The following is a 72,089-nucleotide window of genomic DNA, read 5'->3' on the forward strand; positions in this document are numbered from 1 at the left end:
CAATTAACTATACCTTTTGTAACAGGGCTTCCCCACATCAGATGCCCATTTGCGCAGCCAGAGCCAGAGGAGTTTTCTTTTTGATGTCACGGCATTTGGGTCGGCAAATGAATTCAAAGGACAAATGGAAAACGTTCCCAGACCTAAAAAAGCTGACTCGTGCAGAGCGGTCCTGTTTAGAGGTCTGTGATCCACGTTGGCTCTGTAGCGAAGCAAGATGTGGCCAACGTCGTACTGGTATTCGAATTGCTAAGAGGCAAAGAAGGTAGATATACAAATGGCTAATATGTTGGGTGGGCAAAAGAGATAAAACTTGCATTCAGAGCAGAGACCTGCCACTAACGAGTCTTGCCATCCATTCCTGGAGATCTGGCTACTCGGCGTCTGGAACAGGAAGTCGTGTTCTGACCCATGAACCACAGCCAGAAACAGGGCCGCGCACCCTTCGAGTACGACACTGGCTGCACCTGGAGGGAGCTGGAACAAAACAACTATAAAACTTGCCTGATAAAAAATCCAAGAGTATTACTTAGTAAACATCAGTACCTGAGAAGATAACTCTAGTATCTTTTATCCTGTCCGAGCCTCTATGCAGCGGGATCCATCCTCAGTTCATCAACATCTTGACAAGAGCCCTGGTTGCACTGCCAGTCTGTTCAAGGGGCATCCTTCATCACCTAAACATGAGACATTTCTCAGAACTAGGCAACTATCTATGAAAATGATTGACAGGTTTAAGAAACTCAGCTCACCCTCCTTGAGGCCTTTGAAATCCATCGGGCTTACTGGGTTCCAGATCGCGTGAGAGAAATGTAAATGATGAAGAGATACTGTATAGCAGAAAAGGGTTACTTAGGTGGCGGAGAATCAACCTTTGGATTCATCCTTTGAGTTTCTATAATCAATCAGGCTGTTCAATACTAATAGTGCGCGCCCATCCGCATCCAAGCGCTCCTCCGATTGATAAAGCATCTGTCTCTTTTCATCTGTAGGTAGAAAGGGTCAACCGCACAGGAACTGCGCTGGGAGACAGCCATAAGGGAGCACACAACTTGAGAGAGAGGCGAGCCGAAACTCGAACACCACCCTGCAGCCCTGAAACGGACAGGAAAAGGTTCACAAACCAGTGCAGTAAAACAGGATGTGCTGACATACCATTCCTGGTCGTTGAGTACATTTAAAAAGGGCTGACCAGAAGCCAAAACAAGAGATTGGATTATAAGCCCATTTCACAGTCCTTTTTGCCTAGATGTTCATAGCAAGCAACTAAATAACGGCCATGTAATCAGATAATACAAAAACCTCTCATGGTGATGAAGTTACATGAATGGAGATTCAATACTGCATGAAGATCGCACTGAGCATTACTAAATTAACTTAAATTACAAAGGAGATGTAACGAAGAAAGCACTTCAACAAAACATATTTTACAAAATCCCAAAGCTATCAAGTACTGACACATCAACAACATAACATTGGAAGATGATAGCCCATTAAACAGTTGACTACACAGCAACGCATCACCCTCATTTTCACCATGGATGCATTATATTTTATTTAACTGGTGGTTTACCTTCAGTCAGATGGCTGTGTGCGCTTTCGAGGCTTTCAAAACAGATTGCCCAGGCTCCTCACAGCACAAGCACACACAGTCGCAGCTATAATACATGTCCCAGTATTAAATAGTCAGAGCGACGGGGTCTCACAGCCCAGCCTCGAGCTTTGACCCAACTGCGCCCTGGCAACACGCCACCCATGCAGCCATGCATGTGCCTCATAACATTATGACATAATAAAATAAATAAAGAGTAGGCATTATTTACATGCGTGACTAGTGTAAGTATATGTTTTCACTGTTTATTTTGTGATAATTGTAGCTAGGTTATGTCGTTGCTGTACTGTTGTGTGCGAACTCATCGAACGCCTGTATAACAACGGAGGAGGGCAGCAGAGAGACAATAAGTATGCCAATACAACCCTAAAGCGCACAAAATCATAAATATAAGAAAGAAATACAACCAAAGTGCCGCTGAGCACCCGTACACGACCTACGCAGGGTCCAAAATCAAGTCTGAGCAAAAGCGTTGAGGCAATTTATTTATACACATAACAAGCATTTTCTTGTGTTCTACCGATGGTAAAAAAACCATGAGGCCTAGCCGGGTGCAGCCGCCACGTACCACCTGTTTCCCAGATTTATAATAGCAGGTCCCCATCCCCCGTGCCCCAAAGGCTGCCTTTACAAAACAGAGGCATATACAATTATTTGATAAACTTAAGAAGTAAAAGGAAGATTTACTAATAACAAAAAAGACAATAAAATAAATGGAAAACATTAAAAATAAAGGCTCCTGATATGGACTAATCTTCCGGCCCTAAGTGATGCAAAAGCAAATAAAGAAAAAACATTCTTATGGAGCCAGGTAACACCTTTAAAATGTTAAACTACGCAAAATAGAAACACATTTCTGTTTATCATACTAAATCTACTATATGCATATATAGCATCACAAGTCAGTTTCAAGTGAGGCCCCGCACTTGGACAGGAAACGCGCTATGGCGTTGATGAAGGAGTTAGAATCTAAGGTAACTCGCCACCTCCAATGAATAGGCTCGACGCACAAGGCAGGTAAATAATGTACCCCCCACCGCCACATGCCTTGACCGTTTAACCACGATGGGGTCCAAAATAGGTCAATTCCCACATGAGAGAAAGGGAAGACTGGGCCACACGATCTCAGGAGGTCAGCCATTTTTGTTCTCGCTTTGAAAGGAAGTCAGGGCCATTCAACCAGCTGTTGACCCAAGGAGGTCAATATCAACCATGTGATCAAAGTCCGCTGATGTGTCCTTTGGAGAACTTACAATCCTCCATTTGGCTTTCCTTGGGACAAGTGTGAATTACTGCTACCTAGTTACAACATAGGAGGAATGATTTTGTTTGGTGTGGATGTATTTTTAACTGATGTACTATCGTCCAGGAAGTTGATTCGTACTTTGATGTTTAGCCCTCTGTAACATCCTGTCACTTTTATCAGCAAGGTAGCAGCTGCGAGCTCCAGTTTGTCCGGATAGTTAAAAATCACTCTAAGTTCTAACCTGTCCCTATCTTGACTCTGAGTGAAACGTCACGGGGGGGTTAAGGGATAGGGATAGGAGAATCAAAAGGACGTAGGAGAAGAGACTGCGGACTTTAGAGAATCCGAATGAACTTCACTATCCGACTGGTATGATGTGCCAGCGGACGTCATTGTGTGGGCGTCTGGCTGGAGGAAACTATGGAAATACAGTTTTTCTATAACAAACGGACTACAACATGGAGTTTAGATAAGAACGACAGACTCACCTAGAGACTCTGTAAAAAAAAGCACCATGCCTGAGGCTGTTGCTTTATGCACAACAGAGAAACATATTCTTCATGCCAAAGCTGTAAATTGAAATAAAAAAGGAAGATGAAACGTATGCTCGTCACCCTCTTCTCGCGGTCCCATTAATACAAAGATCACCCAATACGTATGATGTATGAAAATATCTTTAATACCAAATGTATTATTATAACGTTAGTCTTAACTCTATCACAGGCGTATATCACGCTTCAAACATCTTTAAAAGTTGAACGAAACCCCACACCGCTCAGTGAAATGGACTTATGACAATTGTCCCATCCACACCTATCAATGCAGAGTCCCTATAAGTTTGCTGGCCTTGAGATGAATGGTGAAGGGAAAGAGGGGGCGTAAATAGAACCGACAATAGAAATAACCTGTTCTGCTGCTAGGAACATGTTTGATGCAACAGCGAAGGTAAAATATCCTCACCGATAATCCACTGGAGCCTAGAACTATCTTCTAGAGGGTTTTCTTGTCCCAGATCTAGCTTTGCTCAACTGGCTTAGCTCTGTGGCACTCAGGGAGTTCTAAGCACGTCACTTGGCGTTACTCACGTCCCATTGGTAAGAGAAACCTCCTTCGGCCATGCCCTTCAATTAGATCCTTGGAAGTCGATAGCTTGAGTGTAGAAGCCACCAGATTGATCATCCACATAAAAGGCGCGCGAATGGTTTCCAGAACTATCCATGCTGTATTACTGGATATTGTCCTCTGACACTTGGGTGCAAGGCAAAACTGCATGCCTCGGGAGATACTGCACCAAAGAGATGCCACATACCCCGCCATCCAAGGACGTCTAGTGTTCGTTAGTCTCCTGAGGCCACCACAAAAACCTGAGAAGTCCAAGAAAGTGGTCTCCTGTCTTGGTACCCGAGAGTACATGTCCAGCCATATTGCAATGTTCCTGACCGGAAACAAGCAAGACCCTAGAAGGGGATTTAAGTCAGTCCGGACCTATGGAGGAGTTCAGCATAAGGGACTTTTCCTTTAAATGAAAGATGAACAGTCAAATACAACCCTGGAGTTTCTTCTTTCATTTTATGGTACAACCCAGAGCCGGATGTACCAGAGCCTGCCGCTGGATCTTGAAGTGACTTGTGAAACTTCTTCGCATAGCCTTTTCCAGTACCTTTTCCATGAAGGCTTTATAGTTCTTCAGCGTAAACTGAATCCTCTTAAATTTCTCCCAGCAGGTGGTTTTGGCGATGTAGGCCATGTGGTGAATGTCAGGCAGGGCCCAAAGCCTTATCACGGAAGGGTAAAAGAAGCTGGTAAGTCCGTTTTGATTAATTGAAACTTTCAGCACGCAATAGAATGTCACTGGATAATCTGAGGGAACCAGCTAGTCCCAACAGTACAACCAGGATTTCCCTGAAAAGGAAATGAGGAAAAAAGAGATGTCATGGGAGGACAAGGAAATCATGGACCATGCCTGAAGTCAACTAAGCAAAAACGGACATTACCACTTACCTTTCCACGTCGTGATAAGGACTGCCGCCTAACAATGACAAAGGGCACACATCGGCAAACCAACCTTGCTGGGAAATTTAAGAGGGATCAGTTACCGCTGAAGAATAAAAGCCTTCATGGAAAAGGGACCGAAAAGGCACTACCTGCCGAAGAAGCACAGATCAAACTCAAAGATCAGACGAGCAGGCTCGGGTACATACCGCATCATGGGTTACCATAAAAGAAGAAAAACTCAGGTGAATTGACTGTTCATCTCATTTAAAGAAAGTCCCTTCATGCTGACTCCTACAAGGTCCGAACTTGACTAATCCCCTTCTAGCGGCTTCGCTCTCGTTTCCGTCCGGCAAACAAATTGCAATAAGGCTGAACAATGTACACTCGGAGTACACAGCTACAGAACACGCGCCCGTGACTATCTCCAGGTTTTGGGTGGCCCAACGGACGACAACAGCAAACCAATAGCAACGGCATCGGATGAATTGCAGCACCTTTGGGCCAGTCACCATCACCGAACAGCATAAGCCACGCTTGCCTTGGACAAGTGTCAAGAAGACAAACAGTAAATACAGCATGGAAGTCCGCGACTTCAGCGCAGCTTTTGGTGATGATCCAACATCGCTGCTTCACCAACTCAAGCTCATCGAACTTACCAAGACGAATGAAGGCCAGTGCGAAGGCGATTTACTTTCTACCAAATGGGTGGTAACAGCCAAGACGTGCTAGAACCATCCTGAGGCACAGAGCTAAGCCAGTGCAGCAACTAGATCTGGAAAGAAAAACACCTCTAGAAACCTAGCTAGCACAGGGAATATCGTTGAGACTACTTTATACCTTCGCTGTTCCATCAACAGTTCCTACAAGAAGAACAGTTAGTTCGTTATCGGTTCGATTACACCCCCTCGGTTTCCCTCAACCATTCTCCTCAAGGCCAACGCAAATCCTTATAGGACCTGCATTGATAAGTGTGGATGGGAAATTGCAAATAAAGTCCAACATTTCACCGGAGCGTGTGGGGTTGTTCACTTTTAAAATATGGATTTGTTGAATGGTGATATACAGAGTGAAGAATGTTAGAGGACTAACGTTTATAAAAAACATTTGTATTTTAAGATATTTCATAACAACATACGTATTGGATCATTGTATTAAGTGGACCGGAGGAAGAGGTGACGAGCATAACTTTCACTTCCTTTTTTATTCAATACAACTTTGGTCCATGAAGAATATGTTCTCTGTTTGTGCATAAAAGCAACCAGCATCAGAGCATGGTGGAGAGTATCTAGAGAGTCTGTCCGTCCTTATTAAACTCCATGTTGTCAGTCCGTGTATAGAAACTGAGTCCATAGTTTCCTCACAGCAGCAAGACGCACACATGACCCGCTGGCAACATCATAAACACGCGGAATAGTGAAGTCATTCGGATTCAAAGTACCGCAGTCTCCGTCTCCTACGCCCTTTTGAATTCTCCTATCCACTATCCCTTAACCCCGTGACGTTTCACTCAGAGGTCAAGGAATAGGAGACAGGGTTAGAACTTAGGAGCTGATTTTTAAACTATCCGACCGCAACCTGGAGCTCGCAGCTGCTACACTTGCTGTAAAAGTTGACAGGATGTTACAGAAGGAACTAAACATCAAACTACAGAAATCTACCTTCTGGACAGATAGTACATCAGTACTAAAATACATCCACAACCAAACAAAAATATTCCATACCTATGTTGCTAATAGGATAGCAGTGATTCACAACTTGTCCCAAGAAAGCCAATGGAGGCATGTAAGTTCCAAGGACAATCAAGCAGACTTTGCATCACATGGATTGAATATTGAACCATTCTTGGAGTCCACAAGATGGTTGAATGGCCCTGACTTCCTTTCAAAGGAGAACAAAAAATGGCTGACCTACCTGAAGATCGTGTGGCTCCAGATCTTCCACCTTTCTCTCATGTGGGAATTGACTATTTTGGACCCATCGTGGTTAAAAAACGTCAAGGCCATGTGAAGCGGTGGGGGGGGTAATATTTACCTGCCTTGTGAGTCGAGCTATTCATCTGGAGGTGGCGAGTACCTTAGATACTAACTCCTGCATCAACGCCATAAGGCGGTTTTCATGTCTAAGTGGGGGCTAATTGAAATGACTTGTTGAATGTATATATGCATTTTAGTAGATTTAGTATGATAAACAGAAATGTGATTTCATATTTTGCGTAGTTTAACATATTTAAAGGTGTTACCTGGCTCCATAGAATGTTTTCTTATTTATTTGCTTTTGCATCACAATTAGGGGCCGGAATGATTAAGCCATATCTAGGAGCTTATATTATTTAAATAGTAATTTATTTTATTGTTCTTTTTTGGTTATAGTAAATCTTCCTTTTAATTCTTAAGTTTATCAAATAAGTTGTACTATGCCTCTGTTTTGTAAAGTCAGCCTTTGGGCACCGGGGGGGGGATGGGAGACCTGCTCATTATAAATCTGGGAAACAGGTGGTAGTGGGCGGCGCACCCGGTAGGCCTATGGTTTTTTACCATCGGGTAAGAACAAAGAAAAATGCTTGTATATGTGTATAAATAAATTGCACTAAAACGACTTTTGCTCAGACCTTGATTTTGACCCATGCGTAAGAGTCGCTGATGGGTGCCTCAGCGGCACTTTGAGTTGTATTTCTTTCTTATATTTTTATGATTTTGTCCGCTTTAGGAGCTGATATGGCCATACTTCATGTCTCTCTGCTGCACTCTCGTTGTTATACAGGCGTTCATGAGTTCCAGCACAAAACAGTACAGCAACGACATAACCTTTAGCTATCAATTATCACAAAATAAACAGTGAAAACATATACTTACACTAAGTCACGCATATGTAAATAATAGCCTACTCTTTATTTTTTTATTATGTCAATAATGTTATGAGCGCACATGCATGAGCTGCATGGTGGCAGTTGTTGCAGGGCTCAGTGGGTCAAAGCTAGAGGCTGGCTGTGAAGACCCCGTGATCTGATATTTATAGTGGGACATGTATAAATAGCTGCAGCATGTGTGTGTGTGCTGAGGAGCCTGCTGGCAATACTGTTTTGAAAGCCATCGAAAGCGCACAGCCATCTGACTGAAGGTAAACACCAGATAATAAATAAATAATGCATATGGTGAAAAATGAGGGTGATGAGTGTGCTGTGTAGGCAACCTGTTTAAATGTGGCTATCAATCTTCCATGTTATGTTGTTGAATGTGTCAGGTAACTTGATAGCATTTGGGATTTTGTAAAAATATGTTTTGTTGTTGAAGTGTTTCTTGATACATCTCCTTTGATAATTTAAGATTAATATTAAGTACATGCTCACTGCGATCATTCATGCAGTATGAATCTCCATTCATGTAATTCAATCACCATGAGAGGTGTATTCTGTAAATTATCTGATCTCACATGGCCTGTTAAGTTAGTGCTGCTATGCAAAAATCTAGGACAAAAAAGGACTACATGGAGTCATTATAATCCAAATCTTTGTTTTGGTATCTGTCAGCCCATTTTTAAATCTACTTCAACGACAGGAATGAGTATGTCAGCAACTCCTGTGATTAACTGCACTGAGCTTTTGTGAACTTTTCCCTGTCAGTATTCAGGGCTGCAGGTGGTGTTCGAGTTTTCGGGTGCCATATTTAAAGGTATTGTCTCCCTTATGGCTGTCTCCCCAGGGCAGTTCCTTGTGCGTTGACCCTTTCTGGACCTACAAATGAACAAAGAGACAGAAGATGACTTTTATCAATCGGAGGACGACTTGGATGAGGATGAGGCGACGCAATATATAATTGAACAAAGCCTGATTGAATATAGAAAACTCAAAGGATTGAATCCAAGGTTGATCTCCGACCACCTAAATAACCCTATTTCTCTATACAGTATCTCTTCATCATTTACATTTCTCTCAACAGCGATCTGAAACCCAGTAAAGACCCTGATGAGATTTTCAAAGCAATCAAGGAGGGTGAGCTGATGTAATTCTTAAACCTGTCAACTCATTTTCATTAGATATTGCCATAGTTCTGAGAAAATGTACTCATGTTTAGGTGATGAAGATGCCCTTAACAGACTGGCAGTGCAACCAGAGGCTCTGTCAAGAGTTGATGAACGAGGATGGATCCCGCTGCATGAGGCTTCGGCACAAGAGAATAAAAAGATACTAGAGATTATCTTCTCAGGTAGTGATGTTACTAAAAGTAATACTCTTTTGGATTTTTTATTCAGGCAAGTTTATTAGTTGTTTTATGTTCCAGCATCACCTCCAGGTGCAGCACAGTGTCGTACTCTGAAGGGTGAGACGCCACTGTTTCTGGCTGTGGTTCATGGAGTCAGAGACAACGCTACATTCCTGTTACAGAACGCCAGTAGCCCAGATCTCCAGAATGATGAGCAAGACTCTCCTTTAGTGGCAGGTATCTGACATCTGAATGCAAAGTTTATCTCATTTTGCACCCACCCACAGATATTAGCCCATTTGTATATCTACCTTCTTTGCCTCTTAGCAATTCTGAATGACCAGTACGACTTGGCCACACTGTTGCTTCGCTACAGAGCCAACGTGGACCAAACAGGACCTCTAAACAGGACCGCTCTGCACGAGTCAGCCTTTTTAGGTCTGGAGAACTTTGTCCATTTGCTCCTTGAATCATGTGCCGACCCAAATGCCCGTGACATCAAAAAGAAAACTCCTCTGGCTCTGGCTGCGCAAAATGGACATCTGAATGTGGTGGAAGCCCTGTTACAAAAAGGTATAGTTAAAGTGATTTAACTTCCACTTTGGGCTTAATATTTCACCTGATAAGCTCAGAGTAAAGCGCTTTTGTTTTCGTAAACTAGAGGAGAGTAACTCACACAAGAGTGATTTTGGTGAGACAATCCTGGCCAAAGTTACTACATTATTACTGTGCGTTTGACCCTCTTAGATTAATGACATATATTTTCCAGGTCTGAAAAATGACTGTTAAATGTAAATTCTAACAGCATCTCTATCTATTTTGTAGGAGCCAATGTGTGTTGCGAATCAGAGTCAGGCCCTGTCTTGTTTGATGCAGCGGCATCAGGAAACCCTGACATTATCTCCTTGCTGCTGGACCATGGAGCAGATCCCAACCAACCTCTTTCCAGTGGCCATCTGCCAATTCATCGTGTGGCCTACCATGGACACATACTGTGAGGAATATGTTACATCTAACTTTCCTACTTTTAAAATAGAGGTTGAACCCCTGTCATGTTCTGACATTAGGATTATTCACCAACAGGGCACTGGAGCGCCTCATCCCAGTCACTAAACTGGAGGCTGTAAAGGAAGGCGGGATGAGTCCTCTCCACTCTGCAGCCGCTGGGGGACATGCTCATTGTGTGGAGATACTGCTCAAAGCTGACTACGATCCTAACTTCATGCTTCACACAAGTGTGCGCTGCAATTATGATGATGAGCGCAGGTCTGCCCTCTATTTTGCAGTGTCCAACAATGATCTTCAGTGCACCCGCCTGCTGTTGGAGGCTGGGGCAATGGTGAACCAGGATCCTATCAATTGTTTGCAGCTGGCTCTCAGACAGGGCCAATATGAAATGATCAACCAATTGCTGAAGTTCGGGGCGAATGTAAATTACTACTCTCGTGTCAACACCACTCACTTCCCCTCAGCTCTGCAGTACGCCTTGAAAGACGAGGTCATGCTGAGGATGATTCTGAACCATGGATATGATGTCAAGCGTTGCTTTGAATGTCCGTATGGGGACACTTCCCATGACTATGCTCCTTGGACGACCTCAATCATCAAAGACCTGGTGGTGAGGTGAAGCTAGTCTGTGAGGGAAAATGCTGTTAACATTTGAAGAACAAGGAGAAACTGGCAGGGGAATCAGTGGAGTAGGTCAAGGTTTTGTTTTGACTGCCACGTGTGTCTTTGTGTTTGTCCTTCCAGTTCTGCGAGGTGATAACAGTGTCCTGGCTTAAGCACTTATCTGCTCAGGTGGTGCGCATCATGCTGGACTACACCGACCACGTCTCCTTCTGCACCCAACTCAAGGACACTTTGAAGGAGCAGAAACAGTGGATGGAGATCTGTCATATTCAAAGTGAGAACTGAAGGATATTAATTACATTTTTTTGCATTCATTGATTTAACTGACTTGATTTACACTCAGGTAATACACGAAGCCTGAAGCATCTGTGTCGGTTGCGGATAAGGGAGCATCTCAGTCACCTGCGCTTGAGATCCCCAGTTTTCATCAACTATCTTCCTCTTCCTCCCAGGCTGAAAGACTACATACGCTACAAAGAGTTTGATGTATACAGCAGAGGCAGCATGGTGAACCCATAGTGAAAACACATTAGCTGCCACAGATACAACTGGAATAAAGGGACAAAGACAATCAGTGTTCATTATTTAAGTTTTTCATGTACTTTAATGATTGAAATAATATTTGTACAAACCTGTAAGTGTTTTTGGCATTCTTTCTTTTTACATTACATGTTACTTGTTAGATGCTTTTATCCAAAGCGACTTACATACTCAATGCTGTGGGCAATCCCCACAGGAGCAATTTGGGGTGAAGTGTCTTGCCCAGGGACACAACGACATGCTGACTGCAGTGGGACTCGAACTTGCTATCCTCTATCGCTAGCCTTTATTACCACTCACCTGGTTAAATGGGTCCTAAAGAAACAATTTGAGAATTTATGTATCTTTGTTTCACAATCAGTCTTATAACAATAAGATCACCATTTTATAATGTGAGAACAAAAAAATCGAAAAGTGAGATGGCGTTAAAGCATTAAACCTGTATGCATAAAATCGTTAACAATGTAATATAAACATTAAAACATGTTTATGATTCTTGAGTCTGTCTCTGGCTCTTTGTCATTATCTGGTGGTATAATAAGGTATTACAAAAGTTGGATTTGTTCTGTATAGGTTTCATTTATATTATAAATGAAATGAACAAATCCCACAAACGATACCCAATATATAAAATGTATATATTGGGTATCGTTTAAAGCGAGTGTATTTGTCATCTGAAACCATCTCAATTAATTTATAAACATTAAGGGAATCATTACAATTACACAATGTGTATCCTCTATACACAACAGCTCTTATACCAAAATGGTACTTAGCAGCATAAACCATTTAGATAAACATAATTCAATTAGAATAATAATGGTGTTGGTTATTTGTATGGTTATAACGATATTCCATTGATTACATTATTTGGTAATATAAGTGATCTTTTACACATTTAGGTTTCATTATAGTAGCACGTGAAAAATGGGTGGGTCTTTATACATTTTGCCTTGTAAATAGAATGTGTCCTAAATTAGTTTACATTTGCATACATCCTTCACCGCCATGTTCACTCACTATTGCATCCATCACTCATCACCGGTCCGGCAGTACCCCGCTCAGCCGTTGGGTGGCGTTTGTAAACATCGTGACGGCAGCGTTTTGCAGTGGTGGAGAAGAACGTGTACGTCATTTTCACAATGGCGGAGGCTGGTTGAGGAGGACTGTGTGTAACTGAAGCGCCGCCGTAATCGTTTGAGCTACATTGCCCGTTATACGTGCACGGTGCCCGAAAATGGACCTGAACCCCGACGCGGTGGGGAGAAGGGACTCAGAAAGTACCGCGACGGACGAAATGCAGCTGGAGGGAGGCGAACCATTGAAGAAATCCGCCGCCACCTCGGCCACAGCCAACCAAAATGGCGATCAGCCTGGATGTGGAGACGGTGTAATGCCCGAGAAAGAAGCCCCTGAGCGGCGCAGGAGCGTGCAGGCAGATGCCCGGAGCTTTGGCAGTTCTGCCTTGCAAGGCCAGAGACCAAGCGACGAGCTGCCACGGAAGAATTTCCAAATCCCGAGGAAGATAAGAGAACGGAAAGGTGGTGCCATATCGCTGCTATTTTGAACAGAGCCTGTCCTGTCTTTCATAATTCTGATGCTGCATGTTGCTAGCCTGCTAGCTAGCTGGATGGCCTCGCTAGTTTTACTAGTTTAACTTAATGTCCACGGGTTAAGATTAAACCAACGACGTAGTATGTAAGCTATCGGACAGTCTGGACTAATGTAGCGTGAGTTGTTTTAGCAGAGCTAGCTTTGGTGGTCCAACCCAGGTACCCAAGTTACAGCAGTTGGCTACTTGTCCCTTGAAGGCTCCTGAAAGCAACACACTGCCCGTTTGAAATACCACCTTGTTTGGCCGTTACCTTTTTCATGGGACTATAGTCTGATTGAGTTTCGCTGCTGGTGTCAAGAGTTTGTTGCAGCCATCACCTGACAACATGTTGGTGTCATATTGACCTCGGTGAAGGGCATGAATAATCCACCCAACTTCTAAAAAAGGTGTTCACAATACCAATAAGTAGGGCTGCCCACCCCTTGTCCCAGCTTGATGTCACTTGTGTATCAGAGCATCCTTCTTACACCTTCACCTCACAGTACAATACAACGACACTGGCCCCATCATGTCTCAAAAAGGAGGTAGCAGAGTGGTTGTTACAAACCTTGCTGTCATACATCACTTGTTTGTGTATATGCAAAGTTGAGCTGAAGTTGCTAGACTTGAGCCTTTATTAAGCAGCCACGCTTGCAGTATCTGGTCAACTCATCAAGGTTCATATGTAAAACAAAAACAATGTAATTATTTTGGTAAACTTGAATGTGAGACAGACCAGGCTGTGTGCATCTCCAGATTTTAGTCAGTCAGCGTGTTTTCTCTCCTGAAATATTTATCACTTCTTGTTACCCCACAACTTGAGTGAGGCTGACACTGCTCCGTCCAGTATTTAGCAAGTGCTTATTCTCTTCTTTATATGTTTTTGGATTTATAAAATAAACCTTTTTGTAAACACAGACAGAAGCTAGGTTTCGTCACGTGTTGGTTGATATAAGAGATTCCTACTTACTGCTGATCAGTGTTCAGCTTATTCCTTAGACAACTCGGTAATCTATTCTAGTCAGCTGGCTTTAGCACATGTGAAGTAGAGGCAGCTGGGTCAGTGCAACCCCAGTGAGATTCACTTAATGTACAGAGAGAGAGACTTTCTGCTAATAACTGAAGTCTTAACACAGGTCCTATGTATTTTCTTCTCGTGTAAGAAAGATATATTGGTACCATATCACCCTATATATGAGGATGATTATCAGCTTGATGTTGCCGTCTCCTGTGGATTGAGTTTAAGTGTTGGAATGCTTTACTACTACTCTGCACATTTCTAATGCACTGATCTCCTCTCTGTGTGCAGGCTTGTACCAGTTCCTGCCCCCTGACAGCCGGGAGTTTGAAGACCTTGTGAAGATCTTCTCCTCGTTTTACCTCGACTCGTCATCACGAGGAACCTTCTCCTACTGCAAGGCAAGGCTCATTCACAATGAGCTGCTGGAGAAGGAGGTAGGTCAAAGTCTTCCTGTGCCGCAAAATGTCTCTACACACTTTCAGTTGCTCTGATGGAACCTTTTATCATGTTGAAAGCAAATGTTACGTAAGATAGATAAATAGTAGTCTTTACGGCTTAGCTGGTAAAACGACTGTTCTTGTGGATCACATGGCAGGATAGAGATCATGTCGAGTCCCGGCTGTAATAAAATGGGATCTTTACAAGTTACACATTCTACCAGTCATGCATGTTAAGCTCTGCTGTATTTCATTGGCTGTCTGCTCCATGTTTCGTGCCAGTTCATCGAGAAGCGGAGAGAGATGAAGCAGGAGGGGCGGACGGAACCAGAGCTGACCGAATCATACTGCTTCCTTTTCCCAGACAAATCCAAGGTAATAATAATAATGGACGTGGTGATGATGGTTTAAAATAATGATGTTTTCTCATTGGGCATGATTCTGAGCTCTTCTTGTTCTCTTGTTTGTGTAGCTCCAGTGGATCTGTGAGAAGGGTCTGTCGGTGGGACACTCCAGGATTACTACACTAGGAAACAATTCAACGGGTGAGTTAGTCTCTGGCTTGTTGTTTCCTCAAAGGGAGACGGTATTGTTTTTGATTAGATGTTCTTTATGTCATGTTATTGTTTTAGCATTGACAGCGGTATTTGTTTCCTATTTTAATATATTTAATTTGTTAGCCGATTGATAAGCAGCTAAGGACCTTTTGTTTATTGTGACCTGATTAACTTACAACCTTACGTGCTATCTAGCTAGCTGGGAATGGCTCTTAAATATAAAAAATATATCACTTTAATGTTGGTTCATCACTGACTACCAACTCAATGAACGAATGTTTTGTCCTCTCAAAGTATCACCATGTAATTGACATGATTATTATGGTTTTGAGTGTAAAACAATTATAATTTAATGCAGGGGTGTCAAACTCAAATACACAGTGGGCCAAAATAAAAAAATTGGTTCTAGTCGAGGGCCGGACTGATTCAATGTTTATTGCAAAACGTATTGAAATGAACTTATTGCACATTTTAAACCTGGAACTAACAAAGCTTAAATTATTGCCTATAAAAACAACATTAAACATTAAATAATTAGTGCAGTTCATTTCTTATGGCTCTATCGCCAGGCTTTTCTTAGATTACGTTTTTCCACAGGCAAACAACAGCTCAGAAAAAATATTCCCGTCAAGAGAAAACGCAAACATGCATGTTGTCTCAAGAGAAAAGTGGCAGAAGGAAACATCCCATGAAACTCAGTGTGCTGCTGTGATGCTAGTTTGAGCCAGAATACTTGGTCATCTCGGGTGCAAGTTAATCAATGTTTGGGGTCAGGCTCTGAGCTGAGGAGATCCTCAGGATTGAGTGAAAGTGTGCATGCAATATACCGGCGGGCCAGATCTAATAGTAATTAAAAATGATCCTGCGGGCCGAAATTAAATCTACCACGGGCCTGATTTGGCCCCCGGGCCTTGAGTTTGACACATGTTCTTTAATGCATTACTGATGGAGTATGATTATGATGCTGTTCCTCTAATCCAGTTATTCTGTCGTTGTAGGTGTTTATGTCTCAAAATATTCTGATCTGTTACAAATCAATCCCTTCGAAGTGGGCTCGTCTGGAGACATAATCATTTTCAAAGTCATGAGGGTATGTCTACAACTCTATTTTCATTTTGTGCTGTTGACAGATTTCTTATTCCCGTGGGATCTTAAGCTCACCAGTCTGTTTTGTCTCTCAGGGCCGAATAAAGCACATCCATGAGAACATGCCTAAGAACGCTATGGAACCGAATCAAAAGTTTGACTCTCACTTGTCCAAAAGTGCCAATAGGGTCACGTCTTTGCTGTCTTACAGGGCTTTCGAGCTCACACAGGTAAACAAGAGTTCTTTGTTATTTCACTTAATTTATGTTTTGTACTTTCAAATTAAGTTACTTTATGTCATGGACAGAATTACTTAATAACACATATTTCTTGTTGTCTTTTAGCAATATTTTTTTGAGTTTGCATTCGATGAGATCAAGGCACGACCCCGGCACGTGTGCCCCTACGCTGTGGTTTCCTTTCAGTACAAAGGCAAGGAGGCTGCAGCAACTCCTATGACTTCACACAGGTGCGTATTATCTGCCCATCTCCACTGCTACGGCACTGAAACTGTACTTTGAACATTTAAAATATATTATTAACCAGCACTTATTAAAACTATTACTTAGTTGTATACCTGTTTATCTAGGCCCTTTTTTTGTTTTATATATGTCACACTGTGGGACTGAGGGAAACGCTATCTCGAGATTTCTTGATGCATAACACATGTAGTAATTTTGACAATAAAGCTGACTTTGACTTTGAAGTGATGAAACTTGGCAGTTATCTCCCGGCAACTGGGGAGGTTTTCATAGTGTTGTGTGTTTTGTAATGAGCCTGTTTTTTTAATTTCTTTTAACAGGTTCAACACCATTTCACCTGAAGGAAGGCGAGGTAAAACTATTTTAAATCGTACTTATTTGATAAATATTGAATAAAACTAAAAAGCCTATATGTGTGACGCACCTTCAAAATGTTCCAAATTCAACGACTAGCGTAAAAAATTTCTGGAGAAGAGATTCTGTGGATTCAGGGATATTCCAGCAGTTTTGAGCATTCCTTTCTCCCTGTATCTTGTCTGACCTCTGACCTTTGCTGTTGCTCCTGTTGCAGGGAAAAGCTGCTACACTGTGTGGAGCGGTGTACTGGTGAACAAGGGCCAGGAGTTATTCCCAATCTGTTTACGATCCTCCTCACGCTCCTACCTCCCTTACAAACTGTGAGTCAACCTTTTAGTCTCTAACATCACTCTGTGTATCTCTAAATGACCTTCACAGTGCTATTAGAATTTCTACTGTTAATTATTAAAGACCCCTTTTTGCCTAAAACCCCTCTATGTGCTTACATGTAACACTGCCAAGAGGAGGTTAAAATGAATGTGTGCAACGAAAAGACCGTTTTTGTGTAGATTTTCTTATGATTTGCTATTTCAAATCTGTGTTCTCCCCTGAAGGCCCGAGAAGCTGTCGCTGAGTCGAGGTATGCAGCTGGAGCAGGTGAAGCGAAAGATCCCCTCTGTGCTTTTTTCTTGGGACACTTACAGCGCATCACGGGAAGGTCAGTCCGAACTGCACATGTGAATATCTCATAATGAAATGCTAGGACAATGCCCTGGTGATGCAGGATGCAATGCATTACTTGAATTTCAATTCATTAAGCTATTCTAAATGCATACGCTGCATTTTGTATTACAGAAACAGCTACTTAACTTAATCAATGTGTATGATTGACTGAGCATGCAGAAAACAACTTCTTTAGACGAGTTATGGGTCTGCTGTTTATTTGAAGTTGCTTTTCTTGGTCCGCAGTGATGAGGTGTGGGATGTCCTGCAGCCTGTTCGATGTGACTGACGGAAAAGGAAAACCAACCAATGGCAGCTTGGCAGCGCTGGTCCACAAACTGGAGAGGGACAGGATGGTGAGTCACCCTAAAGGGAAACAAAAAAGATACAAAATCCCAGTTTACCAACTCAATAAACTTGGGTCCAAATTGAATTAAAAGAATCAGGATGTCCAGATCCAACCATGGTATTTTCCTTGGAATCCTCCTTATTTCACAATCTGAGAAAGCACACAGAAATAAAGGAATCAACTATTTGTACACACGGTTAAATTGAACATAATCATTCAATGTAATACAAGTAGCAGTTATTTCCCCCAATAAACAAAGTATCAGGTAAAAACATCTATTCTGTTTTTCTTTGACTTGATCTAGTCAGTTTGTAGTGCGCACTAGACAAACAAAACCTGTCAAGCCCCAAACTGGTGTTATGATAGCTCACATTATCTGATAATGGTACACCCTGGTGCTTCTGACTGCAGTGTTGCCTCTTCTCATCCAGGTGCTCGTGAAGTCCTTGTTTGACAGGGGCTTTCTGTTCCTGTTGTCCTCATCGCAGATGGTGGAGTCCAAAGGTGCCAAAAAGCTTTTACTCTCCTCTCATAATTCTCTGTGTCAGTAAAACACCTACTTGATTCCTTCGGTGAGGGTTCAGCTTTGAAACAAGTTGCTGTTTGTTTTGCAGAGCGGCGGGGGCGCGGTGAGAAGAACCTGCAAGCATTATTCATCTTTCAGGAGTCAAGGATGGTTGTCAAGTATTGTAAGTATTGTTCACACCATCCATTCCTATCCTAACCCTGACCAGCAGTGGCCGAATCTGCATGAAGCTCCCCACCTTCAATGTTTTAATGGCAAATAGAGAATATTTGGATAAGACAAACGCATATATTTACTGAATGACAAAATCACATTAAAAAAACGAGTTGTGATGTTTCCATGTGACAACCCCAACTCCTGTAATGAAGCTCCTGTCTCTTACACATTTAATAGTGCAGATAAAGTATTTTACATGACACTAACTTATGTGTACTCCATTGTAGCATCCAGGCTGTTCGAGCCAGAGACACCGGAGCCCAAGCCTGCTACCGTGTCCTCGATGGAACCTTTCGTCCCCGCTCTGCACTACGCACTGTTCAAGCTGCGGCCCAACCCTGGCAAGGACCTGAGCTCTGGGGTGGAGCGCCAGGCCACAGACTACCTAACTCGTATGGAATCAGGCACGGTGCGGCCCTTCATTCCGCCCGAATACAAACAAAACGTGGACGAAAGGACCAACCCGCTCCAAGTGCCCAGACCCAAATTTAACATGGAAGCCGTGCTGCATTCTTACGTCAAAAACCCTGCAAACTCGATTTTACCTCTGAACAAAATGAAGGACATCCGTGAAAGGATACAGCACCCAACACCCATCCCCACACCTGCCCCGGCCCCAGTGGAATACAGCCCCGTTTCCGACTGGGGCGGCTCGGACAGGGGCTCAGACCGGGCAGAGAGACCCGCAGAGAGACCCGCAGAGAGGCTGCCCACGGAGAGGCCTCCTCCAGAGAGGCCCGCACACGAGAAGCCCGCACACGAGAAGCCCGCACACGAGAAGCCCCCCCCGGACAGCAGCAAGCGGAGACAGGGGTTGGCCCATTCTAACGGGGCCCAGCCGCAGCCCAAGACGAACATTGAGACCCCGGCTCAGGCCCCTCAGAAGTTGAAGCTTTCCCACAATGAGTACGATAAGGACAAGATGAAACAGTTGCTCAAGCTGATCCAGCTTCATAAGAAGGCACTTCCCCACAAAGAACGGGGAGAGGACGCAGCCTGGGACGCCAACAGTCTAAAGAGGAAGTTTGAGGGAGAGGAGAGGGGGGGCATGAACAAACACCAACGAACAGATCCGCATAGCAACGGGGAACCAAGCAGAGGTGAGGACGGACACCTGCAGCTCTCTCTGGCTTTATTTAAATTGTGTAATTTAATTTTCCCGATCACCTACTGCCTCGAACGTTCATTCCTTTAGAAATAATGAATATTATATTAGTTTCACAACACTGTCTGACGAGTTCTGAGTAATTGCATTGTAAACTCCAAACTACATTGCTCCCCATCGGGACCATATCGACATGGAGCCAGTGTATAGGATTACAAATTACTTTATGATTGCTTACATTTTTAAATGTCAAGCATGTTCGGGGCTCATCCAGGTATCTGTTAATATACTGGTGTGCCAGTTCATCAACTGCTGCCACAATTGTAGAGTTAAGTTCATCAGAACCTGAAAAGCTTCCTCTGAACTTAGATAGTTTCACTTCCTACACCGAGAGTAACGTTTAAACATTTTATAATAATGCATATCTTTCTTCAAGTATTCTGTAATATGTACAGAACAGCTTTAATTGTGAAAGTCTACAATACATTCTTACACACTAATATTGCAAATGTCTCTAACTTATTGTGTGCACCCTGCTAGGCGCCACAGCAGATGAGCTCGTTGACGAGGGCGGGCAGAGCGACAATCTGACAGCAGTGATGGAGAGCATGGGCATCTATGACACGGACCTGAGGGCCCATGGCAACGCAAACCCCACGGCAGTCAACGACACTCAGCGCCTGCTCAAGATCCTCCTGGCCACTCTCAACAAAGCCGTGGCTCAGGGTGCGATGGCGGTGCCGCCAAACCCCGGGGAACCATCGACGGGTTCAGGGAGGGCGGAGCCTGCCTTCCCTGAGCCGGACCTCGCCAAACTAAATGAGCCTGTACCTCAGACGAACTACACAGAGGTGAAATATGAACAGCTGTTTTATTACAGAATAATTCCACCATGAAATCACCCTTTTTGGGAGCCTAAAAATATGTTTTCTTTCTTTTTAGGAGGACATGGACTGTAGCCCTGGTAGTCCACTCAGCCTCGTATCCCCAACAGAGCAAGCTCATACCTCAGCCAACCCAACATGGGTTCCCCCCGCTAATGAAGGTACCTCAGAGCTGTCACTTTACACAGGCCTTTGTAGACATATTTAGATCTGATTCATCACTGTGACACGTTTACTGTCTTCTCTCCTTACAGACAAAGCACAGCCTCTTCCTGAGCCCGAGCCTAAGCCTGAGCCAGTATCTGTGACGGTGGCAGACAGCTACCCAGAGCCCAAGACCCCCGCAGCGGTGGAAGTAAAAAAGGCGGCCGCACCCCCCACGGTACCAGTCGTAGAGGAAGTTCCCTTCAGGCCCTCCATCAGCCTGGACACCATACTCAACCAGGAGATTCACAGTCTCACCTCTAACATCAAAAACATCATGCAGACTCAGCACATTTGCTATTCTTCGCGGCTCTCCCCGAGGTTGCTCCCTCGCCACAGCTGGCTGCCCAACAGCTGCTTCTCCGACTTTGTGATACCCTACGTCTCGCCCGTCCCCACTCAAGGGGAGGTCAAAGCACTGTGTGAGAAGATGGACAAGCTGATCCCCAGCCCACCTGCTCCTCCCAAGGTCACTTCTCCACCTCCCGCAGTCACAACATCTAATCTTACCACACCACCCCCCACTCCCGTACAGACTCCTAAAAGTAAAGCAGACCCCTCCCTGTCGAAAAGCACCCCCTCCTCTCACGGTGGTAAAACGGGCACTGTCAAAGGATCCGCTAAGTCTAAATCAGAAGGCTCGTCGGGAGAGGTTAAGGGAGAGCTCTATTCTCCCTCTCAGGTCACACCAGACTCTCCAGAGCTGAAGACCCCTAAAAAAGACCCTCCTTCTGGGAGTGGGCCGGGCCTGCTGGCTGGCAGCCTCATCGGTCAGCTGAAGCCTGAGGTGTTCAGCAGCCTGGTGGAGATCTTTAAGGACGTCACCAAGAATACGGTCAAATTCTACATCTACTCCGGGGACGAGGGGGGCGAGAGTTCCGTCTGCAAGGAAATCAAGGTACAAAACAAGAGCTCAATGTGCTTTTGAAAGTGGAGAACTGTTCATGGTTATTTATAATCTTTGGGATTGTTTTGTGCTTTTAAATGTTTGTCAATAAATGTCAGAAAATAGTGGAAAATCCCCTCTCACAGAGTTCCTAGAACCTTTCACAATAGTGTTTTCTGTAATAATTAAAAACCCAAATATTTACGAGTTTATAAGTACAACTCAAAAACATTCCTCACATTTAAAAAGCTGGTGCTGTTGATTTATTTGACAGTATATTAAGTAATATTTTAATTGAATCATTTTAAGTGTTATGAATTGTATAAAGTTGAACGTCTGTTTTCTTTCAATGTCCTTATCTGTTGAACAGATTGAGATAGCATTTTGTTATTGGAGTTTCCGCAGCTCTTAGCAGTAATACACTGTCGGCACACACAAGTGCAGCTGCAGACCGACAGCAGGAATGTGAAAGGTTACACTCGCTCCTCTTTGCCACTATGTGTTCCTTGTCCCTGAGCTCATCCTGTATCTGGCAGACAGTCGGTATGTGAGGTGAAAGAGAGAAGGACTTGTTCATCCGTCTGTCTTTAACAATTACGTCTCTCCTGTCTGTCACAAAGGACTACTTGAAGAGTCTCGGCAACAGCGAGTGCAGCCCGCAGACGTTTCTGGAGAACAGCAGCAGCTTAGATAAGCTCCTCATCATCATTCAGAACGAGGACATCGCGGCACACGTGCACAAGGTACGATCACCTCCCGTCACTATCCTCATCTCAGCCCCAGTCTCGTGGCTGATCCACACAGTGATCAAACTTTAATATTAGCATCCTAATTGAATTCAACATCTGCTGCAGATTTTTCTTATCTGGTTTCTGACTTTAATTATTCTATAGGGTTCTATGCACACACTTTGAAGACAATATGCACATGTATATATTTAGATATACATACATTCAATACAAATGTAATAAAATAACTTTAAATGCACCTTTCGTTCTGCAGATCCCAGCACTGGTGTCTTTGAAGAAGTTGCCCTCAGTGAGCTTCGCTGGAGTCGACACTCTGGACGATGTCAAGAACCACACTTATAACGAGCTGTTTGTGACCGGAGGCTTCATGGTGTCTGATGAGTTCGTCCTCAACCCTGACCTTATCACGCAGGGTAAGTTTGACTTTTCTGTGTGGGAAGTGTACGAGTTCGTGGAAATGTTTGGATGGAATATAAATGTTTTCTGAATATATCCTTGGTTTAGGTATAAAAAATAGATAAAACGACAAGTATTTCATGTAAAACCAGCACACCCAAAGCCAATAGAACACACATTTTTAATCACCCTATCAATATCAGTGTGTCAAGTTTCAGCCTTCTCTGCAAATTCTTCCATCCAATAGGGGAAACCGTCCGAAAGCTGTGTCTCCAAGATTAGGTTTTACTGCAGGAACTTAAAGTGTAAGCCGGTCCTGAGAGTATATGTTATAGGTCTAATTTCTTAAGCGTTGGAATGGCAATAAAGAAAGGGGTAAATGTTAACTTGAAAGCTTATGTGGCTTGTTTTTTCCAGATCGTTTGCAGGGTCTGCTGAAGTTCTTGGAAGAGCAGAGCACCCCTGAACACCCCTGGCAGTGGAAGGTGCACTGCAAGTCCCAGAAGAAGCTTAAAGAACTGGCGAGGTGACTAGCTAAAATGCATTATTAATAATAGATGGAGAAAATGTTTCTTTTGACAGACTGTAATTCAAATCAAATACTATTTTTTTCCGTTCTCTTTAAGGTTAAACGCCAACGCCATGGGGCTGCTGAACCTCCTCACCGTGTATCAGAAGAAGCATCTCGTGGAGTTCCTCCCGTATCACGAGTGTGACACCCAGTCACGTCAGGCTCCAGACCTCGAATGCCTGATCAAGCTCCAAGCTCAGCACACACAGCAACGGCACCTTATCTTCCTCACAGGTATAATCAGCTTCATCATTATCAACTAAAGTCACATTCATCAGTCTTCTAAAAGTAGCAAAAAACTACAATGTATGTTTTTTTTTTGTTGATTAGAAATGTTTAACTTCTTGATTAGGGATGTTGCTTTACCAAAAATTCAGTTAAAAAGAAAATATTATTTATTCAAGTTTCTTTCCAAAAACCATGTTTGACAAGACTACGTTTGTAAATATCATGACAGACTTATAACTACCTTTGAACTGAATGCACCATAGTGCAACTCTGTAAAACATATCTTTACCAGCTGTTAACAGCTAACGTTGACTAGCTCTCCTGCACATTTTCAGATTTTGGCATCAACTTAGCACTACAGTATCGGTTTTCAAGACATCCCTATTCCAAATGATGTAGAGGGAAATGTAGATGATGTAAAAGTATGAAATATGTGTATCGCTGTCTTTGATTCATTTTAAATTGCTGACTGAATTATTGCATCTTGTGTTTCGACAGAGAGGCCATTTGAGATGTTCCTGCAGTACTCCAGAAATGGGATTGTGATCGGGAGCATTGATGATGTTATGAGCGGTTTCCACAGTCTCATTGGCTCCATCAATCAGAATGAGCTCCCGACACCGCCCTCCACAGGTGGGTAACGTCGTCATCAGGCATACACACAAAAACCCTGGAGATTTCCTGTCGTTTTGCTGCAGTGTAATTGCTTTGCCAAATTGCCTTTTGTTCTGTTCATTTATCTCGCCTGTGAAAATATGATTGTATTGTCCAGCAGCGCTTTTAAAACACACTTTGTGCCGGTAATGCATCTATAACGCATTCCTTGATAATATCTTCCTTTCCACTTTTCCATTTCTCTTTCTCTGCCCTCTCCTGCTCTCCCAGTAGTAAACACTGAGTGTGTGGAAGAGGAGGACATGTCATTAGACTCTGATGATGGTGAGTCAAACACCATATTGGATCCCTCAGAGCAGAACAAGGCAGTTCAGAGCGCTCCGCAGCCGCCCCCACCGGAGACGGAGGAGTTTCGTCCTCCGCTTCCAGACCAGCAGGCGACTCCTGATAGAACTCCAACGCTGTCTGACTACAGTGCTCTCAAGACAGCCATCTCTCAGTTCAAAGCCACCAACCAGATGGGAATAGGCTCTTCAGACATTGGCAGCTTATCCCCGGGCAGTTTTCCTGTGAATCCTCACCAGAGCTTCCTGTGTCCTTCAGCCTCGTGGTCCTCCTACACTGGCTCCTCCAGCTATGCAGCCTCCCCCGCCTACCCTGCCTCGCCCTGCAGCAGCACCCAGGAGCAGGAGTACCGGCCCGTCCCAGCTCCAGCCTCTGCCTCAGCAGGACCTCTAGCCAACCTGGCTTCCCTCCCCATGGAGGTCAGACCCCCTCCTCCACCTCACCTCATGATGCTGGGACACACATATGGCTCGGACACCGGAGGAGCTGGGCCTTCTGGGAACTCTCCGCTCACCACCACGCAGCCCTACACAGACCACAATAACTCAGCCCAGCCGGGTTACATGACTGGCATTCCATCACATGCTGGCGGGACCCCTACGCAACAAGACAGGACACACATTGGACATGGGGAGGGTCTATGGGGGTCAGCAGGTATCAGCACTTTTCAGACTACCAGCAGCCAGGGTGGGGTCACTGCTGGCCAACTGGATCCAAGCGTGCTCTCTAACACTGGGGAAACCCTCGGAGGAAACACCCCTGGTAGTCAGGGGGGCAGTACTCAGGTGAATTGCACCAACAACCTTGGAGCCTCTGTGGGCTTACCCACAATGGCCACCAGGGAGGGCTCCATGGTCAGACCTAAGCTGCCTCCACATCTAATAAGCGATGTGGGTTATGGTTGCATCCCTGGACAGATGGACCACGGGCCCATGCGGGGGGGAATGGGTCCTGGTTCTTTAGTGGGCTATCGGGGCAGAGGACTTCCACCAGTAGGGCATTGGCCACGGCCTGGACGAGGACATGATCGGGGGAACGGGTCTGGAGGTGGACCCTGCTCATGGGGTTACCCAGCAGGCAGGGGGAGGGCACAGGACTACTACTCGGACTACACATACACTCACAACTATGCTCCTGAATAGACAATCATGTTTGAAGGGGCAACACAACAGCCAACCTCCAGAGACTATAAGTGATGGCTGAATGTAAATATTTTTCTTGTCATAAACACATTTATTTGAATCAGTAAATAAGGATCCTGGTTTTTCTACATTAATAAAAATTGATACAGGCAGTGCCGAGTGTCCTACTGTTGTGTAAACTGTATGTACACTCTTTCCATGTGAGCTATTTGAGACCCTGTTCAAACCACTATATTTATATTTGCCAGCAAATGTTAATGGCCTTCCAGCTTCTTGGAATTTAACTTGTCATTTCTGTTTCATTCTGTAATTCCAAGTTTTGAAACGGTAAGGGGAAAGGCTGATATTTTTTTAAGGAAAAAAAAAATAGTGAATGAAATTTCTCTTTTGCTGATTGTTTCCTTTTTTTATTTTATTTTACATATTTGGTTGTCCAAAATTCTATTGAAATAAACAAATCAAGTTGTTTGTGTGACCAGTTTGATGACGGTGTCAAGCAAACTATTAAAAATATGAATTAGAACTGTCTTACTGTCCTTTCACTTAAACTCCATACTGTATTCAGCTACCTATGATTTATGTGCTCAGCATGAGGCTGGATAATTTACCCTGAAAGAGCCCTAAACTCAAATTAAATAGGTCATATGGAAGACAAGTCTGAGGTAATAAGATTTCATCAACATATTCTAATAAACAGGTCTGATTCCCAGGGGGAAGGATGTTAGTGCTCATAAAACGATTGTAGTCAAAAACCTTTCAACTCTATTAAAAACTCATTTACTGACCATGACAGAAGGCACAGTTTACTGCAGCAAAAACTATTTGAAGCTCATTTCTGTAGCTGAGTGAGCAGTGTGTGCAGAACCGTTTCGAGGAAATGCACCACTTAAAAGCCTTTTGAGACCTCATGCTGAGTGCAATTCGTCCCTTAACTCTCCCACCACTGAAAGGATCATTAGGAGGGTCCTCTATTATGTGTGCGTACATTGCATTGTTAACACAGTGGTGCATCTGGTGTAATGAATCACCAGAGGGCGCCATTTACTCTTAATGTGGAAAATAGGTTAACGGTTTATCTCCAGAGTCTCATTCTGGTTGTGAAATAGATACCATGGTAACTCGGGAAACTGTGAGAACATCCCTACCCCCCAACCCCCATTTAATCAATTGTAGCTAAGACCCAACACACAAACACTGATGGGTTTTCATTCACATTCAAAGAGCTACATTTAACACCTGCAATACTTCCAACAATTACAGTGTTAATCCACTACGGCTGAGTAGGGTTGTGTTCATTGTCATTCTCCGAGGTGTTAATGATGGAGGAAAAAAGCATACTGATCGTTGATTTAATTACTCTACTACACTGACTGATTTGATGGGGAAAATACATAATGAAAACGAAACACTTTTTAATGAAAGTAAAAAACAGAGGTTAAGAAAAGTAAAGCCTTAAATTAATACAATGAAGACATATTCCGAATTATTTGTGTGTGTGTGCGTGTGTGTGTGTGTGTGTGGGGGGTGTGTGTGTTTGTGCTGTGTGTGGGGGGGGGGGGTTAGTTGAGTATAATTTCAAGGAATCATAACCTCGGATTATAATTAAATAATATTCAAAAAACTTCCCTTTTAAATTAAATAGACTACTACCAGTACCAGCGGGAGCCGAAACGGGCCGTGAACTGACCTTTGACACGTCACATGTGTCACACACACACACACACACACACACACACACACACACACACACACACACACACACACACACACACACACACACACACACACACACACACACACACGCAGATGCATGCACACACACACACACACACACACAGACACACACACTCATTTATGCTCGTATGGGTTATGTACCCCTTGCTAGGGGTGAGCCATGCACAAACACACATGCACACACACACACACACACACACACACACACACACACACACACACACACACACACACACCTGTAAAGTCTATAATGCTAACATGTTAGCAACGAGCTGTCTGTTTACCATGCTGTTTGCAGACCCAGTACATTACATTCCTTCTGAAATATGGATTCTGTCCACCTGATGAATGTAAGTCCAACATTTATACTAATTTCAGATCAGTGTTGTTCTCCACCAAATTCCAGAGGGAAATATCTGGCTCTTAGCAGGAAATTACACCCCCTTGTACCTACTCCAAAAATGTATTGGTCGCTAACTTTGCCTCTTGGCCATCCCTGCTTGCTAGGCAGGTATAATACCGCAGAATTATCCGCACTTTATCGCTAAAGACAGCTGCCTGGGCTGCTTTCTAATGACTTAAAACTATCAAAGTTGCCTATAAAACTAAACTACAGGTGAAAGACTTCAGCTGCATTGACCAGTTCTTACATCTTTGTTCATTCAGTTTCTCAAGTAACTCGTTTTTTTTCAATGTAGGTTTAGGCACTTGAATATTTCTCTTTAGTTTTCTTGTTTTTGTATGAGAGGTATATTATATTTTCACTCAATGTATTTGTACAGCTGTGGTAACTTCTTACATTGCTATTACAAGTTATTAAAGTTATTAAACAATGTCTACTACATTGGCTTTCCTTGGTTTGCAAACCTCTTACATTCTTGCAGTGTCTCAGATGTGTCAGATGTCTGATACATTTTCTATCACCACAGACATGATCCATTCTAACATGGTTACATTGAAATACATGCTAAAGGCACAAATAGGTATAACTATACCAAGTATTTCACAAGAACTAAGCTCAAACAAATACACACATAAGGGAATGTCTTACTTGTATTGGGGTATTTTGTTATTGTTAGGTTGGTACTCTTACTGGAATAAAGGATGGATCTATTAATCCAGCACTGACCACAAGCAACCTCTTTCACAAACACATCCCTGTTATTTGATTCCACTTTTAAATTGAATCAAATATCAATGGATCAAGAACTAAAATATTAAATAGGTCAAGAGGAACCTGTTGGCTTTGTGTTCAGCTGCGTAGTTGTTCTAATGGGATCAGTAAGCTGAGGAGTTTCTTGGTGCCGTTGCAGGAATTAGGGCTTTAGGCTAGAATGAAATGTAGCTCTGCTCTTGTAATGGTGTAACCAATTATCACTTCTCTTGTTATGTGCCTCTACACCAACTCCGTGCAAATCATTCAGCTTCCACAGGTTTTTTTAGTGTGCAGCCTGTGATGCAACATTGCCTCGGAAATGGTGCAAGGGAGAGATAATATAGAAATATGGCATATAGCTGCTAAAAAGGCCACACTGGATGGTGTAGGTAGGCACACAAAACAATCCCAGAGGCTGTCTTTGCACCGATGAAGAACCTAATCCAGTAATGCTTTGTGAGGCTACGTCAGCAACAACCTTCTAGCGTCTCTGTGAGGGCGTTTTTTGACACGCTGCTTTGATCCAAATGCTAGGATTATTTATACAATGATATAGGAAATATGCATGCTAATGTGGATTTTAAGCATATGTAATGTTTGCATCTTGTAATATGCTAATATTTGCTATTAGCTCAGTTCAATCAAGGCTGATGGAAATGTTATAGGTTTAGCACGTATTTGGTCATAATTCATTAACACATATTGTACGTTTGACCTGGTAGTGGCTGTAGAGAAAAAGTTAAGGAATCCCCAACAACAATTCATGAATGTTTCTACCGAACTTCATAAAAAAACGTTCACTCGTTGTTTAGAAATTGACTGCCTTCATGTAAACGTCCTGGCTGCGCTCAATGATCAACAAAGTAAACAGGTGTCATTCTTTGGGAACAGGGACCGTTAATGTCTTTTTAAAATTCATCCCCTAGTCTTTGAAATATTTCAGTCTGGACCAGTGTTTGATCAACCAACATTGCCTCCCTGCAGCCATGCCGCTTGGATGACAATACATTAATATTGGTTTAAGCAGCACCATAAACGACATTATTGAATATCACTGACACAGTAGCACATGCATAAAGCATCTCCTTTACCATCACAAGTCTTTTTTAATCGTATTACGAACATACATATATTTGATCACAGCTCACGTTTTCTTTTAGTGGCTGAAAGTGACAGAACATAACAAGGGAAGTGCCATCACCACATGTTACATTACAGCTGGTAGGAGAAAGGACACAAGCTGAACACAGAGTAAGCATAACAAGACAAGAGGATGTCTGAGAAAAGTGGCCAAGTGTAACAATGTAAACGTGTATACTTTGAAGCATTTTGCGTGTGTCAAATCCTATTATATCCATCCACATTCTACTCACTGCAGCCAATAACAGTCTCAGAGGAACAATACAGATAAAAGGCAAAAACAAAGTATCACTGCATGTATTCTGCTGTTGCAAGGAAATGTGAAATATATATGCATTTGATTAATGAGGCATTCATGTTCCATGTGCCCCACAGTGAAAAAGACTGAGACCAGTTTTAGACGTGGACATCTGGCTGGTTCATCCTCCTTTGAAAACACAGAAAGTGGCCTGCATTCATAATCAGTGCAGAGGTAAGATAAAGAGCCTGTTCTCTGGTGTGCAGCAGTCCACATTTATTAAAGTTTTTTTTGGAAGCAACCTGCTTGCCTCTTAAAAAAAAAAAATTAAAAAGAGACATAAAGTATAGCTGGTTGTGGACCTTTTTAGAAACAAGCACTGTCTATGTTTTTGAGCACATATTCCAAGTGTCCAATTATAATGAAATAAGGTTATTACTGGGTTTGGTGGCATCAGGCCTGCACCGAGGCTGTGTATGTGGGTGTCACACGTCTTAAAAGATGTATAAGTATCTGCCACAGCTGGATGCCTCCACTCCTGGCTGATGACTGTTTTGACAGTTCAGTAATAGCCCCTATTGACAGTCAAAGCAGCCCTTCACTATTGGGAGCAATTCAGCTTGTACTATTCACAGTAAAATACCCCTTTCACAGTAATTAGATTCTTGAATACGATGATTTCAAATCCCTTGGAGCCCAGCTGAACTATGGGAAAACAATTAATCTGGAAAGACGAGTGCATGCTTTAATTGAAGCCCGATGGAGTGTTTTGCTTTGGAGAGGGGCATCTTTTAAAGCATCAACGAGTACCCCCTTTACATCTGGGTAATTTGTAAGATCGCTTCAGGATAATTTGCAGATTGAGTGAGTTATACAGACAACCCTTTAACATGCTATCAGCACTTCAAAGCTACCCAGAAATGTGCAGCTTTAAGTACTATACAATAATGTGTAAATATTAGATAACACTTCTATGATATTTCTATTTAGAAGTATGTGTATCAATCTGAATGAGCAAAAAATATATAATGTATGTAGTTAATGCAGTGTTTAGGCCTCTCAATATCAGTGAAGTGCTCGCCGTGAGAAGGTTGAAATAAAACACTGGATAGCAAATGGCATCCGGATAGTAACTTCACTTATTCTACTCTGCCTACACACTGAGGTTGATTCCCGAAATCAGCGGCATGGTTACATAACCAGGGTCACATGTGGACCTAAAAAGCCCTTGAATAGAAAATGCTCAAATCCTGTCCTCTATGTTTTAACCCGTCTGCTAATCATATCAAAAACATTAAATCCCGACCCAGCTGTGTGTTCTGTGTCAGAGAGAAGAACCAGATTAGAGGGATTTAAATACACTGTAATTGACAAAGCACCTGATTTTTATCCTCGTGGTAATCTCCTCAAACCTAACCCCAAATCGTCACACAATGTGATGTCTCTAATACACTTTCTGAAAAAGAACGGGTCATGCCACTGATACAAGATGTTATATCACACGCACATATCGGCATGTTGCATAACCTTTGTTCAGCAGTTTGAATGTTGCTTACCACAGCGAAACAACTTTGTTAAATATACCAAGTCAGGAGCTGTGTGATTAAACAGAGTGATGCATCACAATACACTCTAACGGATTTTGGCTTAATCCCTGAGAGTTTAATTGTGATGAAACTTGCGCTGTGAAAGAACTCGTCTGTCCCACTTGCATGCACGGCTCGCCATTTGATTTTAGATTTCCCTCGTTTTTTCTCTGAATTCACATTCAAGTTGCACAACAGTATTAGTCCCCTCAGGCTTGAAAGAAGTCAAGTTTTAATTAAGGATTTAGAAATAATCAAAGGCTCCTACTCTAACGACATACTCTCCTTTTGTGAGATGGGCGGTTACTGACAACTGTTCTTTGACATTATATGAAGGATTACATCTAATCCTATTCAATCTTGGTGCAATCCTTAGTCCCACCCGGTGTTTGCATTACGATTAAACTACAATCTCAAAACATTGTGTTTGCATGGGTTTAAAGAAATTGATTTGTTTCTTTTGAGGCCAGTGTTTTTTCTCATTGGATTTTTTAAATCCCTACATCCTCGACCACCCGTAAGCTCTCTTTGGTCTTTCATGTCATCAAATGAATGTTCTCGTCTCACACACTTATGTTCTTTCACAGCAGTGCATGCAAGGCCTTCTTCAACATCTTTCGTTGTTGGCATTGCAGTGTGTAATTCTGTCATTTGAAGCATGATACAATTAATTTAAATAAAACAAATACAAAGCTTTTCAAAGTAATGCCCCCTTCAGGGTTTTGCGTCAGACCTGCTTGAAGTAGGCTATTTGTTACTTCAGTTCAAATGTTGTGCTTTCGTTTGTTCTGCATAGTTCAAAGTGCTCTGCTGTGTTTGATCAAAGAGATGCAGTCTTTGAAAGCATTCCAATTGCTGTTTGTTTTTGGTTTGTTGACACTCCTGATTCCTGTACTTATTTGCCAGATAAGCAGAGTGCTGATAGAGAGTCATTGTATTTGGCTGGCAGATTAATGCAACAGGTGCAGATGGGAAATGTATATGTATGATGGATCACTGCAGGATGCACCTCTGTTTTCTGCTAGATAAGATGTTCAAATGTTTATTGAATGCTATGGCTTCAGCACAGAAATGTTTATTCCTAGCTGTATCTTAGTTCCTTTTTCTTTTTCTGAAATTGCTTATAAAAAGCTATATCACCAGGGCAGGTAACTGATCTGAAGGGAACACATCTTTTATTAGGAAGTCAGGCAACAGAAGTTTTAACGAGTTGGAAAGAGTTTTGGGTTTAGAAGTATTGCTGTATATTACATTTATCTTCAGCAAGTGCCTATCTCTGCCACACTAATTATGGAACCCTTCAACTCAACCCAGATACACAGGCTGCACTTCCTTCCTGCAGTTCGTCACAGTCATGAACTTGCAGCGTTTTTCAGTAGCATTTAATCCTCGTTAAATACTTTCTGTGAAAAGTGAGCCAGATTCACTCTCCGATCCCACAAGAAATATTTCTCCCTAGTGCCGAACCCCAGTACACAGAGAAGTTATTAGCTGATTTTTAGGTCTGACAACGGCTCCACAGTGATTTAGAAATGTCATTACACTGCGGGTAATAAACCTAAGTTGAAACTTTCTCTGGACTTCTGGACTTAATGACAGAGAAAAGGAGAAACGGAACAGTAAATGTTGCTCTTTTGTTCAGGAGGCCTTTTAACTGGAGCCTGCAATCAGCAAAAATACGTGATTTTTTTCCTTTCAGAGCCTTGACACATTTCTATTACACCTCAGCGCTAATTCCTGAGTCTCAATTTTCCTTTGTCCAGAGGGTCTTTTGTTTCCACAAAGGAAAACTAACACCGTGTTCGCCATTAACTTTTAGGTGGCCATTCAGTATTTTCTTCAGTTAACATTGGCTCCATGAATACTACACACTTGCTGCTTTGAGACCTGTGATGGCTTCTTCTGGAGCTGGAGAAAACCGAGCGAGGTCCCGGCTGTGTGCAGCAGCTGCAGCGACATGGAGTCAGGTAGAGGTACACGAAGATGGACAACAAGGACAACATACAGGCTATCAAGGTTGTGTAGCCTGTGTTGAATGTTTCAGTTTGTGGCAACACCACCGTCACATTCACCTCCCGGGTCGCATTTAGTGCGTGTTTCATATCCTGAGCTGTGCACACGTACAAACCCGAGTCATTGATCTTGGTTGCTTGAATATCCAAGGTACCGTTGGGAAACAAGCTCATTAGAGTGTCATTTATGCTCGTCTGGGTTATGTACCCCGTGCTGGGGGTGAGCCATGCAAATGAGAGGTCTCTGCTACTCAGGGATGTTTCGCAGTCTAGACGCACCATTTCTCCCTCTGTCACCGTCAGCTTAGACAGGAACACAGTCACCGGGAGTGACATGGGTTTTTCCACTGTGCAGTTACGGAAGAAGCGGGGTTGTCGCAGGAACCGCACGAACGATCGTGTGTTCCCATAGATGGTGCAAGTGTGCTCCTCCGTAAAGTCCCTCAGTGTTTCGTAACCCCTAAGATCCCAATGCCAGAAAACGCTGTACATGGAGCAGTCACAGATCAGAGAGTTGTTGTGGAGGTACAGCCCCCGCTGCACCAGCATGGGCAAAGCTTTCACATCCACCCATGGCAGACGACTCAAACGGTTGGACGAGAGATCCAGCATGGACATGAAAGGGTGACTATGGTCTGTGATGGAGAAGAAAGGGAAGTATGTGATCTGGTTCAGGCTGAAGTAGGCCTTTTTTAAACTGCTGAGGCCATTCAACATCCCAGCCTCCAACTGTGTGATCTTATTATTGAAGAGAAGGAGCTCCTCCAGCTTCCACAGCCCCTGGAAGTAGTGTTGCTCCACCACACGCAGCTTGTTGGAGGACAGGTCAAGGTACCTGAGGCTGGAGGCATTTGTAAACACGCCCTCGTCCAGGGAGACAAGCTCGTTGTGGGTCAATAGGAGTTTTTCCAATTTGGGCATCTTTTTGAAACTGCCCACACCCAGCCAGGACAGATAGTTGTGGCTGAGGTCGAGGATGACAGAGTAGGTCGGCAGGGACTGAGGAAGCTTGGTCAGGCCACAGGAGCTGCAGCCCGCTGTGTCGGATACACAGATGCACATGGGGGGACAGACTCCCTCAGAGCCGTGAAGCAGACAGATCAGCACCAGCAGAGGATACAGTCTGAAGGTCATCTTTGTGGAAGCCTGATCCTTCGAGGTTTCTAATCCCTCCGGCTCTCCCTGGTCAGATAAGAATCAAATCAGAAACAAAAAAGACTGTACAGTCAGGATAGAATCTTTTAAAGGTGAACACCTTCACTTACAATGGAAGTTTCTGCTCTTTGGTTCCCACCTCTGACAAAACATACAGATCTGTAAACTCTCAACTCTTTAAAGTCTGGGTAGCATCAGCACATATCTTTCTTTCTTTGAAATAAGTATAGTTGCTTTTGTACTTGCGTTTTGTAACTGCTTTCACTTTATAATGTTTCATTTATATGCTTTTTGATTTTGCGTGTCTTGCCCTATGTTGTTGTTTTTATTTTACATCTGCAGAAATAATTGCCCTATATTATATAATTGGGAAAAAGAACATGAACAGAATGAATACACTATTTTGGTGCAGTAGTCATTGGAGGGTTGCAACAAAAGGCACATTTGTATCAGTCTACAAAATGTCAGAAGATTGAGTGAGAAGCACACGAGAATCGTGGCCTTTCTATTACTTTAAAAAATATTTAAAATAAATGTCATCATCAAAATAGTTGCAAATTGACACCCTGTTGCATGACTCAACACTTTAAATAATTGTCAAGTAGGAAACTTTTTTAAGCACAGATAGAAAAACCTCACCTTTTTAGAAGTATGTTTCTTCTCGGTTATTATCAGGTGAAGTTGAAGGCTCTCAGAGACAATTCAAACTGATTTTCCGCCACTGACTTGCAAGTCTGTATGAATTTGAAGGCAGAAAGGGGAAAAGTTCATACCACTTTCAGACGAGTGAGCTATTTGGCACACTCACTTAATCCCATTCTCCCCTCCAAGAAAAAGAAGAAAAACACTTCAAACCACACAACCAAAGTAGACTACTTAGCGACAACATGAGGCTCCAACTTTCTGCGCTTCTTGGAAGTTATCCCGTCATGAATACCCAGAACATTGCTGTCTAATCCTTATCTTCTACTAAGGTCCTCCTCCCCAGACACTCGAGTAAAATGCTTTCGCGTTTCTCTCCAGCCAAGTTTAAGGTCTCCCTACTGGGTTTGTCTTCGTCCCAAATGAGAGTGCCGCTAAACTAACATCCTGCAGTGGTTTTCAGTGTACAACAAACAGAGCTCACTTAATCTCCCACAATCCCCTCCTCCTTCTCTGTGACATTTTAAAACCAGCCTTGTGTCTCCCCCTGTCATCATTAAGTAATGATTCTGATGGCTGCCCTTCCTTCTCTCTATTTATTATTTGTACCTCTATTGCCAAAAACTGTTTATCTCAGTTTAACATGACTACTTTTTAGGGTTTCACTTGATTACAGATTAGTAGAACCTAGGAGCTTTCCTCATGAATCCTACATGCGTCATCCCGTAACCTTCCACCAATAATCCCAGAGGACTGGAATTTAGCTATGCCCTCAAAATGTTATACTTTTTTGTGTGTATGCAGTCCTGCCTGGATGTCAGTTTACTTATCATTGCAAATACACCTGTTATTGTGAGTTCTTTAATTCGGCAAATCCTGTCCATCCCTTTCCATCTCTCTGTGTATTTTGTCAGCTCCTGTGTTGAATGTCTTCCTGACTGTGAAAGTCTCTCTTTACCTGTGTGCCTCCATACCATGTTGATTCTATTTCAGGGGTTTCTGAGTGGATGGATGTTGCATACCCCGATGCCTAGAACACACCCACACACACCCACATATACACACACAAACACTCTCTTTCTCTATCTCTAAGAGCCTTAATCAGTACATCCCCCCCCCTTTATTTTCTGAGCCCCCGACAGCCGACATCCCTGCTTCCCCCTGGCTGTGGGTTTGACTGGATATAGCTGTCCATGCTGCTTGGTCATGGTGGCCCTGACAGCTCTGATTTCTGTCACAGTAAATTAGCTTTGCCTCTCAGCTGCCACCCCCTCACTGCTACCCCCAAAACTCCACACCCCTCCCTATAAGTGCTTGGGGCTTTGACTGACTCCCACTCATTCACTCACTTACTGTGCAGAAGCACATAGCCGATTCCCCATGGATTCAGGCGTGCTGGATGTGGTTCACTTCTCAAAAGCGAACAGATGTGCAGTCCACAGGAAGATGTATGCTGGAAGGTGCAAAGGCTTCAGTCTGAGATCACTTTGAAATGTCCCTCCACGTGTTTATGAATATAATTAAGGATCAGAAATCACATGAATGTTTTTGTGTCGATAGGAAAAAAACACCACCAGATTTGGCATTGTGACATTACACACAATCTTATCCCAAGGCTAGTCATCAGCTTGGCTGCTACATGTAAGAAATATATACACCCACACATGTACATCAGAGATATGTTAGAAAATGATTCTTAGCAGGCCCTTCTTGTAGGTGTTATGTTTATGTGGGCTTATCATGGCTCAAATAGCCTCGAAGTAATTTGTCTCTTTTCCTGGGAATTTGTTTTACTGTAAAGTCAACCTTGGTCTGAGTTTTTAAACGTGCAGGTTTCATTGCTTTAAGGTATTATGTTACATTCCTGTTTGTACAGTATGCTCACATATGAAGTCCCTAATTGTAAATGCATCACACTAACATATAAACCAGTCGTTCCTTCTGCATAAACTGGTGATGATTCATGTTTCTGTATGCTCAGAAGAATAAAAGCATTTGAATAAGGTGCATCATTGTGCCAGCATGATTCCAGTATTCATTTTTAGCTACAGTATAATTGCGCGCGGAGCATATCATTTTTCTCAGGCAGCCCTTGTTTCTCTGCTGTTGACATAACAATGGCATACTGGAACATTTCAGTGCCTCATTATTTTTGGTATTGACTTTCTTTCTGTAAAGGCTCCGTCGTTTTCGAGTCCAATAATTTATCAGTGTCCTCGGAGGTCAATTGAATCAAAGCATGAACAGGTAAACAAGACAGAGATAGTCGTTTTTCTGTGCAGATTTCAATTCCTTTTAATTGCAAGACAATTATTTGGCATTTGACTGCTGATTGCCTCTTGTCATACAGTATTAGTGTGTGTGTAGTTTAACAGAATGAGGTCCTCTGAGAATGTCAATATTAACGCCTTCTTTATCTATTCCCGCTTTTCTCACTGGGGCGACTAAACATCTCTCTGTGAGTCTCGTTTTTCTCTGCATGCTCCTGAGTACAGACTGGACTGTGTGTCTACAGCCCGCTGCTTTGTAAAATCCCTAATCTAATCAGTATCCTTGTATCAAGCTGTTTTGCAAATCCCGCCCCCTTCTTTCGCATATATTTGATTAGACTCAGCGTATGCAAAACAGTCTTGTCAAATCGTCCAGGTTCACAGTGGACCTCAAAGCTTAAGCCCTCACCCTGATGCATCCGGCCCCCAGCAGAAAGTGATTTTCTCTTCACCATCTGCTGCAGAGGAGAGAAGAAAAAAAAATCTGAAACGCACCACAGCAAAGAAATGTCTGCAAGACGAGTCTCGCCGACCGTTGAGAAAATGGTTAAGCTTCCTACAAGACAATAATATACCGCGTTATGTGCTCAGATGTATGCAGAATGTTTTTTGTACGAAGCACTGAAATGAAGGGTAGGCTATGCATACAGTATTTAAGTCTTTAGTTTGTACACTTTAAATATGCCTGCTCATAAAGACCAAGTCTTAAAATAATAATAATAATAACATTTATATTAGTTGAATAGGCTACCATCTAGCTGTGTCTTTTAATAAAATACTGTAGCCTAATGTGATTTTGAAAAGAAATAAATTAAACATCTAATCTTTTCATTATTGCAAAGTATGTTTGCAAAGTGATGCATGGTGCACCCACTGTAATATCCAACGTTAAAAGCAACTGTAGCTGAAGTGTTTCCATAGCGTCTGTCTGCCACTTCTGAACCCTTGAACCTCAACATACACACCCTTTTGTTAAGTGTTTTTCCTGCTTTTGAACGGCTTTTTGTTAGCACGGCTGACAGCCAGACTCAAATAAGAATGAGTCAGTGACTGTTTAAAGATTCGGAGGATTGACTTTTATTTCATTTCTCTCTGCAGTTGAATTTGCAGTCTGGATGAGCTCTCTGTTGAGAAGCAGTTTCAGACACGATTGTTTGCTTGTCACATGAAGCGGCTCTACTGCGCCATATGCTGTGTATTCATAGTGGTTGCACTGCATTATTGAAGAAAGCCTCACTCAAAACCCCAAACACCTGGTGTGAAAGCGGTTTTATGTGTTAGATAATGCTAGATGACAATATGAGTCTCTAGCTAGAGCTTTGCTCCATACAACCCTTCTGGTGGATGTAGCGCTCTGTAAGTGTGAAGAGACAAGCACACCATCTAGTGGTGTAGGACTCAACTGGAACAGTGACGCATCCGGTGCACTCCATCAATTCCACTTTCACTATTACTGGTGCTCAAGGCCAGAGTGGGACCTATTATCATCCCGAGTGTTATGCTTCTGACTAGATATGACTAGAGCTTTACATTGCAAGTATGCTCCTCGCACTATAGGCTACTCTACAACCATCTCATTTGCGATGCATTTTTCATACATCATAAACATTACAAATGCAAAGCCCCCCGCCCCCCTACACTTCTTTATCATTGAACTGCTGTGGCTTACCGTCAGCAGCAAACTAGTCTATGCTGCTACTAATTAGGGACTACAAGGTGGCATCACAACATATGTCTTTGATAAAGTAAAGGGCTTATTTTTCGAATTCTTACCATAACACTTCACACTTCCTTGATTCATCTTGCATTGTAGCCTTAGCTAGCATACCTGTCGCCATCATACATTTCTGTTGTTTGTTCAATAACTTTATTTACAAGCCGCAAACCCTTTCTCACTCGTCCTGCTTCCTTGGATTCCTTGAGTATAGCCTGATTTCTTAAGCACATTTTTACACTTTGGTTTTTGTATATATTTTATATGATATAACGTAATAGTGAGGTAGAAACGTTGTTTTTGACATTCACATGTATGAAGGGCTAGCTGTTCGCTGTTTCAAGTCTTTATAGGCTACTGATCTGAGCTAACAGGCTGCTGGCCGTAGCTTTATATTTAACAGACAGGTAAGGGAGTGTTATCGATGATGTCATCGAACATCGGCAACAAAGTGAAAGGAAATATTTTGGAAAATGTAATTTAAAAAAATGAATTCCTTCATTATCTTATTTATTGTATTCATGATTACATTAGCAGTCCTGTATATTTACCCCATTGAAAATCCCCCAAATGGCCAATGTGTAACGTTGTCGGAACTGATTTTAATTTGAACAAATCTCAGAGTGAGGTAAAACGCTCACATGCACGGATGCCAAACTGATGTTTTTACGCTGCCCATGAGCTGAGGAAGCATAACTCTTGATTGTTATGCAGACCCACGTCTTGAAGCGTGTCAACACAGAGAGCAGCGTGAGAGAAAGAGGGCTCGGGGTATGAACGGCCCCACGTCTCCTCAGCCTCTATCATCTGCCTTGATTGTTAACGGATTTCAATTAGGACTCACAGGAGTTAATATGATTGCTTGCTGTTTACCCTTTCTTGCTTCCTACCATGGAAGCCAATTATGCATGAGTAGCTGTAGAGGAGATCTGGACACTGCTAATGGCTTTGCTTCTCTCTTTGTGTTCACATTACCGAAGGATATGGGTTGTGAAATGAGATCACTACTGACTACTGTGCTATCAGTGATTGTGCTATAAAACATTATGGGCCAGAACATGGTAAATTGTGTGACGTGACTGTGGGGTGGCAGGCTGTCTGCTCTTTTATCTGTTATCCTCACATCTCCTTTCTCGTCCTCTCTTTATTTTTGTCCTCTCTTTTTTCCCCTCTCCTCTGCTCTTATATCTTCTTATATATGTTTGCTCATCCACTAAAACTTCCTCTTGCTCCCTTCCTTTGCTGTTTGCTCCTCTCATCCTCTACTCCTCTTCTTTCATTTATCCTCTCAACTCTTATCTCCCCACATCACTTTTTTACACCTCTCCTCTCCGCCTTTTATCTCCTGCCCTGTGGTTATCAACAGAGACAGACGGGACATGAGCCGAGCCTCTCACCTCTTCCCCTTCCAGATCGCTGCTAGATTGACGTATCTAAGAAAGTCCATTATGTCCTAATCAATAAGGATTAATGTACATTATTTAGAGATTTCATATAAATCACAGCTATCAAATTAATCATTATCGTATTACTCAGGGAGTCCAAAGACCATATTTCATCTGATATGCCTGGTTGCTTGTCCTTGTGAATGGCCATGAATGCAGACAATTTGTTCTGTGCTCTGAAGAATAAGAAAAGTTGAAGGAATCAGCGAATACGTCAGGAAGTTGACTTTACTTTATGATTTATACACATATTAAATAAAGAAAAGGCAGATAGAGAATCTGAACACTAGGATGGGAGATAAAACACAGCAATGTCTCATGTGTTGGTTTATCCGACTGCACTCCTCTGTTGAGGCAGCGTGATGGATCCTTGCAGCCAGCTGTCTTCGCCACCTGAGCCTCGTCGCCATGTCGCAGCTCTGTGCTCAGACAGACACTGGGGGACATGCGGGGTGATGAGCAGTTAGCAGTTCCATCAAGGATCTCCGGGGCCATCCGTGGAAAATGAAACCATCTCTGAACAGGTAACTCAATTTAACTCGTGGCCGCCTTCTCCGGCGCTACAAGCAGAATGCTTTCCCAGCTGATGAGATGAGGTAACAGAGCATGGCCAAAGTCACTGAGTGCAACAGGAGAGGCCCGCTTCACCTAAATTGCCTGGACATGGTCAAGGGAGGCTTTTCCACCACTTTTACAGATAGAGAAGCGCTCTGAGGAGTAGAAAGGCTCTGGGTTTTCTTTCCTTCCTTTTCAATCAATAAAATAGACTGGCTTTAATCATGGCGCTATTGAGTGCTGAAGCTAGCAAAATGAAGAGTTGGTCTTCTGGAACCATTCCCAACCTGGCCCCCCGTGTCAAAGGCATTTGCCTGCACAGGAGGAAAGATAGTGTGTTTTGAGTGAATTTGTAGCGGAGCCGGTGAGGTGAACAAAACTTTGACGATATGTTTTTCAAATTCACTCTGTGCTCTACACAGAGGAACTAATGGCTTGTTTTCTCAAAGGACATAAAATTGAGGTTTAAGAACATATATTCTTTAAAGCTCCCCTATTATACTGTTTTTCCTCAATAGGCCTACATGATAGGTCTTTATACAAAACATGTCTCTGAAGTGTTTGGCTGAAATACCAAACAGATCATTGCAGCATCCCATAATCCCCTCTGTTTCAGCCCTGTTACAAAAGTGCTGATTCTCTGTCTGTTACTTTAAATGAAAATAAGGAGCCCCTCCCCACACCCCTCTGGGAAATATTTGGTTAAAAAGAACACAATGGTGCTCTAGGAGGAGACTCAGGTGATAAGGAGGGGGGGGGGGGGTTACCTTGGTTGGTTATTGGCTAATGGTTACACAAGCCAAAAAAACGTTATGATATCATACAGGTTTTTATATAAATGGATCAGGAGAAAAAGTGAACAAATCTTTTTTTCCTGAAACTTTCAGAATGTCTTTACACAGAGGGGACACATGTTTATGTATAAAAGACATACAAAAGTGATTTTGCATAATAGGTGACCTTTAAGGCAATACAGAAATGTAATATTACTCTGTCAAGTAAAAGACTAGCATTGAAAATCCTTTGTATCGGCCAAAAATACTAAAAGTAGCTAACATAAATGTGCACATTTCAGTACAATTCTATTAAGTTATTGTCTTATATTGTTGTTCATGCCAACGCATAACTCTGCAAGTAGCATTTCCCTGTTGCAGACAGGTGGGTGAGCTAGTTTTATAAATTACTTTATGGACTGTTAAGTAGTTTAATTAGGTGGTTTGAAGATGATTAATGGCACAGAGCAGAGAAAAAAAAGGTTCTGCCACAACAATTTGGAAATATCTTTTGACTTTTTTTCTTAAACTTGGATTTCTTTGTAAAAATATTGGATAATATTACCTTGTTTGTCATCGAAAAAACATGAACTATAACTGGCAGCTGTAGTGGAGTAAAGTAAATACAATTTGGAATACAATTGTTATTAAATACCTTCAGCAGCATTACATTTAATAACCAAAAGATTTTAATTACATGTTTGTATTGCATTCACGCTCTGATATGGATCTTAACATTAGCTCCAGAGAAAAGGAGGTGTGTCTTGCTCTGCGCATTAGAAATTACTCTTATTAGACCATTTCGTAATTGTTCTCGATCATAATTATATAATGATCACATTGACCTTTCCACCGTCCTACTTAGTAGTCTGAGTTGGTGCATTCTGGAGAGTGAATGTAATGAGTGCAGTTTAATTTGTGGCTCAATAATGCTATCTTCTACTCTATTATTAATCACAATAAAAAAGTTAGCTCTGTTAATTATTGCAAATGCGTTACAATGGAAATGCCAATACAGTTTGAAAGCCTCTAGGTACTTTACAGAAAGTGATGTATTGGTTGTGCTGCAAGAACTCCTAATAAAAGTTTAAAGTCAGCCAAACAGCGGATTGATGGTTTTATATGTACAATGTCTTTCAGTAACGTCTGCAGGTCTGCCATTAGAACACATTAGATGAAACTTTAATGTTCCCTGTGGGCAAATTGGGTCATTACACCTTCATGTTAGAGGGAAGCTCTGAACATATACCATGTATTGGCATCCTACATTTCCTATAAACGAGCAGGGGATGTAATGAGGAAACAGACTTTCCTTTAATGATGAAAGTCCAACTTCAAACCTTTGTGACAATAGCATCTCTCTTTACTGCTGAAGTGTCCTTGAGCAGGAATTCATCCCGGCTCCAGAGCGGCTGTTCTGCAGCTGAACCTGAGGAGAAGAGAATACACACAAGAAGCGGACAGGCACGTGTTGATCACCTGCAGTGATGCTCACTGATTATTCAGTGACGCAGAAACTCATTCTATTTGAAAACAAAATGCAAAGGAAATAAATGATGTGGTTCTAAAACTGAGCAAGGCAACCGTAGATCATGCCTCTCGCTGTCAGCCGCATGCTGCGTAAGTGAGGCAGAAGATGAAAAAGAAAAGGGGGGGGGATGGTGGTGCGGTGGGTACGAAAACAGAATTGAGTGAGACTGATTGTAGCCTGCAGAGGGCATCCATTAAGCTCACCAAATATCATTATCAGATTTTCAATAAGGTTGCAGCCATCAGATAGTGGATTCAGACATTGTTGCTGCGGCTCCTTCCTGCTTCAGCTGCAGCAGGTGCAACACGTTTGCAATTCAATCTGGCTACAAGGCCACAAGGAGCCTTTACTTATTGCTTAGAAACGAGAACAAATCATAAGCCCAGCAAATATCAGGGGCTGGGCTGCCTGGGGAGTGGCTAGAGACCGGGGGGGCTTGGCTGTGCACTGTTGTTTGAGCGATTACACAATGATTACCACCCGCTGTGTACTGTTGTGCTGGATGTACACAGCAGTACAAGGGCACTTGGGGGATTCACAGTGTTCTTCATTATCTAAATGTAATTTGCTTTCCTGATAAAGTCTATCCAAAATGAAACCATATTTCAATAGATTAGCCCTCCCCCCCTCTGCAAACCCCCAACACACATCACAGGCCAAAGCTAATGAAAGATAAGAAGCTAGAGATAAGGGAGTTTGGGCTTGCGGGGTGTTTTTCCTTTTTGCTTTATTGTGCAGATAAAACACTAAATAGTCTGCATAAGCAAGCACATATCAACAGAGAGAGCGTTAGTGGGCTGGTTACAATAAGACAAGAAGACTACCAAATAATTAAACTTGGAACCCATCTGTCAGTGCAATCTGGCTGAGGTGGCCCTCGTCTCTCTGTTTTGATTTTTCCCTTATCTCTCTTTTACTGGCGGGCGGTGAGTAACAGTGACCCGCTAGATTGCTTCCTAGACCATATTTTCCAGTCTGACTCCTATAACGCTATCCATTCCTAATGTCAGTGGATTTATTCTAAAGCCTAATACCCCCACAAAACGGCAAAAGAATTGCACAATAAAGTAGAAATGACAAAAAGAAGGTTAAAGGTGAGTGGTACCTGACTCCTGGGACCAGCGTCTCAAAGATAGATTTAGATTCTGTCTCATTTGTTACACAAAGCTTTCATGTTCTTATCTTCAGTAGGATTTAATTGACATGAATTCTTGCTTTAAAACTACAAAACATGGCTGGCTGACCGTGGCTGTTTTTTTATCTTGTGTAGCATGGAGCAGCTTCAAACTGCATTTCGTTTTTACAATAACAATCAATGAACTTTGACCTTTAGCCTTGGTCAGAAGGTGTTCCTGAAACTGTTTCTATGGAAACATTGATCAGCAGATGCCACTGATTGTTACCATGGAAACAGGGCTTTTTATAGGCTTTGGACAGGTTGTTTGACTTTTTAGGCTTAGACATATTTAGAAATACTCTAACTTGCATTGACTAACATAAGAGCAAAATGAAGACCTTACACTGCAGAATTCTGTCTTTGTGAAACAGGTCCCAGAGCCTCATTTCGGATCCAGTTGGCCTGAGGGTAGAAGCTCTTCCTGAGCCGCTTGGTTTGTCCGGTACTTTCTTCGCGACCTTCAAAAAAGAGAAAAACGCATTTTATCTGCGATTTGGATCCTTGTTGATTCTCCAGCATCATTCATACAGTGCCTTGTGTAAATATCCCATAGGCAGGGTAGAGCATCGCCTATTGTTTGTTCAGCGGAACAAACCAGCTTCATAGGGAGCGTCATATTTTATCACAAACAAAACATTCTGCAATGAAAACAATTTGACAGATTTTATTTCCCCGATTTATGTACAACAAACAGTGCTTTGAGGAGGATTGCCACCATATCCAATTTAGTCAGTCTCTCAATTAAGGCTGCAACTAATTGTTTTTGATGAATTGATTAATCAGAAACTTTACATATTTATATATTATCTTTATTTTTTATCAGAAAAAAAACCTGCAGATTGTGGTTTAAAGGTGTGTATAGGTGTACAGCATATGCACAGGACTGCATGGTATTCAAAGACTGCACAGGCATCAGTGAAACAAATCGACACACATGACACTCTCCCATTTGCCAAACAATCACTCTTTGCCTTGTAACACTACGGATTGTGTCCTGTCCAAGTAAACAGTGTCTTTGAAGTATTCCCCCAATGTTAATAGCCGATGCACCTTTAATGATGAGGCAACAGACAAGGCCTGGGAGAAATATTAGCTCAGCAAGGTCATAGCAGACAAGGTCCCATCTGTCTCTGTGCAGCCTCGGTGGATCCCAGGCCCTTACATTACTGTGGCCCCGGGGCAGGGAGAATGGATCATCAATCTGATTTAGAGAGACTACGGCCAATGCTTGTCGTTTTCAAGCTGAATAATACTAGTTTCTTCTCCTGTCACCTTTCGCAGGTAAATTCACATTGCCAAGTGATGTTAAACTGTCTCATGCATGGCGTCACTTAGCCAAGACCTTCAGAGAGCCTCACACAGCATTACATCACACCAACATGCCACAAAGCAGTGCTCCACCATGCATATCAGAGTCTAGTGCAGCACTGCATTCAGGTCAGCGAGAAGAAAATAGAGCAGAAAAAGAAAGAAGTAATATCCGTTCATTCTTTTCTAAACTGGGGTAAACACTGCTGCTGTTCGTAAGTAATTCCCTGGCTGTTGGTGAACTCAATGGCCAATCGTTTTGCTCCAACTTCAGAAATCACACAGCGTGTTAAAACGGATCCGCCTTGCCTTTAGCGCAGGCACTTTTCTCTATACCCCAGAAATAAACAAACATCTCAACACTCTCTAGCCATGGAATTTGGTGTTGTGGCTGACACAGTGGAAATGTGGTGTAAATGACAGGCTTTATATGGCCACACGACACTGTTGATAATGAGTCTGTAATCCATTTGATAGCCTATAAACAGGGTGAGATTTGTATGAGCCCCAGCCAGGAAAGGCAGGCAAACAGCCCCCTGAGGTAGACATTACCATAAAGAAATAACCATGAAGAGGAGCACCGGTCTAGTGTGGGCAGGTCATCACGTTCCAACCGATCCCTGGTGGTGGATCTTTGCACAAAGGATGTTGTTGAAAATGAAAGGGTAGGAAAACTCCCCCTCTCGCTGACTTCTGTCACCTCCTTTTCACGCTGGTGTTCAGGTCTTTCCAATCCCAGCTGTCTTCTTATCAACCATGCCCACCTATGAAGCCCCCTCCTAAGCAGCTCATGCGCAGGGAAAATGTCACGTTTGTCTTTCAGTGTAAATTTGCTTATCTTATAGTGAAAGGCGCCCGTGAGAGGAGAGAGGTTGTCTCCAAAGAACGTGGGCCTAAGGGATCTTTAGAAAAACCCGCTTCTTCCCTGCTCGCCATCCCTCTTATGTGACACAAATCCCTCCAACAGTGGAATAGCTTCTCTATTCTCAGGTTGCTTCAGGTACATTAGCCTCTATTTTGTTACCCTTTTGTGTTTTGTGTTGCGTTCAAGCACAGCGGAAAAACAGCAGGGTATTCCGGCTGTCTGTGTTGGGTGTTTTAAAAACCCTGGCAGCTGCCCAAGATGCAGGCGGGTGGCTGGACCAAGCCACTGTTTTGAAACCCGATTCCTGCAAATACACATTGATATTCAGCTGTAACTTGCTGTTTGGTTGACTTCCAGATCCAAACTGCATTATAAAAGGTTTAGGTATTTATTCACTGCATCGCATCACACCTTCCTACTGAATCCAAGCCTCCCTGTAGAGAATCCCTTCCTCTGCACACCGTGTGATAGTATAGCTTTGTTCTCTCTGGCAAGGTGAATATTGTCAAGGGATCATTTAATAGAAGAAGGATTGCTTGGAAAGGACAAGAAAAGGCCTCAGGTGGAGAACCTCCCCCTGATGAGGATTAGTTTTATCCTGCATATGCAAATGACATTGATTAAGCCATGGAACAGTACTTCCCCTGCTTCGGTGTGGCATTCCTCTTCTGCAGGTAATCTCTCGAGAACGTACTGCAATAGAGCCTTGGGAGACAATGCTAATAGCCAAAGATGAACTGCTGTCATCACGGTCATAATGTGTGGCTCACAGACAGAGGGGTGGTGGCAAATTACAAAGACATGTCATTGAACAACTGGTGTTTGCTTTTCCTGATCTGCATGCTGATTATCATAAGTAACATACTTCTCTGTTCCTGAAATGCACTAGATGCTTCTTTCTGTCCATGACTACAAAAGCCTTATCGCCTTCCAATGCTGGGACTTTTAACGTCTTAATCCTTCAGCACATTGCAGGAGATTATCTTTCTAAAATTAACTAGCCCCTTGAGACTGCAGAGATAGCAGCTGTTTTTTTGACACTTGGCGAGTTTTCAGCCAACAAAGTGGCTTATTACAAACGGGAAAGTGTGCTCACATTAGGTTTTTCTAAAAGCTGTAAGATTATAGGACTATTATGCCGTTTCCCGTGCCGCTTGATGCTTTCACGTAGAGAAATGTTTGTTTGCAGGTTGGAGGAGATTTTCTTTGGTTACAAAGGCTGTTTTGGCAGCATATGTGCTCTGCATGTTGTCGCTATGCTGGGAATTAAAGATGGGGGGACTCTGAAAGGCTGACGATCCCAATTCATTTCCGTTGTGTGTGGTGTTTACGAGAGGTAGTCAATCTCATTTTCTCAGAGGTAAATTCAAGAGGACATTTCCTGATAACAAATATAGATGATCATGCGAATAAACACGATTTCATTAAAACACATTGATTATAGTTCTAGCTCCTATATTGCCAAAAGCCCCAACTAATCCTCCAAGGAGCTGGGATTTTGAGAAAAAAACAGGACTCAGAAGGTTGGAAAAAAAATGTCTACTCACTCACCTTTTGTTGAATATGTAGATCTGCAGGGAATGAGTCATTATTACTGCGTATGAGTTTTATAGGTCAACCAAATCTGCTGCTTAATGTCCGCTATTATAAGATATCAAATCCGGAGTTGTTAACGTTAATAAATTGGACACACATTGATGTTGCATTATGCAGCTCCTTTTCCAGAAGGTAATTGATCCATTGGTTCATTGATGGGGTCTTGCCTTTTAATTTAAAGAGAGCCTAAATGATAGAGCAGAGTGGATGTGCACTAGCCAAGCATTTTTAGTCTCTGGTAGAAAGTGTTTCTATTAGTGATTATGTTTGTCTCATTATCAGTTAAACACGTGCCTTTTTTAGAAAGTATTAATGACTCCTACAGTTACATTTTCTGTAAGTATTTCAAAGGTATATGTTAATGACTTGTATTGTGCATGTTGAGTACCATCCTTTTTGGTTAATGAATGTTAACTAATGTAATGTAATATAAAGGCCCAAAGACTTTATTATACTGATCTTAGCTTGGCAGTAATTAGGGATGCTTGCTTTTATTCTGCACTAATGGGGAACTAAATGCAAAAGATTCATTCATTGTTACCAACATCTTATTCAGGAGCTTAAGAAATCTTTCAGCCTCACTGAATATAAAGGCAGAAAAACAACTCTGACAGGCTGTTAGTTTGTCAAATAGCAATCAGAGATTCACATACAAAGTCCCATTTACACATATAGGTAATTTAGAATCATTAACCCCCCTGATTTGCATGTGTTTAGAGTGGGAGGAAAGCCAAATGAACAAGCTCTGAACAGATGTAGCCAACGATTTAAAATTGATGTATCAATTATCCACAGCAACAAGTGTCAATCTCAGGTTTCAATGTTTGTAAAAGCACTTTTTAAAGAATATGAAAACCACAATTCACAGAGCAATAATGTTATTTGTACTAAACCACATTTACTTGACATGTCATAATAGTTACTTTGTTAAATATGATGCATTTCTAAAGATTGAACTATACAATAATTAAGATAAAGATGATTTGCTCCATCCCGAAAACAACTAAAACAATAAAATGCTACTTAATGCATTATTTATAATTATCCGATAATACTCTGTACAAACATATAATGACTTCCCCTCTTATTATCCATGAGGTCCAATAAAAGATCAGAGACTTTTCTATGCACACAAAAGGTTCCCTTCTCAGGTTTAGTGTCTGTTCAAATCAATGTTGATGAGCACAAAATGAATATTAGTCTCACTCTCATAATCTACCACCAATGTCATTTTTGAGAATTTGTCAGAAGGCTACAAACAACCTTCCTTACACAAAGCACCACGTGTAACACCGCCTGTCAAAGACCTTCACAGTATGTCAACATCGTCTGTGATCAGCCACCAGAACAGCTGATGCAACAGTTGGTTTGCACAACCAAAAAAAAGCAACACAAACTGACAGAAACCATTTCAGCGATCTCATCTGTGGGCTCGTCATCCTCTGTCGCCACAACTGACTTGAGTGGGCAAATGCTAACCTCTGATGGTGAGGGGCATTTTGGAGACATATTCTCTTCATGGAAGAATCCAGAGTGATCAAGAAATGTGTATTTGTAACACTAATAATGTGAAATAGATTCAGGGGGGTTTTATTATTGTAACTCGCCAAAGGCACAGCTGTGTAATAGCCATGCTGTCTAATCGCCATCTTGATATGCCACACCTGTCAGGGGGAGTGATTCAAATATAATGTGCACGGAACTTTTTTGTGCTTAGGAAAAGTGTTTTTATTGCAACCATAAAAAAATGAGAGAGAACAAAAAAAGCATTTATATGTTTGGTAAAGGGAATAAGCTAATAGATAACACTTCAACACACAAAGAGGCTGTTTTGCTGCGTTATGGTCCTTAAATACTAATAGATCTAATAGAATCTATTAAAAATATGCAAACATTTTCAATGCAGGACTTTCACTTGCAATGGAGTATTTCTATTTAGCTGAATCTTTACTTTTACGCAAAGGACCTGAATCACCCCCATCCAGTGTTGATGCTTTTATGCAGTGTCACACAGCCAGTGCTTCACAGAAAATATACTGTCTAAAGTGACTATGGATTTGTGTTGAATAACTCCAGGCCCAATAAGATTTTTTGCATCTTTAGTTTCGGGTCCATTTTCTGCAGGACTGCCATCCTCCATCTTCTTAACTGCTAACCAAAAAACCCGACTCACAGACAGGTCCGTGGTGACTGGAGGTCTGAAGTGGCCCCTTCTCAGACAGCACGCTTTAAGGTAGTAAGAAAGCGAAGCCTACATTAAACAACCTGAATGGGCCTTCAATTTGAAGAGTAATGAGCGCTTGTATGGCTTTCTACCTGTATCAATGCCAGTGTGTGCTTTTATAGAATTGTTCTCATTATTCACTATTTGGTGGTGAACTGTGTTCCGCTTCAACTCACTCCCTAGTAATATAAGCTATTTTATAGAGTGCATCTATTATCTGTAATCTGATAAAGATTTAGCAGCAGTGTATGGTTGCTCTGCTCCAGCCTCCTCTGTGTGCAGTAAAGCTAAGACTCAGACAAGTGAGTCATGTTGGAAGTGACAGCAGATATTTATCACTGCCACTGTTTATGGCACAGCCTGCATGAACACTTTTTTCCTTTTTTCCCCGTCAATCTAAAGGCCTGAGCCGGAGAGTTTAGCACTAATAAGACAGCTTCAGTGTTCCTCTCGCACCCTCCCCTCCTCTCCTCTGTCAGATGAAGGAAGAGATCTGAGTGCTTCCTGGAGAGCCTCCCAGTGATCACTGGGAAGAAATAAAGCCGATTGCTTAAAAAAGTAAGAACAAACACCACTGACTGCCTGGCTCGATGTGAGGCAGAAGTAGATTCTGCCCCATCGATGTTTGAATGTGTGAAAATCAAAAACACTTAACAGGTTTTCATCACCGTACACAACTGGAGGCTACTGCGTTGCTACGGTATGCTGGCAAGCACCCATTTTTCTAAATTAGGACTTGCATCCGTATCAGCATGCCCTTTTTCTCCCCTTAGAAAACATGATGAATAATTAAATAATAAATAGTGGAAGCCAGGGAAATGTCATCAGTGCCTCAACTTGAATTTTCCTGAAGTGATAAAAACGTTCGTACAATTTGTTCTTTTGAAGCTTAAGCATCCTTCACTAACCTCTTTCTTTTTCATCTACGTTTGTGATTGGATTTGAGATTAATAAAAGATAATGGTGTTTACCTGAATTTTCCTCACAAAAGCCCTCATACAAAGCATTTCTTTAAGATGTTTTGCATTTGTGACTGCTGCATGCTCTGCGAGCGTCAACAGGTTACTAAAATGTTACTGCAAAATAAAGCGTGCTGAACATTACTGACCCTGGAGGGAATGGATTTTGTGTTTGCTTTTGGTCTCAGCCTGCCATCATGATATACCCACATCCCTTCAGCTATGCTGTGATTGCTAAGGTTGTCTGCCAATGGTTTGCTGTTTACTTTCACTGCACTTTCAAATTACTTGAATCGCCTTGTGAACTTGAACACACGTTTTCTAAAAAGCATCCGGAAAGTGAACAGGGAATGTTTTTGCTTTGCTGGCCTCAGTATCTCCCTTGTGCGCCGAGATGTCTCTGAGGCATTCATCTATTATGTCATCATGGCTCCCCAGCATATTTCCACTCTCCAATGAATGGCATTCTCTATTATTTAGCTGCTAATATGGCTCCTCACAGCCCCTAACATCTGACATGATGGGCTTGCGTCTGATGCTTTCCTGCACTCTACACCATCCCCGACTTAAAAAGGGGCCAACTCTGGCCACACTGGTCACTTTATCTGTTCTCCTCGTTTCCTGCTAGTTGCATTAGCCTTCCCACTGGGGTTTCTTTTGGCACATTAAAACAGATTTTGGTTAATAATTGATGCTGCGATTTATGGACTCTAGTGCCTGAGGTTCAATCGTAAGCCTCCACTTAAAAAGAAAGCATGCCTCTCATTCTTGCCTATGCCTCGCAGTGCTGTGATTTATAACTTCAGTTTGATTGTGTGCAATTTATAGTATGGGAGTCTATTGAAGAAAAGGAGCAGACGTATCATTTTTCATACAACAGTCATTTTGATGTGATTATGTTTGAGTTTCGGATTTCTCCTTCACACGTCAACTCAAGACGATGAAGAAACAAATATCGATCTACGCGCTACGAGCATTACATCTATTTGTATTTGTGCAGCGTTGGCCTCCTGGCTCTTGCCTTTGATTAAGAAACCGTGCATGAAACTAATGTTCAATTTTAACCCTAGTGTTGACATTATGTGGAAAGATCTATAGGTTGTTAATCAATAGTATTACATTGGTGTTCAGGGAAAGTGTGATCCATGTGTAGGCATTAGGCTCAGGGTTCATTAAAATTCTTGCAAGATGCTGTCGAGAATAACATGTCTCATAATGTTTTTCTGTGATCGCTTCTCCCTCTTAACACAAATATAGCAGTGACATTCATATATTTACTCTGGATATGTCATTCAACTATATGTGTCATGGGACTGGGCTCATAAAACCAGATTCTTGGATAAGAATACAAAGTCTTTGACTCAAGGGATGGAAATATCTGTCAGTCCACCACTTTCTGACTGAAATACGTCAGCGACTTTTGGATGAATTTTCAATTGATTTCATTCGGACATTCATGGTCCTCAAACATTTTATCCCCTGAGTTTTGCCTTAGTCGCACCATGAAACTGACATTTGTGATGGATGTGAATGTTTTAACAACCTTTGTATGATTGGTTTGAAATATGATACATTCATGCTCTGATTATGATTCATTTGAATACATTTGGTGATCCCCATTTATTGTGAGTATGTTTGGATTTAGCTAAAGCACTGCTTGGTCACTCACATGTTTGAGCTTTAAATGGTGATTTGTGCCCTGTCACTCATTCATGAATGCAGTCAATGCTTGTCATGTGTGAAAAAAATAGTTTTCTATTGGTGGCTAAATCTTCTCTAATCATATGCTTTTATGCAAATTACGTTAAATCTGAAGGTGAGCCAACGCTTTGTTCTGCATCAATATTTTGATAAAACACAGCCAGGTGAGCAGGCACGGTTGCAGAGTATGTCAAACATGATTTCATACAGTATGAAAGACTGAGCCCATGTGGGATACAATTTAAAAGCACATTGATAACTGTATGGTTTTGCACATTAAGCACAACAACTGCTTTTGATGACTCAAATACATAAAACCTCAAAAACAATTCAGCGAAAAAAATCATTGTACCACTTTAGCCATTTCTAGCATTCCTCAAAGACTATAATTCCTTTCGTCTTTCAAGGAAATTAATAAAGGAGAGGAGGATGGATTCATTCCCTACAAAGCAGAATATAAATCAGGAAGAAGCATTAAAAAAAATACACCTGGTTTCAATCCCCTGAAAAGAGGGATTGCTACCATTTCCAGCTCCATTTGAATTTCCTGTTTATTTCGCTCTCTGAAGCTTTGGGATCTATGAAAGGATTTAAATGCCCTTCAGTCCCTGTGTCTTTTTTACCATTGCCTTTGATTTATAGATTTGATTTTCAGCTTGAAAAGCAAAAAGAGAGACATTCCAAAAAGGGTGAAAAAAAAAATCACCATCATGACATGGAGGAGCTTAAAGCGAGCTGAAAGGTAGAGGAAATAGGAAGGATATAAAACGACCATTGCCAGCTCCACAGATGAAATATGAGGAATTGTGGGAAACCATGTAACAAAATGTGATATGTGGCAAATTAACTGGGCTTTATTCAATCCCAGAGCAACCATAAGAAGTCCCATTCTGCTCAGCCTGTATTGTACTGTGCCCTGTGCCGACAGGACTCACTTTCGCTCCACAGTGTCAGGATCCCATTAATATCTACAATACACAATCATTCCTTCCTCAAAACTCTGTAAAGACGCAATGCCTCATGTCATTTCCTTTCATTTTGAAGCAGTGATTTCTCAGCAGGAGATGTCACTTAGGGATAAACGCCCTGACTTCAACTTGACTCCAAAACTAGCCATCACTATTGTACCCCTGTCGCTGTGAACTACACATTTCCTCAACCCCACTTTTCCTTCTTTTTGTGAGAGATCAGCTGGGATGAAAAACGGCATCCAGTGTGCCAACACAGTGGGGAAAAGGCAGCTTTTGTGATCCACAGTTCCAGCCACAGTGCTCCTATGAGACCACCGGGCCATTGGGAGCCCAAAGGGTGTCAGACCGTGGCTGAGAGGCTGGGGGCTTCTGGGGACCACGGGAGCACTGAGCTCACTGAACAGATAAACCCAGGGGATTACTGTAAAACTGCATGCTCTTCAGCCTTGCACATGGTTAGAAATGGGCAACGTTGACCCTATTTTAATTGAGTACAGCCTCCAGCTCAAGTAGGTGACATACATGTACAGTGACATACATGTACAGCGTATGAGGCAGCAGCCATAAGCTTCAATTTAAGCAGATGGCTATTAAACATAAAGGTAGTATGATTCATTGTTCCACCTTTTGCGAGAGCTATGTGTGGTAATTTGCAACAGAGTTAATTTCCACCTAATGAGTAAGAGAGATTAATTCATGTGTATGATGAATTGCACAGCGGCAAGCAGTCAGGCTAAGCAAATTCTTCAAAATGTGTGTGTGCGCATGTGTGTGTGAAAGTACCTTTTGTGAATGCTTTTCAAACTCTGGCAAAGACTGCAGGGGCACTTATCTGAAATAAGTAGGCCTGTCCTCCACCGCAGTCCTTGCTAGCAGCTACATATGGTAATGAAGTGCATGAGATGAAGAAAATATGTTATTTGCAACACAAACAGCACTGCAGTTAATTCAAGCAGCACAGCCATAATGCACTCACACACTTGTAATACTTTCCAAGTGTAAAGTTCACGTGAGAAATGGAAGAATGAGCTGATTTGCGTTGCAATGATACACTCAACATTTTATTTTTTAATAATTTACTTTGAAACAAGGCTTTTGCAATGCTAACACATGAGACTCTAATTAACTGTGGTGGTATGTAACCAGCTGCCAGAACATAAATTGAAATGAATAACTAAGAGGCTTGCCTGCCAAAGTGAGGCGATGATGAGGTTATGATGTCCGTATGTGCAGTGTTTCAGTGATGGTGTCCTCTCTAACATCAAGATTGTTTTAATCTGCCCAAACACGTTAGTTTAAACATGCCGACATTTGGCACTCCTGCCTCTTTCCAAGCCCATCTCTTCTTTGTGTCACGTCAGGAGTGCAGAGCCACTTCACATTTGAAGCTACAGTCTGTACTTTCACATAATAGCTATATTGTTGGGCAATGTTTACCATGGAGACAGAAATCATTCAAAACAAGAGCAAACCTTTGTTGAATCATAGATCAAAACACTCTATTTTCACACAAAAAGGACCTGATGTTTATGCCAGTGCAGGTATTTATCTTTTTCCTGACTTCTGCTGTGGTTTGACAACGATTACCTTTACTTAATAAAAGAATATGAAGAGTGACATACAGAAACATGTAACTACTAGGTATGATTCACTTCAAAAATGGTCTGTTATTATAATTCTTACATATTTTCTAATCCTCATTTAGATCCTAATTTATTCCTCCCTTATATCTTTGTAACCACTATTCTACAATGTTACTAAATAAACACTAAACCTGCAATGGAGACATTTTTCATTATGAATAGATTGTCATATGTACCTTTCTGTACGCAGGCATATTACATCCCCCTGCTGCACACACAAAAACAAACAAAGACACATAGAAAGGGGTTGTTATGAGTCATTCATAAAGACTAATGACAAAATCCCCGCCTTCACAATGTACCATGAAGGCGCATGTTTGATCAAATTATTCACACAGGTCCAGAGCGGCTCATAAGGTCAGCTAATTAACAGACACAAGGCGAGAGGCATTTGCTATCACAATCAAATTTGTGACTGAAGTCCTCCTGGCTAACTAACACAGCTGCACCCACTTATCACATAAGCCCAGTGGACCATGAGGTTAGCCATCAAAACAAAGACCCCGTCAGCCACTAATAGGGTCTCCGGAAGATTCCTGGACTGTGTGGGTGGAAGGTCAGCATCTTTTGGTCTGTTACTGTCATATATAATACATCTGATTATTATCAAGGCAGGCCACCAATCAGGAACCCACAGTTGTAACAGCGGTAAAAAAAAAACTAGCGGTGAAGAGTTTATATTCCTTTGGCTTTTCCTTTTCTCTTGTGTTCGCTTGCTCGTTTCAAAGGCCACATTCTGTGTATCTAAGCAAACTCATTGTCATTTAACTCATGAGTTTCAAAGATAGCCCAGGGAGAAAAACCTCCTGTTCCCAAGCTACCCCTGCAGTTATGTATTCCGGTGGCCACTTGTGTATTATCTGTCTATCTTTCACATTTCCGAGTGTGAATGGGCACTGGGCTCACAGCAGCAACTTTACAGAAACATAATTAGAAGGGAGCTGGTATGACAGATGGATTACAATGATAATTGAGAGCGTGGAGAGTGTATCGTCCTAGCTGCAGTGCACCTGCTTTGTCTTTGGCGTAAACAGCAGAGGAGGTAAGAATTTGTCTTCCCATACAGCGTGCCTGTGGAATTACAATACCTTTCAGTTTGTTCCCCTCTTCACGGGAGCTTATTCTGCTAACACTGATGAAGAAAATTGTAGATAGCCTGATTTTATTATTCCAAAGCAGATGGTGCAAAATGAGACATGGGTGCACGACAGCTCAGTGACCTTCATGTTGCTAATCTAACATTGCCCCTACATTGATCTAACATTAACCCTCAACCTCACAGAATATGCATGACTCCAAACGGGGCTGGTGGCCTGCTTGCTTTCGAACAAATCACCCCTACATGCAATTACCTCCTGCTCTGGAGTGATTTCTTTCCTGTGGATACGACGGCCCTTTCATTTGAGTTTGGGAATTAAACAGGTTTCCAGGATAATTAATTTGACAGACAGACCCCATTGTGCCCAGTGTCAGCCCAAAAGGAAACCTTATTGCCTCTTGTCCTGAAGGTTGACTTTTTATTGTTCTTTTCTTTAAAGGAGCACACAGTGCCAGCCCTGTAATTGACTTGAAGAAGACAGCATCGAGCAGACGTGTTATTGAATGCTTGAAACAAAAGCTCTGGTCTCTCATAGGAGCTTGTAATTCCTCTAGTGGGAAACATTGGAATGTAGTGCACCCCCGGCATATGGAAACCATTGCAGTGTTTGTTTGTGTGGTCAGCTTTATATTGAACACATTCGCAATTCTCCCCGCTTGTAGCTTTCTTATCCCAGGACGAAATGAAAATGGATATAATCTGAGTGTGTTTCTGTCTGTGAGTGTCTATATGAACGTGAGGAGAAAGAGAGAAGATCCAAACCAAAGTGTGATCTCAGTCTAAATCACACTGCCTGCCTGGGGAAAAGACCCCTCTTCTTGGGGTTAGTCAGTAAATTAAATCACGGTGAGGGCCCCATTTTTCAAAAGTAACCTTTCCGTTGACAGTGTAAGTGGGTGTCAGGCTCTCACCGCAGAGTCCGAGCGGTGGAATTAGTGTCGTGCGTAGCGACACCAGTCTCTCAGGGCGTCATTTGTAGGGAATTTTGCAGCATTTTTTCAAAGCCTGCCTTCCTTTCTCAGTGCGCTCACAGTGTAGGAGGCCATCTGCCTCCCTCCTGTCTCACATTCCTCATTTCTCTCCTCAGCAATCTCTTCCCAGCAGTTCTCACACTGTCCTAAAATGTATTTTTGGTGCAGCTCATGAATGTTGGCCTTGACAAGCTGTTTTTGCACCCCACAACCATACTGACATGCTTGGAGTGTGAAATGCCGATTTGCCTATACGGAAATATTCATGCAAAATCAGTGCGGCTAATGGAGATAAATACACTACATGGGTAGGATAAGGCTGGAATGAATCTTTATTCAATTCAATTAATTACAAATGTGTCCATCCAAGCCTGTAAAGTCAATAGGACATGTTTGAATTAGAGCTACATCGCCTTTTCTAATCTTTTAATTGAACACAAACGAATGGAACGAAGATGTTCATAAAATGTGATTCTATGCCTCATAATCATTTTCGCGATAAAGCAACTCTCAGAGGCTGTTTATTAGTCAATGATCAAGCAACTTAACTGACTCATCCTATAATCCGTTTACTGCGTCCTGTTTGACAGTGTCCCAGAGTGCTGCTGTGATATCTTGACAATAGCATCCCTGTGGATAGTATTGATGGATTTGTGGCAGTGGTGTAGTGGTGGTCAGTACATTAATTATGTATCTGAGTGCTCAGTCGGCACCTTTTCTAAAACTGTAACCCACTGAAATGAATACAGCAGTCATTGTTAGTCTTACACTTTTGTATTGTAAGGGATTTGAATTACACATAGAAACTAGCTTTTTTATTTAATTCCAGAAATTGCTGAGCGGGTCCCTGGCTAATGCATGCCCACTGAATGCAAATTATCATAATCTGCTTGTTTGTAAAAGCGCCATCTGTGCAATTAAATAGTTTGGTGATGATAGTGTTTTGTTGGGAAGATGTGAGGGTTCCTTGCTCCTAAAGGTGTGGTAATTCTCACCAGTCTGTTTGCCAGCCAGCGTGCATGCCAGCATGAGGCTCACCAAGTGCGTGTACGTGTGTGGGCGTGTGTGTCTGTGTGTGTGCACAGGATGAATCAGGAGTGTCTTCTGAAGAAGGGTTGCCTGGGAGACCAGCCTGGACCCCTCCAAACGTGTCTGTTCTCCCACTCCCTCCCTCCTCCGTTTTAAAGGTGCATCAGTAATGAATCCAAAACTATTTCAGGAAGGCACTTCTTAGTAGGCGGGTGAAGCCCTCAATACCTGAAGCTCTGATTTGTTTCTTAATGCCACACATCTCTGTTTCATCACTGCCACAGCTAACATCAAAAACAAAGAGGAAAAAAACATTCTCCGACTTCTGCATGTGTTTTTCTGTGTGTGTTTGAGGGGGAATAACTGAGGGAGGGAGAAATAGATTAATGCGCACCGAGATGCAGTCAGAGGAACAATTGTCTTCAAGTCTATAAGTGCATTTGTTCGCCTTGTTTACCTTCTCGTTGAGATGACTGAAGACAACTTCCTGAAAACCTTGCCACGAAGTGATGCTACTCTTTTTTCTCTTTTTTCTAGCCAGCTGAATGACGTCTCGCAGGGAATGGGGGCTGAAAACTCGGCGCACAGTAATTCCTTCGCTGTGACTCATTCATTTTGTATAAACGCAAGCGGTTGCAGGGACCGAGAGTCAGTGTTTTAATTAGCTGGATTTTTCTCCTAGTCGGCCGCTCGTTTCAGCTCTTTTCAGCTCGTTTCAGCTTGTTTCGTTTTCTTTCTTGTTATTTGGAGACTGTGGAGATGATATGCAACCCCGGGGGAGACAGACACCACAGCCGAGCGATGCGTCCCTGCGCTCCCGTGGAGTTGGTCTGAGCACGAAGAATGTCACCTACTTCTGCCGGTCCTAACATCTAAGTATTGATCCTGAAAGCTAATTCCTTAAAAAATCACTATATTTCTAATCTTGTGCAATCACTGCTTCAGGTAGTGACGATTGCAGCAGCTTTATTGCGTTACGCGCTTGGAAATCAGCATACATAGACTAAATTAAGCCAGTTCATCAGAAGCGTGTGGTTATCTTCTATTACTGATGTTTTCTGACTAATGGATGTAGCGTCTCTTTCCGAGGGAACTGTATTACCGTCAGGAGCTTCACTGTTCAACAAGCTGCACCGCTCACTCCTGGCAGCGACGCGATGGGCGCAGTTTGTCTGAACCATCCACTGCGTCTCGGTTCTTCAGCCCAGCTTGTTGAATCTCTTCCTTGCTGAAAAATAATGGATTCGTTTTAACAAACTTCTTTTACCTCTGTGGTTCTACATTCCGCGTTTTGCAGACTCCATTTTTCCCTAAAAGTTGATCATGGCAGGTCCAGGTTCGTGCGTGAAACTGAGCACTATATGGAGAGCATTTTTGCTCATGAGGACTGTGGTAGATTTCGCGCTGCCTCAGGAGACTTATGCGCCCCATTCAATACGGACTGAGGGGCACCTGACCCTCGGTGGACTCTTCCCGGTGCATGCCAGAGGGGCCGATGGCATGCCGTGCGGGGACCTCAAAAAGGAGAACGGGATCCAGCGGCTTGAGGCCATGATGTACGCTTTGGACCAAATTAACCAGGACGATATACTCCTACCCAACATCACCTTAGGCGCCCGGGTACTGGAGACGTGTTCGAGGGATACCTACGCACTGGAGCAATCTTTAACTTTCGTTCAAGCCCTGATCACGAAGGACACCTCCGACGTGAGATGCACTAACGGGGAGCCACCGGTGTTTGTCAAGCCTGAAAAAGTGGTGGGAGTCATCGGAGCCTCGGCGAGCTCAGTATCGATTATGGTTGCCAACATCCTACGCCTCTTTCAGGCAAGTCTTTGAGCGTGAGCGATAGTTTTGTGGGTTTTTAAAATAGTGTTTTCACTGATGCAGCTAGTGTCCAAGCATCTGGTAATAATCTGTTTTAAAGGGAGGAGTGTCCATTGCCTCATTGCAACCCACTCAGTTACGGGAAGCAGACGTGAACAGGGAGTAGGCTTTAGTAACCACCATAAAACCTTATCTCACAAAGTAACTGGCATTGACAAAAATCTTCTGTTTTTACACATACATTTTCATTTTCTCCAATTTAAATTTGGGGCATGTTATAACAATTTCCTCTAGATTTCTCTATCTTAACATACTGTTACAAAGGAAAGGCGAAGTGATTTTGGTGGTTTTCTCCTCCACCACACTGTGGGTGAGACAGCTGAGTTGCTGTTGCTTGTCCCCGGTGGTGGTGAAGAACAGCTCCCGTCTGTTCCAGTCTCAATCCAGAGTCTGGATGAGTGGGCACTGACAGCCTGACACAATCACACCCAAACTCAACAACCCCCTCCTGAGAATAACAGGCCCGCTCCATGTGATTGCACATGATTATATGAGCCTCTTGTGCAGAGTGACTGCAGGCATTTTTATGAATTGTTTTGAACCTAAACGCCTTGATTTATGGCTTCCTTTTATCTACAGGAGGCACCTTCTTTGAAAACAGTTTCAAACTCTTTGTGTCCTAATTGAGCTCGATGGCTGCGAGTTAATGAAATGAATTTGCACTACTAATTTCAGAATGAGTTAGCAGGGGTTCATGGGAAAAGCATCTCTATTCCTGTTGGATGGGAGTCGACTGACAGTGTTTGCCCACTGCTGGTGCTGCAGTGGAGAAGGAAACACAGCAGGGCACCAATACAGTAGATGAATTATTTAAGACACATCTCCATAGCAAAATGTCTAATTACATGAACTACCATGTGGATGATTATGCAAATGTGAAGACTTTTATGCAGTTTTCTTGTGAGAGGACAGCAGTGCGGATCATCAGAGTGGCAGAGTTAGTGCTAATGATTTGCTGTTGCAGATTGTAACTCATAGTTTTGTCGTCTTGTGTTTTGTTTCAGTTCAATTAGACAAATCATGCGGCCTGGCTTTAAGTAGCTGATTAACTGCACTGCAAGACCATCAAAGTGCTTAACATGCTTTTAGCCCTCCTCTTCCTTTTCTTTTCAAACACACACGCATGCACATAACCACTTACACATGCAACACTTTTTTTTTTCTTTCACAGCAGTCGTCCCTTGAGGTTTTTCTGGCTCCATAGACTGGACAATTAGACCGATGGTCCCAACCACAACCTTCAGCTTTTGGTTCCTATATAGGCTGAGATAACAAATTACTTTTTTATTATCCAAGTTGGTAAACCCTCTAGCGATGCTTTGAAGCACCCTCAATACAGTTGTTATTTTCGCAGTGTGGGAAGATTGCAGTACTTCCTTTTTGTGCATGAAAGCAATGCAACTTGTATATATTTGGGAAATTCAGACAGGTTTTCTCATAATGTCAGGCATACCAGCATGTCTGTAGATGTAAAGCGTAGGAGTAGGGTGTAGTCCATGAAAAATCTTGATCTGGAGCTCAAGCTTGAGGAATCTGGATTGAAAAGCAGTTGTCATGAAGCTCTGTCAGACACTTTGTATTTCATCTTATTTCCCTTCAAACGTTGTCAGAGAGGTGAATTTAATAACCACAGTCAAATCTGCACACACGATAAATCCAGTCTGAAGCCGTTTGCCCTTCAGCACACTTGTTTTTCTTAGCGGTGATGATAGCTCTGATAATAAACGATGATGAATTAAATGTGAGGCCACATGGTAGTGTATAATCAATACTTAGCAGAAATGAGAGCTCCCAGCAAATTTACGCTCATTAGTTTTACTGCATTTGATTAGTGTGTTGCAGCCTTTACAAATGTCAGAGATTGTACATAACTGCGATCCATCAAGCATCAAGTGATTCAAGCCAAAAGAATGAAAAGTTTGATAATAACACCTGTTCAGTTATGATTAATGAAGCCAATGAAGCAAAGCCGATTTTCTTCTGAAGAAAAGTGTTTCTTGTCCTTGTCAATTTGAGTTATATTCGATCGTGGCCACAACTAAGCAGTCTAATGGACTTTGAAGTGAAATCTTTACACATTAAGCTTTTGGTCAATTTGCTCTCACTGAGCTTTTCTCCGAGCCTCTTTCACCCTTTGTTCTCTGTGAATATCATCAGGTGATTTGGTGTCTCCCCTCTGTGATAAATAAATGATCAGTGCAGCTTAATGTTTATTGTAGATTTGTTTTTCCATGTGCAAAACACCACGGTTGTCTATTCAAGACATGAGTAGCTGCTGAACTGTTAATGCTGGGAAATTGACATGAGGGAAAGATTTTTCTGAGGACCTAGGAAGGTTGATCAATACTGTTGCCATGGTGAGGCCGATTTGCTGCTAAGATGTTTTTATTTCACTGCCTTTCATGCTGTGTTGGAAATGAGAAGCAACAATGCCACAGGAGGACAAAAAAATCAATCAGCCAAACTTTTGAATTGTTACCAGGAGCAATGATGGTGTGCACCTTTTGAAAAATTGTCCAATCCCTTCTGTGTAGCTCATGGAGCACCCAGTCATTCTCGGGGAGGACGACACTGTTGAAAAGACCCGGCAAATTTGTCTATTTGTAAGGCCTGGCCTCTTGAATGAATCATGAAATTGATTTTTATCCAGATGACATTTACATCAGGGAGTTCAGCTTGCAATTCTCTGTCCATCTCTTTTTTTTTTAAACGGGGCAAAACTTTGTATTGAATTCAGGTGAACTGCGTGTTGTCCCCGTGTCTGGGGAAGCAGCCCCTTCAGACGAGCTGTCTAAGTGAGGCATTGACGTCCTCTGCTCTCAGAGCCCTGACAGGCTCCGGTCGGCTTTTTATCTCGTTTTTTTTACAGAATCACCACCGTGATTGATTTGAAGGAGATTGAAGACTTGCAGTGTGATCTATTCCAGAGACTGTTGTATAGACGGATGCCATAGGAATATGACTGCTGTGTGTTTGACTTGAGTGACAGGTTCACACAAAATGTCAAAGGTTAATTATATTACCTGTTTTTCTAAACACTTTTGCCCTTTGAACATTGATGCATGAGCTAGTGCAGGTCAATTGCTCACGTCTCTAACACTGTGTTCAGCCCCATCATAGGGGACACTGTTGGTATGTCACGTATGCACTATATGATTAGATACGCACACACACACACACATCTATATATATATATGCATACAAAGAGCTCAATTACCATTTCTGAAGGAATGCAAACACAATCGTCTTATGGATATTTCATGATCCACACCAGTGACTTTGGCCGTTATATTTTTTTCCATCGCTTGCTAATTGGCTTTCATTCATTCAAAGTGTCACACAGAGACCCCACTCAGTGCATTATTTCTTCATAACAAGAATGTGAGAAAATGGAAAACAAAGTAATTCGACTTCTCATCTATCTTGACATTTCTGTCCAATTTATGGTCAAGCCTTTTGTGAGAAAACCATAAGAGCTATTTTATGTATATGTATATATATCTAATATATATTTTATGTACATAACATATATATACGTGTGTGTGTTTGTAAAGATGCTATTATTGGGTGGGAGTAGTTAGTTAGTTTACTCTCATTTACGGTAGGCTACAGCAAATAATGAGACTCCTGTTTGTTGCTAAGAGTAAAGTCAGGTAGTCTGAAAGTCGAACAAGACTGGACCATTTATCATGAACAAGAATGAAAAAAACAGGTTGAGAAAGGCTCAGTGGGATTCACCTAGTAGAAAACTGGCTGAATATGCACAATGTTAATAATTCTTAGACCAAAGAACAAGGGAATTGCTAAATCAGAATGAGTAATGTGAGTCTATCTGTTTGACTTTCTAAATGGTTTCTATTTAAGCTTGATTTTGGCCAAAAACTCAAAAAAAAGAAAAACTACAATTCAATCGATTGTTTCATGTAGAAGTCACACATTCATATGAAAACGTATTTACAGCAGCTTGCTAACAAATAGCTGCAACAAAAAAACCTGCACACATCTATCCTATTCCCAATGTTCCTTTTATTCTAAATGGACATGACCTCAGGTAAGGGGTTGGGAGGATGCCTGTATTTATAGATGAGCTGTGATGACACTAGTAGGAAGAATAACATCGTACCTATGTGAAATTCACATCAGTTATATCAAGAAGTACAGCCCTGAGGGACACAATTTGTGTCTGAAACATTACGTCCTTGTAGAATAAAAGAAGACAAGGGAACAAGACAGAACCATACCGTTTGGTTTTTGTCATAGTTTCCACGAAGAGCATAAAAACAATACATTGCATACAAAACTCTCCAAAGAAGGTCTCCTCTCCAGAACTATAAACGCACTTGATTTACGGTCTAATGACACTCTTTTCATAAATAACATTATTCCTGACAAGATTTAAATGTTTGATAATTCATACTATTTTTGTAGAACCATTTATATATTTTTTATACATAACCTATAGAACTAGGATACTAGGCTTGTTTGAGACAAGCGAGACCTGCGCAGACCTGCGCAATTTCGATAAACGTCTTGCTAGTGCGTTGCATGATGGTTAGTCATTTTGTCCGACTTGCTCTGGAGGCTCGCCTACATGAGACGTTGAAATCTCGCGGGACAAAGACGCCCGCAGCCTTGAGAGCGAGGCGCGGCGAGGCGCCGCAGTTCCTCTCCACGGGCTGCGGAAGCGAAATGCTTTATGGGAAACGACTCGCTGGTATCTCGAGCTGAGCGCTCATTGGTGGTTTTTACCACGTGCTGCTGATGAAACTCTCCAATTGGCTCGGCAAAAGTTTGTTGTTGTTTTGTGTCAGTTTTACGTCGACCCCTCCATTAACATTTTTCATAATTGTTCCACAATGTTTATCATCATGAAATTAATATCTATATATGTTATACTATACTTGCACTGCTTACCGTTTTCATACTTTATACATCTTAGCATATTCATACACACTGTTCATACTACTCACAGGCTGCTGTGTATATTCATACCCCTCACTGTTTATTCATCATTCAATTCATTCTATATTTCATTCTGTAGATTGTGTACATTACTTTTCACTTTACTGCTTGTTGCACTCCTGGTTGGAAGCTAAACTGCATTTCGTTGTCTCAGTACCTGTAATCTGTGCAATAACAATAAAGTTGAATCTAATCTTGAGCAGGAACAAATGTGTTTACTTAGTACATATCTGACATTAACGATTAAACACATGCAAACCGAGTCAAGCCGAGTCCGGAGGTGGCGGTATGAAGAAGAAGAAGAAGAAGAAGAAGAAGAAGAAGAAGAAGAAGAAGCCAACTCGGAGCTGTCTGACTTCAGCCGAGCTTTTTGAGACCTCCCCCGGCTGCGATCGGCTATTCTCGTCTACTTTCGAGGCGAGCCGCAACGCGTCTCAAACAAGCCTACTGCCTATGAAATGGGTGAATGTTCTTATTATACATCCATGTTCGTTTCCCATCAAGCATTTCGCTCGTCTGGGGGCGTCTTTGTCCCGCGAGATTTCAACGTCTCATGAAGGCGAGCCTCCAGAGCAAGTCGGACAAAATGACTAACCATCATGCAACGCACTAGCAAGAAGTTGATCGCAACTGCGCAGGTCTCGCAATTTCTTATTTGTTTTACGTTTGTTAATTATGGGGAATGATTATGTTAAGAGGTGGTTAACCTGTTTATGTTTGGGTCGGATTTTTATGTTGAAATGTGGTTTGAAGTTTAATTGTTGTCACCTGTTGACGGTAAGCCTGTGGGAGGGGCTATGAGCTCAAAAGGGACGGGGTTTGGTCCTGGAAGGGATCACTCGGAAGAATTTTGAAATGAAGGCAACAGCTGGCACATGTTTGGAAGAATGTTGCAATGAAGGAAACAGCTGGGAGATGTTAGGAAGATTGTTGCAATGAAGGAAATACCAGAGCATGTTTATGTTGAGTGATGGACAGCCTGTTTTGGATTTTTATTTTGTTGTTTAAGTTGTGCTGGTTCCGTTTTTTGTTTTTGTTGCTGTAAATAAAGTTTTGGAGCTTAACCCAACCGACTAGGCCAGTGTTTTTTGAACGGACAAATAGAGCCCCGTCACCATGGTTTTTGGGAACTTTAAAAGTGTTACTTTTTTATTTGTCCCATGGATATACTAAATACATAATCTTCAGACCAGTGATTATCCTCGTTGGTCCTTGGGCCCGAGTGCCCTGCTGGTTTTTATTCCATCCATTTAATGACATACTGACTTATGGCCCGCTCAGACCAGAATTGGCAAGGTAACATTTACTCGCATGCTGTGTCAAAAAGCAGGTAGGGCAGGAAATAATGTGGCCTGGGTTACCAAGCATTACATGAGGGTGTTAGCATGGCCATCAAACTAACAAAAGCATTCCTCAGGTTGAGAAACGTGCAGCTGTTTTATTGATTACTTTCCACTCTTTTGTTCCACTATCTCTATCCTTGCACTAATGGAGAGCCAGAAAGCATGAACCTTGTCCTGCTGTTTGTGTTCTTTAGGCATGCAGTTATAGAAACAAGGATGCAAACAATCAATAGGTACTTAAGGAGAGGTCAATCCCGCCTGGTCTTTCAAATTGGCTCGCAGGCCGTTGAGCCTTGCTATCTTTCAGGTTGGAGATCTAACAGATTGAACTCAGTGAAGAGTGAACAAGATGAGTTCAATTAAAAACAAGAAGCAGCTTTTTGGTATGAACATGGTAGTTATACTGGGATGCAGATAAATGCATTTAACTGAAGTGATCTGGTTGGAAAACTGGCAGCACGACTCTGAGTTCCAGGTTTAACCGACTATATGCATAGATCCGGTGTTGGAATTGGAAATATTGCAAACAAAAAAATCCATTATTTTTATAATCGAGTTGGGATGTTTGCAAAATACAATTCCATGTCTGTTAATTGTTTTCCGAAGCACAAACTATACTCCAGGACAATTCAGACCTGCAAAGGCAATAACTAAACTGATAACAGAAGAGGGTTGCCTGTGAGACTAATTTATTTATTTTAATTCTCATGCTTTTGACCTTTTTGCGGGACATAGTGTTGTTTGTAGTGCTGTTGCTCTCATGTTCAGTGGAGCAGGTGTATATCCACATGCAAAAACACTAGGCACTGTGAGCCATTAATGCAATATTAATAGAATGAATAAAATATCCCTGTGTCAAACAAGTTGTCATTGCGGCTGACATGAGGTCATTAGGTCAGCAGCCTGCCACCAGGAGAATAAATGAAACCGTGCACGCCTGATATTAAGGTCTTAGCTATTCCCAAAGGCTTTGGGGGATGGTGTACTTTATTATTCAGCAACATAATGGCATGCTATATGAATAAATGTTTGTCAATGAAAATACAGCTGGTTCACTTGTTCCATTTGTCATTTAAATTCAGACATATTTTGTTTCTTTGTGATGATTGTGCTTATAGCTAGTACTGCTTCTGTATCTTTAATGAGGTCCCATCCTTCATGGGTTTGCAGTCTGCTTGAGGATTGCAGCAGCTTGATAAATAAAGGTCCATCTTCTTCTTCTTGACTGTCCCAGTCTGGCTATCACCGCCATGTTCTGCCACTTCATGCAAGGCGAGAGAAGAAGGCACCTGCTTAAAAGCTTATTTCTGCTCCGATTGAGGTCACACCCGCGTTCCTTTAAAACATATTGTCGGCAATGACTGAAAAGTGTGACAACAATAGCACTCTTAGACTTTGTCGGAAGTTTTCTGCAGTTTATCTGGGGAGCAGAAGGAGCCACAGAAGAGGAAACCCCATTACGTCCGATCCTCTTACGCGGATGTGTGCAGAAGCATGAGGAGCTCTCTGCTGGCTCTGGATGGCCTCTCACTCATCCCTCCTAAAAGGGAAAAATGCCCCCATTGCTTCAGCAGGAAACGATTTGGGCTGAAAGGCGTTATAACAGGGTTAATTGTAGTTGTTGCAACGCACCACTGTGGGTTTCAGGCAACATTCTGGTTGGATTACAAAGTCACTAAGCCATAGCAGACTTCTGAATATCATCCAAGTATTTTTCCATGGTAGAAAACCTTATTTGAGCTTGAAACGTCTGTATAGATCAATAAGAAATGTGCCTTTTAAATATGATCTGTTTTTGTGAGGCACATCCCTCTCATCTCACAGTTCCTCAAATTCTGCTAAATGAGTTTAGAGTGAAATTGTTAAACGGCTGCCTTTTATTGCTGCCTGTAAGAGTATCTGCTGCTTCAAACAGAGGTATATTGTTGCAGTTCCTCTCAGACCCTATATCTGTGCTTTGTTCTCTGTTTTATCGCTTTCTCAACACTTTCCCACCCCTGCTCTGAAACCACATTTCACCTTTTAAAGTATATTGCACTTAAGACTAATCCTGCGGATCTACTTGTCAGGGAGAATCCCCTTGCAACACATAAAAGATGCATTTTAAGGGAAAAAGGTTAAGACTAAGAATGGCTCTGTGAGGCTGATCTAATGCAGTGTTAAATGAGTGGTGCAGGGATGACGTATTTTTGTAGGCCGACCCGGAAGTAAGCTGCGCATGGTTTCCCTCAAAAAGCAATGGGACTTCTCCATACATGGGATTTTGGAATATTGTAAAAAATAAGGTCTGTGGAAAACGAACCTGTTAGATAAATGCACGTTTTGTTCAGCCGGATAATCTCCACATGTCTACCCTACTTTTAACATTTTCGAATCATAAATCTAATCGTCAGAAGCAAAATACTAACGTTATGCTATAAACGAACTAGACAGCTGAGTACAGCAGGGTCGCCACCTTCAACGTCACAAGTTCACAACAACTTAAGATCGATATTCAAAAATACAGATTCAAAATTGTACAAGTTGAAGCGTTTGTTTTAACAGTTTGCAAGAAGCAGGTACCTGTTTACAGGCAGAACAGGGGCAAACAAACTTAGTGGGTGTGTTTACGTGTTCGGCGTAATTACGTACAATGTCCTCGACAACTTCTGTAGTCCTATTCAGCCACTTGTTAACAACCATCGTTTTTCAGACAATTCAAAAATCACCAGTGGGGTCACTGCTGCTGATGTATTTAATCTTGTAGAACAAAACGTGATCCGTCTCTTAAATTTGTGTCAACCACAGACCTTATTTCCAGCTATTTTCCAAAATCCTATGGAGAAATCCAATTGACTCTGAGACAAGGGAACCGGGAGTGGTAATTATTATTTGCTAATTGGTACTAAATACATCGTACAATTCAAACTAAAGCTAGTGGGTATGTTTCTCAGGTCTTCTGTTGTAATTAGTCAGAATTGACCTTATGATGGGACAAGAGGAAAAGGCTTGTGATCTCCAAAGTTATTTCTAGCAATACATTTCCGTACACAATTCATGGCAATCCATCCAATCCAATAATTGTCAAGATGATTTAGTCTGGATCAATGTAGACCGTCAGACTCGCCACCAATACAAACAATGGTCCCATGGGACAGTCCCCTTGGCGCTAACGATCACAGAGGTGTGCAAAGATATGTCTGCTCTGATATTGTCAAAGTTAGATTTACATATTTACTTATCTAAAATCACAACAACACACTTTCTGGATCTTTTTTATAAAAGGCTTCACATCAAATTATTTAAAAAAATATATATATATTTTTGTGCTCAAAATAGTAGGCTGCTTATTAGGCCACCCTTCTACGACCTCAACACCTCTGATAAAAGAGTCTCACTCTGAGTCACTTTCACCATCTTGTTAGCAGCTCGTCCTCGTTATTCCTGCAGTCAGAGCATCCCTGTTTTTAATGAATGACACAAAATGTGTGAGAAAAAGTGCTGATGACTCATCATTAGAAAAATAAAAAGCAAGGGCTACATCTCAAGAGTGACCTGAACGTAGGTCTTAATGAAGGATAGGAAGGTGTCTCGGACACACACAATGTGTCATCTGTGGTGAGACGCTAGCTAAAGACAGCATGTGGCCAAGCAAAATGAAATGATATCAGGTAAAGGTCAGAAATTATTTGAGGAAAAAGCAGTTGGCACAATATAAAAGATCCACAGACATGGAAAATCATTTGAAAGAGCAGGCAGTAATTTACAAAGGGTGATGGCGTCATGAAATATGGAAAAAAGTAGAGGGGGGCTCTGCTTTCTGAGGATACAAAGCACCACTGCCGAAAGCTACACCCCTAGTATGGCTAACAGAACAACAGCTTCATATCCACGCTCTGCACATGGATGCACACATCTTCAGGGTCTAAAGAAATGTGTGCAATGTGCTGCAAACTTAAAAGGGACAGGAGGTGCACAGCTAACAGGGCTGTCTTACTGTCTCTGGAGGCTGGTGGCACGAGGCTCTGTTTAGACTGCACACCCATGTGAGGGCTCTAATGTAGATGGCATGCCACTGAAGAGCAGCACGCAGCAGAGAGGGAGAGACAACACAATAGTCCTTCCACAGTGTTACCCCTAGTATCAAGCCGGTCATGCAAGGATTTTATTATAATTTGTATTAATTATTTAAATATTATAAATGTTGCATAATTGTGTAAATAGCATTTTACTGTTATGACTGTCAAGCAAATTTCAAATAATATAGTTTTGCTTCATAGCTTGATTTATTACAATAGGAATGACCTTTTTTAAGCTGATTATGTATTTTGTGTGTAAAAACCCCTCCTGAAATTTGAAGAGGTTGAACTATCAAGTAGCAGAAAAATGTATGTGCGCTTGTTGGACTGCGTGTGTGTGTGTGCATGTGTGTGTGTACTTTTGGATCTCGTGGATGTCAGGATCCAGTGTGCTCACAGTATACATAATAAACTGTCACCAGGATTCATTCTTTGTCCTTCATATTACAGCAGGGCCTGAGGGTGCATCATAACGGTTGCTAACAACACTCAGTAATATATAACCATTATATCAGCCAGTCCAGTGTAGACCTTTAAAGGAACACTAAATTATTAGAGTGCAGCATGGGCCTCGGGTAGTTATGCTAAAATACCTGTTGATTTTACATGAAATGAAAGAGTGTAACTTTGGTGTTTCATTAGATTCAATTTAATTTGGTCTATTCCCCTCGAGACGATGCTTTGCAAGCGTGGGGTTTTTTCTTTTCT

General features: G+C 42.1%; 3 protein-coding genes across 7 annotated transcripts in view; all 3 read left to right on the forward strand.

The window, feature by feature from the left end:
- Positions 1-7,661: 7,661 nt before the first annotated feature.
- On the forward strand, positions 7,662-11,721 carry asb14b (ankyrin repeat and SOCS box containing 14b). 4 transcript variants are annotated; one of them, XM_010790299.1, is made up of 11 exons: positions 7,662-7,970; positions 8,552-8,714; positions 8,789-8,841; positions 8,924-9,055; positions 9,131-9,289; positions 9,380-9,625; positions 9,878-10,046; positions 10,136-10,233; positions 10,339-10,670; positions 10,805-10,958; positions 11,028-11,721. In XM_010790299.1, exons 2-11 carry the CDS (start codon positions 8,590-8,592, stop codon positions 11,201-11,203), a joined length of 1,644 nt encoding a protein of 547 aa, XP_010788601.1. In that variant the 5' UTR covers positions 7,662-7,970; positions 8,552-8,589; the 3' UTR covers positions 11,204-11,721. The 4 variants fall into 4 exon arrangements, with proteins under 4 accessions (XP_010788601.1, XP_010788607.1, XP_010788588.1 ...); XM_010790305.1 differs by having other exon boundaries at positions 10,136-10,670; positions 11,041-11,319; XM_010790286.1 differs by having other exon boundaries at positions 7,663-7,970; positions 10,136-10,670.
- A 655-nt stretch (positions 11,722-12,376) lies between these two features.
- Positions 12,377-26,160, forward strand: tasorb (transcription activation suppressor b). 2 transcript variants are annotated; one of them, XM_010790320.1, is made up of 23 exons: positions 12,377-12,765; positions 14,128-14,273; positions 14,559-14,651; positions 14,749-14,821; positions 15,832-15,923; positions 16,015-16,149; positions 16,264-16,388; positions 16,722-16,753; positions 16,973-17,078; positions 17,313-17,416; positions 17,668-17,777; positions 18,202-18,274; positions 18,385-18,459; positions 18,740-19,612; positions 20,158-20,468; positions 20,560-20,662; positions 20,756-21,603; positions 22,212-22,334; positions 22,594-22,753; positions 23,154-23,262; positions 23,363-23,541; positions 24,034-24,168; positions 24,421-26,160. In XM_010790320.1, the coding sequence occupies exons 1-23, from the start codon at positions 12,462-12,464 to the stop codon at positions 25,635-25,637; spliced, it is 5,526 nt and encodes a 1,841-aa protein (XP_010788622.1). In that variant the 5' UTR covers positions 12,377-12,461; the 3' UTR covers positions 25,638-26,160. The 2 variants fall into 2 exon arrangements, with proteins under 2 accessions (XP_010788622.1, XP_010788630.1); XM_010790328.1 differs by having other exon boundaries at positions 24,424-26,160.
- A 33,406-nt stretch (positions 26,161-59,566) lies between these two features.
- The window catches only part of grm7 (glutamate metabotropic receptor 7), a 64,780-nt gene continuing 52,257 nt past the window's right edge, over positions 59,567-72,089 (forward strand). The window contains exon 1 of the mRNA XM_010790337.1: positions 59,567-60,958. Coding sequence (XP_010788639.1) covers positions 60,455-60,958 — 504 coding nt within the window. The 5' untranslated portion in view covers positions 59,567-60,454. The remainder of the gene's footprint in view (positions 60,959-72,089) is intronic.

This window comes from Notothenia coriiceps, unplaced genomic scaffold (genome assembly GCF_000735185.1).
Source record: "Notothenia coriiceps isolate Sejong01 unplaced genomic scaffold, NC01 NC01_scaffold00001470, whole genome shotgun sequence".
Taxonomy (NCBI): Eukaryota; Metazoa; Chordata; class Actinopteri; order Perciformes; family Nototheniidae; genus Notothenia; species Notothenia coriiceps.

Coding starts and splice junctions, on each gene's coding strand:
- asb14b (XM_010790286.1), top strand. CDS start 8,590: ATGAACAAAGAGACAGAAGATGACTTTTATCAATCGGAGGACGACTTG. Junction 8,715..8,788: donor CTCAAAGGATTGAATCCAAG/GTTGATCTCCGA, acceptor TTCTCTCAACAG/CGATCTGAAACCCAGTAAAG. Junction 10,671..10,804: donor CAATCATCAAAGACCTGGTG/GTGAGGTGAAGC, acceptor TTGTCCTTCCAG/TTCTGCGAGGTGATAACAGT.
- tasorb (XM_010790320.1), top strand. CDS start 12,462: ATGGACCTGAACCCCGACGCGGTGGGGAGAAGGGACTCAGAAAGTACC. Junction 14,652..14,748: donor TTTTCCCAGACAAATCCAAG/GTAATAATAATA, acceptor TTGTTTGTGTAG/CTCCAGTGGATCTGTGAGAA. Junction 23,263..23,362: donor AAGCTTAAAGAACTGGCGAG/GTGACTAGCTAA, acceptor GTTCTCTTTAAG/GTTAAACGCCAACGCCATGG.